Source organism: Erithacus rubecula (genome assembly GCF_903797595.1).
Source record: "Erithacus rubecula genome assembly, chromosome: 3".
NCBI lineage: Eukaryota > Metazoa > Chordata > Aves > Passeriformes > Muscicapidae > Erithacus > Erithacus rubecula.
In genome coordinates, this window is record NC_136689.1 from 135,101,995 (window position 1) to 135,173,872 (window position 71,878).

Genomic DNA, 71,878 nt, shown 5'->3' on the forward strand with positions numbered 1-71,878 from the left:
AAAGAAAAAAAAACAAAAAAAACATAACAAAACAAAGGGCTTTCTGAATATGAACTGAGTGAAGGAGTTTTTTTCCTTTAGTTTTGTTATGCTCTCAAGTGGAAAATAAGCTACCACCATCACCCTGCCTCCTTTACAGCAGCAAACAGTCTGGCAGACAATACCTAAGAAGATGAGGCTCAAAGGGAGAATGAGGTTCAAAACTTTCTTTTTTTTGCCAGAAAGACACCCACACAGATATGAAACCAATGTTACAACACATTACACAATACTGTGCGTCCCCAAACAGCAGGGAAACAACTTAGGATGTAAGATAGAGTTCACTGGGCAGGACAGACATCTTGAAACACATTTGGTAGCAGAGTTCAGGCAGTGACTGAGGCCAGGAGCCTCTGGGCTTGGAGGGAAGTTTTCAAGCTTGCTTTGTATTCCTGCTCTCTCAGAGAGAGCTTTCCTCACATCCTTGCCTCTCTTTCAGCTGGATCTTGCAGGGCAGGTAGCTGCCTCCTGGTTTGTGGGTGTTTCCTTTGCAAAGAAAATGCCACAGGAAGTGCTAAAAGCTGTTTGGCTCTAGCTCTCTTCAGAAGGTTATGCAGCAGAGTGCAAACTGAAAAGGAAGAAAAAAAGAGAAAATAAATAATTATAAATCTAGATGATCTGTATAATAACAACTTTTAAGGTTAACCTATAACATGGGTAATGCATAACACATCAGCTGCATTCCAAGACCAGGAGAGTAAGATCAAGTAGGACTGGTAGAGCTTGAGGTCTGAAGTTTTGTTGTTGCTCTGCATGATAAACAGGTTACATACAAAATCCACAGATCAGCACTTCACCCATGTACCACTTAGTATTTTAGGGTTGTCTCCTGGACACAAGCCTAACATCTGCCATCTTCTGTGACTATGTCTGCCCCATCACATGGATTTTTCCAGAGCCCCCCACACAGTTCACCACTTCATGGAAGGGTTTCAGAGCATGCAGGAAAGCAAAGCTCAGCTTTGCCCTTATCCAAGGCTTTGTACAAGGTTCTGTCAGTTTGTGTTGCAGCATCAGCAACTTTTCTCTTTTCTGTTCTCTTAAGTGTTGAAGAGAGCAGAATCAACCTTTTTCAGTTTGTCATGTTTGTCATGGTGGGAAGTATATCTATTCTCTTGGGGCAACTTGTGCACCACTTTGCCACTAATCCACCTATAAACTTAGAAAACAAACACAAAAGACTGCACACCAGTGCTATTTCAGTTCACAGCTGTGTGTCCAGGTCTGTTGCTAGATATAAATACTTTCATTAGCCATGCAATCCTCTGTTTAATTGCTTACATGATTTTTATTTTTTTAAGAAAGGAGCCTCAAACCAGATTGGGAAGGGTATAACTAGGCAGGACTGAAGTGTGATTCCAGGCAGAACATTATATTTGGTTCCTATTTATGCAGCCTAAAATAACAACTCTCCAAAGAGTATCAGGGATGTTCAAATTCCAGAGCCAGAAATGAGCTCCATAGCTATAGACATGATGTGATCTCTACGAGGAAAGTGAAGAATTCTAAAAGATAGAAATGCCTGAGATAAGAATGTAAAAGTCTGAGGCTGGGTACATGCCCATAATCTCTCATGTGTAAACAAACAGTTAAATTTATGTCAGGGAGCAGCATGTTTAGTTTTCTGTAGAAGACATGCTTCCCAGAAGGAATTACATAAATATTTATGAAAATGAAGCAGGAAATATTTTCCCAGGGTAGGACACTGTTCAGCACTGCATCAGGTCAGTAGAAGCTGGACTTTATTTTGTCAGTCTTCTTCTGGAACTGAATCATTGCCCTCTTGCTTGCAAAAATCTGTTCTGACACAGGAAGAGGCTGCACTTAAATAAACACAATTACAAGCCACACTGAGTATTTCATTTCTATCACATCTCTGAATACATATGAGAATGCCTCACATTTTTGGACAGCTTCTCTGAATGATTGCATGGAAAACAATATCAATAGGTATTGTCTTAGGACTCTCTGAAAGTCTGGTGCCATTATGTCAAAGTTGTCTTCAGTAGAACTGCAAGCCTGCAGGCTAGCAGACAGAGAAGCATTCTGAATCCCAGTGTTCACAATAAAGGTGTTTATAAAACATCCACTATGAGCCAGGACATTCTTGCAAAGTGCAAAAATTAGAAACAAAGAGTTGTAATGCAGTGCTACCTGAGTGAGCAGCAGTTACACACAATTGAGGTCTGTTTACCAAATGGGGTACAGGGTTCAGTACTGCACCTCATAAAACATCCAGCAGCTCTCTGAATCTGTGCTCTGCAACTCGAACTCTTTATGAGATTTCAGTGCTGACCAGCTGTTCTGTTCCCTGGGCACCAGCTGTCTCCAAATCCCTCCTGCCTCACAGCAGATATGTACAGCTGGAACCTGTGTCAGCTTTTCTGTTTAAGGGCTAAAAGCTGAGGGGAATAGGAGTGGGAAAGGACAAATAGGAGCATCCCAAGAAGAGGTTGTAAGCTCTAGTGCAGACCTAAGGTTCTCCTCAAGTGCAATCCCTGTGTCAGACCAGAAAAAACTCACACCCATCCCCCAAGGTACCCAGCTCAGCAGAGAGCCAAACTCATCAGCAGGAAACCAGAGTGATCATAGCTGATAGTGGACCATAATTTTTTATACATCTGAGGCTGATGAAGCCTCTCAAACATCCAACAAGATGTTGGATGATGATCTATAATCATTAGAGTCCTACAAGCTCTGTTTACTAAATATATATAAGTTGGTTGGTTGTTTCTGTCAGTTATTTTCAGGCATATCAAAATCTAATAATTGTTTTAAAACTTAATCAGAGGAATGACAACTGGTGGAGACTGTGTGTACAGGCTCAAATAGCCATTGCATGGTGTCAAAATCAAAAATGGCGTTTTACAAAATAGTGTAACGATTACTTTTCTCCCTACATATTGCAAACCACAATACTCTGCCCTTAGCCACCATGACTGATATATCCAGCATGACAGAATGAAACACCAAAATCCTCATGACCCCTGATACAAGAAGAGAAACCATCTTTTTTTTTTTTTTTTTTTTTTTTTTTTTTTAGGTGCTCCCAGGTTTATTCAGTACAGTAAGGTAAAGAAGGGAATATTCTCCTTAATGCTGAATTTGGGTCAGAAAGGATGCCAGTGGACTCTCAACACTTATGTGTGAATCAGCCCGTGTTTACAAACAGGATGTATTAACCTGCAGTCCAACCACAGCATCTGTGACTCTACAAATGATGAAAATTGGCTGCAGATCTGGCCACCTTTTGATGAGAAATATTTCAGCATGTTGTCTGTGCTCCTTATATTCTGTAGGCATTTAACTACTAATATCTGAAAAGTAAGCAAATGAAGGTTATGCAAATCTCCAAGGAAGTTACTTGGACTCCAAATACACAAAGCACAAGACAAAGGTTACCTGACTAGTGCTCATTTCAAAGAATAGAATCTTTCTGGATTTTTTTGGGGGGGTGCCTTTTCAGGGTTTCCTTGTAAAACATTCATACCCTTGGAAGCCTTTGTTTTGTGACTTTTTTGTCTGGATGATGTGGCCTAGATTGTTTTCCTTCCTTGCCTACAGTAATTTCTTTAAGCCTGATTCAATGAGATTTAACATGCACAATAGGCACTCTGCTTCATTGAATCTCCATCAGCAATGAAGCTACTTGAAGATTTTTCAGTGAAACTGGTTTGATAAATACTCATTTGCCAAAACCCAAGCTTTTCATGGTAGTACATCAGTTTTGATGGATTGCCTTTTAAGGCTGGTTTTCTAGCTCCAGGACAGCATTCCTGGTCCAACACACAGGAAGACATAACTGATTAGCACACACCCTTGTAATAAAGCAATATAACTTTAAGGCTCTACTGCAAGCACTGGTTTGAACTAGGCAGAGAAATAATTGAAATCTGGATCTTCTACATTTTGAGTAAGTGCTTTAATTTATGAAGTTTTTAGATCCATTAAATCTAATTTCTCACAGTATTTTCAGGAGGCTTGTGACTGTCATGGAAGGTGGGGTGGGGGGTGGAAGGTGGGGGTCAGGGGAAGAGTGGAGTCTTGATTTATATTCTAAAGTGGAATGAAAACATTTATAAATGATCACACCACTGTCAGAAAATTGTTGCCTGCTTAGTCCAGGATAGTAACTGAAGTAGTTAAACAAATGGTTTCCTCTCTCACTTACACTTACACCCCTCTTTATCCCTGATAAATAACAAACAAGTCAGTGTGAGTCTCTCAGTACCATGGAACAGATAGCATCATTCATGTCAGTTTGGCAACAGTTCCAAAAATGCCTCCTCCAGCCCTAAGTGCACTAGCTTCCCACTCCTACGCTCTCTATTCTTGCTCTTACATTGACCTTCTGCTCACAAAATGGAAAGTGAAGAGAAGAAAATGTTAAATAAAACAGATTTACAGTGTACAAGTCAGAGGCAGAGTGCCCAATGCAAATCACAGAGGAACAAGTTTATTTCTGGTATGACTCTACTCAAGTGTAATCCTGACTGTCTTTCCTCCCCCTCTAGCTGTTAGTACCCCTTATCAAGGCCACATTTGAGGGGGTAAACTAGATGACATTCTTTAGGACAAAGATTATTATTTATTTCTGAAAAGCACTGTATACAGTTTAACAAAAAAAACCCCCTAAACAATCAAACAAAAAACCCACCAAAAACCAACCAAAAAACCAAAAAGTGTTTTAGATTTTTAGAAAGGGGGACAGTCTGTGAGCAGGCTAGAAAGAAAAAGGAAGAGGAGTATCCTGACCCTTCCTGGGACTTTGGCCAATATTTTATTATCATTTACAGATGAAAGCCTGAAGTCTGAGCCTTCCTTCAGGCTTTAAGTAAAGGTATTGACTTTTACATCCATACTGCTACTTATTCTGTATGCCCAAAGGCTGAAACATAGGACAAGGGAACCAATACTCCTAAATAATGAGGAAAGCCTCTCAAAAGCTATTAACATAGGAAATGCATTTTTTCCTAGAATGGAAAGCAAACACCCTCTCATACACTACATAGTTCAAAGGCCTAACTCAGATTTTGAGTAGCTGTTTCATTGTGTGAGAAGTTAACAGTTTTCCTGGAAATATTACAAATAATCATCTCCCCTTTCTTTTCTGCCAGGCTACCTTGAACATCCTCCTATCCCTGGTTACTGTGCTCTTCTTAAGAGAAAGCTAGAGTATTTTCTAGGAAGGGATTGCACACAGGGAGTTATCTGTCATTGTTCCTTCCAAAAGGAAGGATTCATGCAAGTGTTCCTCCATCCAAGATGACTCCTGCACTGGTTTCAGGGTGCCAGCACCCAGCTGAACATCTGAAAGTTACCTCAGGATTCGAACCAGCTGGAGTTTTCTCTGGACCCAAAGCTAATGTTCTGTTGGGATCTATGCTACAGCCCTGTCCTGATATACGGCCTCTCCCAGTGCATAGGAAGAGTGATACGGGAGAAAGTGATTCCATCATTCAAGCTCATCTTGCTCTGTGTCTTCTGGGCTAAGGGCTAGCTTTGTGGAGCTATCTGTAAGCATTAACCCATCACTTGTGGGTTTCAGACTAAAACACCCATGGATAATGTCAACTTTTTGCTTGTTACTCTGGGGACTGTGGGTACCTGGCACCCAAAAGGTGAGATACCCACAGTAGACTGGCAGCTCTTCTGTTGTCACTAACAGTCTCCTTGGTGGAAAGCTTTTATGGAAAGTATCTCTACATGTTATATGGAGTCTGCATTACTCTTCCAGCACACAAACAGCCAAATGTATCCTATAACTAATTAGTACACACTTGGATACAATACCAAAGTCTTTTGTCCCTTGAGTAAGTGAAAAGAATCAGTGCTGAGAGGAAAAAAAATTACAAGAGAGATATTCCCATATGTTGGAGAAATTTTCCATGGCAAAAGGAGCTAAATGTCTCACAGATAAGAGATAAATTGGAATAAACAGCTGTCAGTGTTAAATAAATATCCTGGATAATGTGCAGGACAGAAATAACCACAGAATCGTCAAACTCCTTTCTTCACTTATTTAGCTGTTCTTGCATGTAGCTCCCAAGCTTTCCACTGCTCCAGTCAGTGAAGCATTTATTTTTGAGTCAGCTGCATTTCTTAAGACTGTAACAACGAAAGGCATTTCCTGAGAACTGCAAGGATGAGCAGCAAGAAAGAACAACAGCTAAGGAAATATGGGACCTTTCTAGTGTTTGTTATCTTACAAGTTCAGATTTTTGGTTTTGATGTTGACAATCGACCTACAACAGATGTCTGCTCAACACACACAATTTTACCTGGACCAAAAGGTGAGGAACTATCAGGTTGCTAATGCTGAGATCAGTACTTGTATAGGCTGATTTTTTATCAGTAGAGACTTGAAGGGCTTGTGGCATGGGCTGGGCATGAAAGATGTGAAATATTGTAGACTTTAAGACATCTAGTTAGCTATAATTGTAATGGAGGAAAATGAAGAAGCAAGGAGATTTAAATTTTCATTTCTTTAGTTTCAGGAATGGTGTTACATATTTCCATATAAGTTAGGGGTGTCTTTTTGCATCTTTCTCCAGCCAATCAAATATTCTGTTATTTCTTGTGCTCGGCACACAATGAAAACAGCCAACAGATACAAACTGAGGAACTTGTTTAAAAGTAGGCATTTATTGTGAACTGTTCATGGTCTGCTTTGCCTCTCCAGACTGGGAGAGATATACAGTATTTAAAATTACCAAGCTGCCATTGTTTTCAAATGTTTACTTGTAAATACATCAGACCTGATCCAGTAACTCTTATTGAATTAAACAGGACCTTTGCTACAGATTTCAACAAGAACGAGATCAACTTTGGCATGTACAAGTCTTTTATCTTCAAAACACTTTGCAAATATCTGAAATAAAATTTTCTGCATTAACTTACTTTTTCTGTAACACAACTAACATCAGTGGAATTGCCTGAAGGGTATCTTATTAGGTCCATGACATACAAATCTATCTTGCAGTGACAGGTCTAAAATATATATTCCATACCATGGCTATTGCAGTTTCAAACTATTGCTTTCTTTTTAGTAATTCATTGTATTTTTCTATAGGCTACAGACTGAGAGAAAAAAAATGCAGCTGATTTAAATTTAAAGCAGGAAAAAGATTATCAAGTCAAAAGCACTGCTATAGACTCATTTGTTTTTATGATGGATTATTCAAATGCATGTTGCTTAAAGAAGCATTTTTAATCAGGAAATTAATTTCTTCATGATTACAATCCAAGCTTAAACTTTTGCTGCCACAGCATAAATACAGAGAGATGTAATGATCCCCAAGGGAGCTAGTGGGTGTTGGTTTAGTTAGTATCTAATTAATGGCAGGCTGGAGAACAAAGTTTGACAGAATTCTGTTTAACAAGTCACAAGGCTAATGAGGGGGTCTCATGACAACACAGAGTAGCTGGGACTCCAGCTGGCTTCTGTGGTCTGCCTTGTATAGGAAGCATTTGAAGGGTAGATATTATTATTCTTTGTAAGTGCAGTACTGAAAAGGTTAGGATTTAGTCATTACCAGTCCTGTTCTTCCTGGCTGACACCAAAACACAGGATGAGACCAGCAGTTTACTGGCACAGCTATATCTACTATTTTAGATCACCATCCCCAAGACTCATGATAGAAGGAGTATTGAGTATAAATCACCTCCAAATTACAGGCTCATATCCACTGCAAGTCATCAAATCCATTTTGAAGACTATGTGATTTGATCCTCCAGATCAATTTCAGTTCCTACCAGAGCTGAGCTCATCCAGGACAGTCACAAATAGCCCTTAATGGCACTGGTTGTTTTAACTCCCAGACATCTGGGCAATTAAAGACCAAGCAGGCTGAGTCTATGAACTACCCTGTTATTTCTCAGGCATTCCTTGTCGTCAAGGTTGAAACACGCTTACTTAAGATGTCAGAAGAAAATCTGTCCTGCTGTCAGTTTTCCATCATGCATCTGATGTCTGTGACTCAGAGTACATGGTCCCAAGCTTATGACCACAGCCACAGGCAGAACTCTGCTGTATAAACTCTAATAACAGACAAGCCTCTGATCTTGGTTGCTGTAGCTTTTATTCTCTGTGCTACGTCTCTTGTGTTCCTTTGCCCACTGTTGTCTTAAAAATTAGTTTATCCTGAAAAAGTTTCACCTCCTCACCTCCATCTCCTCAGCATCTCAGCTATGGTAAAATATGGTGGTGGTACCAGAAGACAGAGATGCTGATCTTACACACTACAATGACCAGCTGTTTCTACCACCACAGGTTAGATTCCTGTTGTAGTAACTCCTTCCTTCCATGGGAACATGGAAGTGTCTAATGGGCCAAGGCAACCAGAAGTGCAAAGAATTAAAAGGTATTCAATAGCTGCAAGACTTCCTACACTGTCCCACCTCAACGATCCCAGAGCAAGTCATAAATTGTCCTATAGGCTAGATCAAATCCCTGTGCTAGAGGTGGGTCCTGTGCAGCAGAGCAGATAAAGCTGTTTCCATCACACAGCACAGTGGGGAGGAGAGTCCCAAGGGAGAAATGGGGGGTTGGGAGAGTTCAGAATTTATAACCCTTTATTGCCTGCACTATTGGAGGCTGCATGACTCAATTCTCTGGGCATTCACAGTTGCTGCAGGAACAAGCTCTCAAGCTCTTCACAGGCTTACCCTGAAAATCACCTGTTCAAGAACTCCTGTGAAGATAAACCACTTACACAATCCACATGTAACTTGTTCAAGTAACTTTGTGCACACCGTATTCTTCCCCTTCAAAAACATCTCTTTGTTATGCTCATATCTGAGATGTCACAAGAGAAGTATGACTTGAGGAGTGGGATATAAAAAAGGGACAATTCCAGGCTGATTATCAGAAAAGCCTTCAAACCATCTGTGACAGTCCCACCAGCTCCCAGAAAGCATGAGTCAAAACCAGAGGCCATTGTGTACAACAGTAAGAGTTAGAAAACACTCTGGGAGTCTGCAGTGTCCCAGGAAGAGGAGGGATGCAGTGAATGCCCTGTCAGGGCTTGCAGGCTGTGCTGCAAGGACAGCAGTGTGTCTGAGCTCCAGTGCCCAGGGGGATGAGCCCCGTGGGTTCAGCCCCACCTCTGGTGGCTCACACGGTGCTCACCAGGTGCTGCTGTACCCCCCAGCTGCTGGGGCAAGCAAATGAAACCTGAAGCCAGTTTGCCAAGAATTATGCAAAGAAATATGCCAAATGTGCACTCCAGAAAAATGGAAAATTAAAAAGAGTAAAATAAGAGAGAGGCAAAAGTTGGCACTCTTCTCCATTTCCTTTTCTAGGCAACACCCTCTCAAAAAGAGGGGATTGTTTTCAATGAAAGGAGCTCACTGCAATGGCTGTCTTGTACTGCCTTCCTGAAAAATGATTTGAGGTGCACAGCCACCTGGCTTATATGGCAGTTAAAAACAGAAAGGTGTGAGGCATTTTCTACGATTCTGATTGAAATACACTAAGAACATCCCTGCCCCTCTTGTCCTACCCCCCTCCCCACCCCCCTCCTCGCCAAAAAAAGTAGATTTTTAGTGTTCCTAACTAGTGATTTTTGATATTTGACCCCAGATGTTAGGAACAACTTGGTCCTAGCCGGGCTGCTATGGCACAGGAGCTCTGAAAACTTACATTGGGTAACACTGATTCATGGCTGAGTAACTGGGGCAATAAAGACCATGTTCTGTACTTCGTGGACTTCTTAGTCCAAGGAGAATAAAGAAATGAAGCATAAATGATATAATGAATTTTCCAGGGCAGCCAGGTTCTTGGTTCTTGGCCTAGCAAAAGCAGTCATGGCCCTTTTGCTTACTTTCTACCCTTCTGAGCCTGGAAGGAAAGCAGCTGCTGCTTTGGAGGAGGCTGCTGCTGCTGAGAAAAGGTCTGGGACTGGGGCAGGCAGCAGATAACAGAGCAAAGGCACCAGCTGTTGGTTGAGGCCCTGGCAGCATCAGGAGGAACAGTCTCTGATCCCCTGGACTCTCCCTTTGAGGAGTGCCCCAGCTCTGTCCTTTCTTCCAGCCTGCTCTGCCCTAGAGACTGCAAGCTCTGTTCTGCAAGGGAAGTTTTTAGTGGGCTGTTGACATAGATGAGACAGGAGTTGACCTGCTCTGACTAAATCAATAAGCAACAACATGAGGGTAAAATAAGCAGATGACCCAAAACTCTGACTTCTGAGCTCCCATTAAATATGTGAGCAGGGGCTGGCACTGCAGAAGCTGGTTTCACATGGATTTATGGGATCTCAGCACTTTCTAGATCTTGCTATCTGTCCCTGATCCTAGTTCATTTTCTTTGAAATCCAGACACAAGAACTTTGAAAGTCTTGAATCAGATCCAGGTTGAGAAACTGGAATGAGATGAAATTTGAAGAGCACCGGGAGTTTCCCATAGCAGTTTAGACCTAAAATGTTTCCTTATTATTATTTCTGACAAATGATGCTTATAAACTCTGTGACATTGGCTGGTACCTCAAAATAGCATTTACTGTGGTCACTAGTATAGCTGTCCATCTCTCAGCTTTAATTGTGCTTACGCAGTTCCACTCCTGGAAAATCTCAAACTCTTTCAGAAACCAGATATGCTGCTATCCACGTTGCCTTCCAAAAATATAAAATGCCTTACCACATCCTATAGCTGTTCAAATCTATAACTAAACTTCCCTCTTAGTGCCTCATTTTTTATCTGAAGAGTCTTTTAATTTCAACACATAATTCTATTTTTCATGGCTTCTAGAATTCATTTTAAGCACACAGTAAGTTTGTGGAGATTATCAGCCTAAGCTACAAAGCATGTATGTGGGGACTTAAACACATAAATTCGAAAGATAGTGGGTCTGTACTTCTTACCAGTGGCAGCCTGATTCCTCACTGAAGCCACCATAATTCGTGAGTCTCTGAGATCATGTCAGAATGGCAGTGCAACAGGCTGGGAAAATCAAATCAGTCAGACCAAGTAAAAAGAGAATCAAGAATGATTGAAATTATTTTTGTGTTATTAAAGTGATAATGTATATTCTATTCATGCACAAAGGCCCACACTTTCAAATAATACAAGTCAGCAGAGGTTCACTGAGCCTACTGAAGGTTGGGCATGCCTCCTTCAATGCAATAGAGAGGAAGGTATTTCTAATGAAGTCAAATTTATAAGTAGAAAAGCAATCAGATAATCCATTTTTTTCTTGAAGAATCTTTTTATTTTACAAGGGAAGGGCTTGCATTGTCTAATTTGAACCTGGATGAAGAAAGATAACCTGTGTAAGAATGTTGGATATGTAGGAGTCCTGCACATTCCTGCAGGACACCTGGGAAAGTGACCATGGATGGATGCAGCTTCACACTACAGCTGAACACACTACTCAGCTCTCAAGTTTTCTGACAAAACAAAGGAAGCCAAACATCTTTTTTTTTCTTCCACTCTGACAATGTGGTCCCCATTTCTACTTGTGCTGGCTCAGCTAATTCACAGAATATTCTGAGTTGGAAAGGTCCCACAAGGAATATTAAGTCCAACCCTTAAGTGAATGGCCCATCTAGAGATTGAATCCACCATTTGGGCAGCACCAGGCTCTGGCCAAACCAGGCTCTTCATTGAGCTGCTTCAGCTCACTCACTAAAAATATGTATCTGCTTAATTGATATTCCTCTGTTTAGGGAGACAAATTTCTCCAAAATAGGGTCAAAAAGGTGCTCAACAGCAGACAGAAGGGAGGGAGGCACGCAGGACAGTACTGGGAGCTGAGGGGAGGAGGAAGGACAGGGAAGGGAGCACCATGTCAGGCAACTAAAGTCAAGAAATCCTGTCCTCACTAGCCAAATGCAGCATGACAGCAAGAATGCACACTCTTATGGGAAATTTGCTAAGGATCTAAAAGACACTGAAAGCGAAATTAGAGGAAATTTTGAGTCTTTCCATTGACGTAACTGTGACGCGCTCACACACTGGAAATACCAACTGGGCTGTGTTTGTTTATTTCTTCAAGTCTGTGACTCCCTCTGGTGACAAACCCTCTCAATGCCCAATGCTGCAAAGCTCAGGGTTACTTGGTATCCCAGGCTACAGAGCTAATCCTGTGGCTATCTGTGAGGTTCTTCCAGGAGGGAAGTTGCTCTTGTAGGATTCTCAAGGCTTCAGAATTATGCTCATCTCCTTATCTTTTTATTTTAGTGCCCAGGAGAGGCAGAAATCACCTGTACTCTTCACATTCAGTCTCTGGGGGTGGGGAGGGTCCATCTGCCACTTCAAGTGAGACTAAGAGCATGCAACATGGAGCTCAGCAGAACTGTGTCACACATCTAACAAATTCCATACAAAGCCTTTGTGGCAGGGCATTGACTATGCCTAGGAATGATAAATGCATCTAAGGCAAGTAGTGCAAAGCTTGAGAATACCACCTTGTAGTATTGTCATCAAGATTAAACATCCTTCCCCTCTCACAGTGAATTAGTCATTAGGCCTAGGGCTTTCAAGGACTTTTTGGCCAGTAGTGGGATTTTTTCAATTTAGAGTATATGGTGTAGAAGGACAACAACTGTGCTGTAGCCCAGCATAAGTAATGTTTCTATTGTTTGAAAGGGTAGGCATGCCCTGGGTTCTGGAGGGAGACATACCTGCAAAGGAGAGGATGAGCCTTTAGGCAGCCTGCAGACATGCTCTCAGCCTGATGCAGATAAATGTGGGCTCCATAACCCCCAGGAATTGCATCCAGGTTCTCCAAGAACCATGGGCATCCCTTGATTACAAGACTTGTAGAGCCACTGAATATATGGGAACGATATCAATGAACATGAAAATGTCCTCAGTTCATGAATACAAACCAGATAAATTGCCTACAAAAGATTCAGCAGGGAAATCTAAGTCACTTGAAGGTCAGTAAATCCTTGCTAATTAATTTCTTACTAAAGGTAACCTTCAACATTTAGCTATTTGGTGTTATTTAGCCAAACTATGAAAAAGACAGAACCCCTTTCAACTGACTAAAAATCCTGCTGGAGATTAGACCTTCAGCTTTTTCCGGAGCTTGTTTACTAAAGGTTTGTGGTTCCCTCTCAGTTACAATTAACATTTTCTAATGGCTGCTAAATTTACTTACTTCTTATGATTGCTGCTCTTCTGCCTTGCACAGTCCCAAGCTGGAGGAGCCTAGTAATTTACAGCTTCAGGTGTTTCTTTTGGAAATCTGGTATTTCATATCTGTGACCCAGAAGAAACCAATCAACTTGAGGAAATACTAATAAGGCAGAGAAATAGTCTTACTTCAGTTAATGACTGCAGGTGCTTTTTCAGCCATTCTTCAAATGCCAGTGCAGTATTTTATCTGACATCCTTAAGACCACAGTTTTAAAGTGACAATCTGCTAATTAGATTAAAATTTAACCTGACATCGTCCCAAGTGAAAAGCAGCACAAAGGAGAGGTTGACCTCTAGGTATTAACAACGAGCACATGAGGTCAGTGGTAAGAAAATTTGTGTTGCACAAAGCACAGTACTGCAGAACTCCAAAACATAGTCCAGAGTACTAGCAAGACAGATTTTTTTTCCTGGAAAATTAAAAAAATAAAAAGGTGGCTAATACAGTGGGTTGCTTGTTCACATGTAGTCTCAGAGGAGAGATACTTATGGTAAACTAGAAATAAAGCCAACTCAACCCCTGCCCAGAACAGTTAGCCAACCTCTCAGTCTCTCCTACCTGGTTGCAAATCATAGCAAGACCACAAGAGGGAAGCACAACCCAAGAGATCACATTTCATGCCAAAACTTGAGATCGCTGCACATAACAGCTAAAGGAGGACACAGCATGAACCATATCAGCAGGCACTGGGCTTAATCTAGTCTTAAATTAACAATAAAATGGTATCACTAATAATACTGTTTGTTTCTACCCTTGTTGTGTAATGGCCTAGCTATTCTCAGATAACAGATGGGAGAAAACCAGGATAACCCTCTCTTACAGACAGACAAATTATAGTTCTTCCCATCTTCCTGATATGAAAAGTAAGACAGAGTGTGGCAGGCTTCCTTACACCAAGATGAAACAGGTGATGGAACTTATTTCCCTCTCCCATAGGCTTTTAGAGGTCTTAAGTAAAAATTTGGATCACATAAGGTGTTAATAAAAGTTGAGGCACTCCCTGATCTCTGGAAATCTCCAGAACAAACTTTGCCACACCTTTCATTCCTTTCACCTATCAGCTTTCAGGCTGATTGTCCATACAGGACAGAATAGCTTCAACTCCAGCAGCCCCAGGTGTGAAAATCTTGTTCCAAAGTCCATCAGGAAAAGTTACTGGATCTTTTAGTGGCTCAGAATGTTGAAACTGAGACAGGAATAAAATATCTTTAGAAAGTAATCACAGTTTCTCCACTTGTATATTGACTTTCTTTCCTGGGCTCTATTTTTAGGATAAACTGTTTCACAAATGAAAAAGAGAAGGAGGGAAGGGAGGAAGGAAGGGAGGAAGGAAGGGAGGAAGGAAGGAAGGGAGGAAGGGAAGGAAGGAAGGAAGGAAGGAAGGAAGGAAGGAAGGAAGGAAGGAAGGAAGGAAGGAAGGAAGGAAGGAAGGAAGGAAGGAAGGAAGGAAGGAAGGAAGGAAGGAAGGAAGGAAGGAAGGAAGGAAGGAAGGAAGGAAGGAGGAAGGAAGGAAGGAGGAAGGAAGGAAAGGAAGGAAGGAAGGAAGGAAGGAAGGAAGGAAGGAAGGAAGGAAGGAAGGAAGGAAGGAAGGAAGGAAGGAAGGAAGGAAGGAAGGAAGGAAGGAAGGAAGGAAGGAAGGAAGGAAGGAAGGAAGGAAGGAAGGAAGGAAGGAAGGAAGGAAGGAAGGAAGGAAGGAAGGAAGGAAGGAAGGAAGGAAGGAAGGAAGGAAGGAAGGAAAGGAAGGAAGGAAGGAAGGAAGGAAGGAAGGAAGGAAGGAAGGAAGGAAGGAAGGAAGGAAGGAAGGAAGGAAGGAAGGAGGAAGGAAGGAAGGAAGGAAGGAAGGAAGGAAGGAAGGAAGGAAGGAAGGAAGGAAGGAAGGAAGGAAGGAAGGAAGGAAGGAAGGAAGGAGAGGAAGGAAAGGAAGGAAGGAAGGAAGAGGAAGGAAGGACAGGAAGGAAGGAAGGAAGGAAGGAAGGAAGGAAGGAAGGGAAGGAAGGAAGGAAGGAAGGAAGAAGGAAGGCAGGAAGGAAGGAAGGAAGGAAGGAAGGAAGGAAAGGAAGGAAGGAAGGAAGGAAGGAAGGAAGGAATGAAGGAGGAAGGAAGGAAGGAAGGAAGGAAGGACAGGAAGGAAAGGAAGGAAGGAGGACGGAAGGAAGGAAAGGAAGGAAGGGAAGGAAGGAGGAAGGAAGGAAGAGGAAGGAAGGAGGAAGGAAGGAAGGAAGGAAGGAAGGAAGGAAGGAAGGAAGGAAGGAAAGGAGAAGGAAGGAAGGAAGGAAGGAAGGAAGGAAGGAAGGAAGGAAGGAAGGAAGGAAGGAAGGAAGGAAGGAAGGAAGGAAGGAAGGAAGGAAGGAAGGAAGGAAGGAAGGAAGGAAGGAAGGGGTTTTCCAGCATAAAGGGACAGACTCAGCTCAGTCCATGTAACTGGAATGGAAAGATGCAAACATCTAAAACTACATTTTATGTGCTGCACAACTTTCAGCAGCCTCTACCAGATCCTGGCTGTGGCACTGCTTCCCACTGCATGGCAAGGCTCATTGCCAGCATGGGCAGGGAACAACAGGAGAGGCTCTGGAAGGTTGCCCGTGTTCAGTGCAGGAGGGTTGTGTGACTCCTCCCCACCTCTGCTGGGGGGAGAAAAAAAAATCTTCTTAGGATTTGGCTCCAAACTAAGAAGATGAAAACCATCTTCAGTTGTGCCTCCAATTTCCTGCAAAATGCAAAGCAATATTGTATGCTACTTGTGGAAGGAAATAACATTCTTTCTGACTAACTGCTGCCTTGTGCCTTTAGACTATATATTGCACAGTGAGAGACTGTCTCTTCCAATAGTGAAAGTGCTTGTACACAGCTATATAGGAGCCTGTGTAATAGGGTCTTGATCTCATTTAGAAAAATCTCTGCATTACCATAATAAATGCAATGATTTTGCCTCTTACACATCCTCTGTGTATGACCTTTCAAAATAAAGCACTGGAGTAATTGCAAAACAAGTTTCTTGTATCAACATACAAATGCCATCTGTCAAAAAATGAAGTCAAGAATTGTGTCATATTAAGTGCCAAGGTCTATGTCAAGATGTATTTCAACATATTTACATTCCTCTCATTCCAAATGCATCTGCAAACCCTGAACACAGAGTCACTAGGAATGGAATCACTAGAAACAATTAATAAACACCTGTTGCCTCCCTTGGCAGTTTGTCCCTGTGTGCACAGGTTTCCCAGTACTGAATGACTGGCTTACTTATCTGCTTTATAGCTAATAATGTTTGAAGTGTGGCAGTAGAAATTGCTATTGTACAATTCTCTTGCTGTAACAGCCTCCCTAAAATCAAATGTTTTTAGTTTTCCTAATGATGGTCAGATCTTTTGTCTGGAAATTTATCCCATGGCTACTGTGCCTTCAATGTGAAATAAAAAGAAATCAGTAGGAAAAAAAAAACAAACATGAACTTTTTTTTCTGAGCACAAATAGTTGTAATTACTGCACTGAGAGAAATGTACCATGATGTCTTATTTTCTGTTTATTTTGGAAGGGGATGAAGGTGAAAAGGGAGACAGAGGAGAAGTAGGCAAACAAGGAAAGGTTGGACCAAAAGGATCAAAAGGTATTTATGATGATTTGTTGACTACTGCTGGTATATGAATATCATTATACACAACTGTACTCATGCATATGATTAGTGTTTAATGCTTTTCATTCCTGTTTCACTGGTGGATTTCATCCTGTCAAACATTAATTGGTGAACACAATACTTAGACAGCTTGGTTCAACTCCTACTGATACTTAAGATAAATACATATGGCTGGCATGAGAGTGACTCAGAAAACCTAGGTCATATACATAATCATAAAGATTACTCTTGCTGAAATTAGTCTTTAGTTGAAATGGAATTTTAAGCATTATTTCTTAGCAATACATCAGGATGCTAAAGTAAATTTGGTTTCAGTTGTCTGTATTCTGTGGAAAAGCAAAGCCATACACAAAAAAAAAAAGTTAATCTGATCAAACAGCATCCAAGATAAGAACAAGAGTTGCAGATGTTTCAGGACTTGGCTCAATTAAACATGTCTCATATTTACAGTGTGACCTGGGCAGATCATTGGAGGCACCAGATGTGACCTAGCCAGCCTTGTTTGCATACTCTAATTTGAAAGCTTAATTTATCTTTAGAGTTTAATTTCTAATGCATATCCAGTCTTTCTTCCTTGACGGTGGTTTAAGACTAATCAAGAAAGTTTTTATTTTCATAGAAACTTTAAAGTCACTCTATTATTATTGTTGTAATCAAAAACTTTTTCAATTTTTAAGTTCATTCTTATGCTTTTGCTTCTTACATTAAAATGAACATCAGGTAAAATACAAGGAATTCAGGGAATCAACCATTTACAAAACATCTTATTGATGTTAAACTCCTTTTGCAAACTGAAATTCCATAGATTGGCCTGCCATCATTAGACAGATATTTCAGAACTTGCACTCTTTATTAATAAATTAAAAAGGACACTTGTTATTTTGGTGCTCTGAAGACTGGGAAATACAGCAAAAATAGTAGTTCCCTACTTACAGTCCTGCTTTGAGAAGGACTCCCAGCAAAGCCACAAGGACTTTGGAAAGTCTTTTGCCTGAGGTGAAGAAAAATAAAAGCTGCCAGCCTGGCTTGATTGTGAAGTAAACCACTAGCAGTTTTAGTTTCTATTTTCTCTAAGACAGGCATTTAAACAGGCAATTCTATTAAGGTTCTCTGCAATGTCTAGTGCTGTACCTTACAGGAGCAGAGATCTGGCTGTACTCTTTCAAATATCCTCAGGGCTGTGCTCACTTCATTTTGCCACACTGGCCACACTCAGGAAAAATAGCAGCAGTTGAGACCTAAACAGTGCCTCAGAAAAGAAATTACAGCAACCATCCATACTAATTTCCTCTTCATTTCTTCTTTTAGGAAACAAAGGGCCAGTGGGTGATGTTGGTGACCAGGGAGCGCTTGGTAAAATTGGTCCAATTGGTGGAAAGGGTAAGCTCTGGTTCAGGAATTTTCTTGGGGTGTTTTCCCTCAAGGTAAATATGTGCTTTATGAGAGCTCCAGATATGGAGCAATATCAGATAATGATATGACCAATACTCTCCAAATAAAGTTATGCATAAAAATTGGTGATGAGAGCTAACTAAAATACCCCAGTTTTATTTGACACATGCAATATGTCCAATTAATGTGGCTAAAGTAATTTTTTTAATGAGATAAGACATCAGTCCTCTTTGATGGATCTAGTTGGAGGTGTTTTGGCTCATTGCATGTAAGTTGGACTAGATGACCTTTAAAGGTCACTTCCACCCCAAACTATTACATGATTCTGTGGTAAAAGAGGAAGGGAGAAATCCAGCTCCTGTGAAGTAAATCCTCTGAACACTCTAGAGACAAAGAGACAAATTTGTGCCTTTGATTTGAATGCTGAAGGCCCAAGTCAATGTCCTGCTGCTGCTGAGGATGCCACAGCTTGTCACCTGCACTGCTGTGGGTCATGTGAGCAAGCAATGCACAGGGCATCCCTGTCCTGGAAAGGAACAAATTCAGGAGCTTCAAGAAGGTGCTCACATAAGCAGGGATGGCAACTACTTGCAAATCAAGGTAGACTCCAAATCTGCTGGGACAACAATTTCATGAAATTGTGCTCTATTTTTCTTGAGAAGAAGCTCAGTCATTCCTTTCTGATATTCCAAGAGCACTACTTAAGAAGGAATATTACTTCTGCCACAAGGAGACCTGCCTTGAGAGCTGTTCAGGGACCCCACCATTGCAGGGAGAACTCTGGTCTCTAACCAGCACCTCAACTTGGGTATGCTGTTGGGTGGGTGGAACAGCCTCTCTGGAGAGCTTCTTAAACCACTGTTTTTAATAAACCTTTCATGGTCTCTAGCCAGCCTCAGTATCACTCAAGAAGAAAAGATTTTGACCTGAGGGATTAACTTTCAGAAGTACCTAGAAAACTGATAACTCAGTTATCTTCTAAGATGTCTTCAATCCCTAAGGTTAGAAAAAAATGAAGAATCTCACAAGTTGCTTTTCTTTATCTTGAAGTAAACCAATGCTCTGAGCCTTTAAATCAAGCTCTCTTTTATTCTGAATGCACAATTTATTGTCCACTTACAGTTTTTTCTTATTTTCTTTATTTGAGGAAGCAAAGGTCACTAAGTCACTGTTTAAATCTATGATTAAACATTCGAGTTCTTAATGAAGCAACCTGAAATTCCAGCTTGCAAGTGTGCAGTGTCAAGCACTGCTAATAAAATGGCAGCCAATTCTTAAAAAAAACCACAACCATATAAAGTAAAAAGTACATAAAAACACGGTCATCAATAAGGCAGAGCAAGTATTAGCATGTTTTGACCTCTGAAGTTTTTATTCATAAAAGAGCTGACATGATTTTCAGATAAAGTGCAGCTGTTTCTGCCCCAAGTTACAACTGAGATTTTTTTAAAGAGCTGGTCACCTCCATTTATATAGTAGCAGGGCATTTGGAAAAGTATTACTATCATTTTTATAATTTACAAAAGAGGGGAAAGCAATTGGATGCAAATTAATCACATTTCCATAAACTGAACTGAAACGCTGCTCCTTAATGACCTCCCTCCGTGCAGGTGCCAACTGCTGCCCACACACACAATCTCTTGCACGTGTGAATTCAGTGGCTTAGAGCACATCTGCTGCCTCATCTCACCATGGAGCTACTGAACCTGGCCAGGGCTCTGTCCTGCAGCCCCTGAGAGAACTCAGATCCAAGATTTCTTGAGTGCTTTCAGCCTCTCTGGATCATTTTGCAGTTTATATTTAAAGTAAGTGGTACCAGGAACCAGATGCCAGTGTTATCAGTGAGTTAGCTATTAGAGGGTTCTCATTTCCATGCACTAGAATTAATAATTGTGCTTTGTTTAACTTGGCACATCTTCCAGTACAGTCCATCAGAGCTACCCATCAAAAGCACACTGTTCATATATTATTAAATAGGTTTTTTAATAGCCTTCCCTGACATATGCACTGTCTGAGATCTGAGAATATATCTCCTCTTTATTTAGGTGACAAAGGAGCCAAAGGCTTACCAGGGGTTTCAGGAAAAAAAGGAAAAGCAGGTATGCTACACATCCTTCTGTGCAGAATGGTCAAGTCTGCTGGATCTTTGATTTCAGGGTTGGTTTGTACGGAATTCCATGAAATTTTGAGGCCCAAGAAAAAATGTGAGAATAGATGAAATGTAAGGAAGAGACTGAAAATATTTTGTTGAACAAAATAAAGGAGAGTGTATAGGGACATGACTGATTCCTATGAAAACACCAGCATACACAAAATACGAAGTCACCCAAATTCATATCATAAAAATTAACACACAGGCCAGCAGTATGCATTTAAACTGGATAGCAGAAGAAAGTTTCCTAATAGCAAAGGAATTAAGCCCTTTAACAGTTTCCTAATAGGAGCATGGGGACAAAAAAGGTAAGTGATTTTAGATAGAAAACACAATCTGTAGTCAAATTAATGCAACACATTTGCTTACAGGAGAATTTGATGAACTAGAAAGTTCTTCTCAGTCGTAGTAAGCTTGAATGGTTACCCACCTTGAACTTATAGTTGTGTTTAAGAGATTTAATATAAAATTACCATTTGGTTCTTAATGGGAAATCATCAGCAACTTATTTTCTTTCTGTGAAAAACAGAAGAACAAACAAAACCTCTACCAAGCCAAATTCCAGTTAAAAAAAAAAATTAACTGAAACTTCAGTGCTTGAAAGCTATTGATTATTTGGGTTGGTATTAACTTAAGCCAGTTAGCAAGGGAGTGTTCAGACTGTACAGAGCCAAAACATTAAATACTTTGATCAACAGAAGTATAGCCAGTGGGGTAAGGTGAGACTGGCTCTCCATAAGTGGAGCCTAGGTCTTCAGAAGCTTTTGAAGTGGGCTAGAGGTCACTCTCCATGCACACACACACACACAAATGCTTCTCAGCAGGTAAATCCTCTGTCCTTTGCATTGCACCAGGCACAGTCTGTGACTGTGGAAGATACCGCAGATTTGTTGGACAACTGAATATCAATGTGGCTCGTCTTAACACATCCATCAAGTTTTTGAAGAATGGTAAGGATCCCTATATATTTGATGGGATTTATTTGACTCCAATAACAAATATCATTGCTATTTTTCTGCCATTGCTGCTCTATGGAAGTGTCCACAGATGACCCAGAGACAGTCCTCTGTTTCAGATACTGAAAATCTAAAAAGAGACAGTTTTACATCTGTAAGGATAAAAGGACCAGATGGCTAAAAGTAAAAACAATACAGAATTTATCATCAGCACAAGAGAATGCATCATGAAAAGCACAAGGAATTATTTGCTAGCCACCTCTGCACTGTCATTCTGCTCAGGTTTCGTGGCCAGTCAGGCAATATAAGGCAGAAGTTTGTGCCAGTCTGCTCCAGACAGGCAGGAGGAGGAATAAGAACCTCTTGATCCTTCTGCTGCCTGGGAAGGCTGCAGACACAGTATTCCTAGTGCTCCCCTCAGTGCATGCACAATTTTCCTGTAACAAGGGACCAAGACTCAAGGATATGGATTACAAGAAGCCACATTTGCAGGCAGCACTGCTGGGTGGACAGTGCAAACTTCCCCACTGAAAGGGAGTTTCCTGGCATAAAAGTGATTTTGAGACAGCTTTACCACTGCTTCCAGGACTAGGGCTCTATCAGTAAATTAAATGAATTTGAGACTGTCACTGTGGGCATCCAGCACAGAACAACACCCTTCTGTATTAAAACTACTACAAAACTGGATGATGTATTATCAAAGAGTGTCCCTCTACAAAATCCTAAGCTATGCCTGGGGTAACTCCTGAACTGGGGAGAGTGTTAATTTTCCCAGGCCAAATTCTGCTCAGGACTATTCCAGCACTCCATTACCAGAGACAACTTCCAGCAACCCAGGCATGCTCCTCAGCATTCACTAAGCTATACACTCACTGGTTGAGAGGTCTGCCTTTTAAAGCTTCTGAGCAACCACAATTTTCTTGCTAGTCAATGCCACAGTACTACATCAGCTCTGAATATCAGGCCATATCTAAAATGTGTTATCTTAGCAGTCACATTCATTTTCCTCTACATGGAAAGGGCCTGAAAAACTATCTATAACCCTGTGTTTCTACCCCTGGGCCCTCTTTCACAATCTATATTCAAGAACTTACAAAGCAATAGGGTGATCCAGAATTAGACATTGCCATTTGACCCTTTAGCATACCTTAAGTTGATTAGTACTAGACGTTCAGGAAATAAAACTGAAGTGTCACGCCAATCAGGACTGAATAGTTCTTGTATTAATGTGTAATGTATTAATGTGTGCTAAGTGCTGACAATCCCATTAGTCACATTGATCTCTGATTGTGTCCTCATCATTCATCATAAATACAATTGTGGGAATAATTTTTCTCCTTCTCTTTTATTAATTCTAATGTAAAAATCATCTCATTGTCATATTGGAATAGAATAACCTTCAGCACCTGTTGACATGCCATTAAACAATTTTTCTTCTTCAAAGTTATAGCAGGTATCAGGGAGACAGATGAGAAATTCTATTACATTGTGAAAGAAGAAAAGAATTACAGAGAAGCCTTGATCCAGTGCAGGGACAGAGGAGGATCACTGGCCATGCCTAAAGATGAGGCAACCAACGCCCTGATTGCTGACTACATCTCCAGCAGCGGCCTGTTCCGAGCCTTCATTGGGCTGAACGACATGGAAAGAGAAGGACAGTTTGTGTATGCAGACAACAGCCCCCTGCAGAACTACAGCAACTGGAAGCAAGGGGAGCCTCATGACCCAGCTGGTCAAGAGGACTGCGTGGAAATGCTCAGCACAGGAGAGTGGAATGACTCTGAGTGCCAAGTCACCATCTACTTCGTCTGTGAATTCCTCAAGAAGAGGAAATAAAAGTGTCAGAGGTGCCTGGCACCTGCTGTACATATAATAACCCATCCTCATTCATTTATGGTAGGGAGATCAAATCAGGGGTAGGAAACCAGAGACAGAGCTCAATCCTGCCTTCACATCACTGGGCTAAGAAAGAGTAACTACTGTTTAGTCATCAGTGACTGTAAAGTCAGCACAGGTCTGCAGGGCACCTCCAGCCAGCTGCAAAGTTTTATTTCATTTCTACATGCATTTAAGGGTTGGCATTCCTGTGTGTAATTAGGGGTAAATTTAGAGCATGCAGAAGTGAATATAATTTCACTAGTTCCAGAAATAGTAAGATCATTGGTATATGAAGTACTGATGTGATTTGCAATGTCTACAGATGGAAAGAGCATGACCTTCATTAATCTCTGACTTGCACAGGCAGTCCCAGTAATCTCCCTAATGACTTCAGAGCTCGGAGTAAAGATTTTAAGTATATCTTGAAAACTTCTGTCTTTTGTTAGAATAATAGTTGGAGGTGGAAGGTATCTCTGAAGGTCATTTGGTTAAATCTTGCATGCAAAATAGGACCAACCTCAAACTTAGAAGTTGTTATACTCTCCTTTGTTTGGCTGTGCAATTATATTGCCTGATAGGCATTTATGGTGTCTTCTGTAAAGCCTTTGACAAGGTCCTCAACAATAACATTCTTTCTAAATTGGAGAGATGGATTCAATGGGTGGACTGTTGGATGGATAAAGAATTGGTTAGATGGTTGCATCCAGAGCATGTTGGTCAATGGCTCAGAGTCCCGATGGACATCAGTGACAAGGGATGTCCCTCAGGGATCTGTAGTGGGTTTATTATCACTATTTAATATCTTCATTAATGACACAGAAAAAGGCATGAAGTGCACCCTCAGCACACCTGCAGGTGGCTCCAAGCTGGGTGGTGCAGCTGACACACCTGAAGGATGGGATGCCATCCAGAGGGACCAGGTTTGAGAAGTGGCCCATGGGAACCTTACAAGGTTTAACAAGACCAAGTGCAGGGTGCTGCACTTGAGCTGGGGCAACCCCCAGTATCAGTCCAGGTGTGGGATGAACAGATGGAGAGCAGCCCTGCCTAGAAGGACTTCGGGGTGCTGGTGGGTGGGAGGCTGGACATGGGCTGACAATGTGCACTCACAGGCCAGAAAGCCAAACATGTCCTGGGCTGCATTCAAAGCCCTGTGATTCTGCCACTCTGTTTCACTCTGGTGAGGCCCCATCTGCACTGCTGTGTCAGCTCTGGGGTCTCCAGCACAGAAAGGCCATGGACCAGGTGGAGCAAGGTCTAGAGGAGGCCACCAAGATGATGAGCAGGATGAAGCACCTTTCCTGTGAGGAAAGGCTGAGAGATTTGGTTTTGTTCAGCCTGGAAAAAAGAAGGCTTTGGGGTGACTTAGTTGCAGCCTTCCAGTACCTGAAGGGAGCCTACAAGGAAAATGGAGAGAGACTTTTTACAAGGACATGTAGTGAGTGATAGAAGAAAGCAGAATGAATTTAAGTGAATGAGAGTGGATTTAAATTAGATATGAGAAAGAAGTTACCTGCTGTGAGGGTGGTGGGCCCAGAGAAGTTGTGGATGCCCCATCCCTGGAAGTGTTCAAGGCCAGTTTGGATGGAGCACTGAGCAACCTGGTCTAGTGGAAAGAGGCCCCGCTCACAGTACAGGGGTTTGAACTAGATTATCTTCAAGGTTTCTTCCAACCCAAACCATTCTATGATTCTACATAGGAGATATCTTGCTTATCTCTGTTTTCAACTCTACCATCCATCAGGCTGGCCTGAAATGTGACAAATTAATAGTACATAGGCATGCAAGCCTGCACAGCTTGTAGGCAATCTAAAACAAATGAAGCAGTTCTAGTGTCTGAAGTCCCCAAAATATGAAGTCTAGCACAAAGAAAACAGTGTAAAGGAAGCAATACCAATCCTGTAGGCTGTAAATAGGCACGTGTAATATAAGCTATACCATGTGTGCTGCTGGTTTAACAAGTGATTCCAGGAACATATTAACTCTCTAACCGAGAAGCCAGTGACGTTTGATGTTTAATGCTAAAATCACCCGTGCCTTTGTAATACAGGAAGAAGCTATAGAACAGGTTTTACCCCCAAGGAACACAGATTCAGGTGTGGTTCAACAACTTAGCCATGCAGTTCAGAGGGACTCACTAAAAATGGTGAGCACTGAACATGAAGGCTCTGCTGTCACTGCCTGGCTACTTAGGTCTCCATGTCAGAATTCCCACAAAGAATCACATTTTCGTATCCTTGAGAATACTGACAGAGCTTTGTTCTTCATACACAGAAAGTGCTTAATCATGGTTTGCCTTTCCTCACAGCAGGAGATGCCAAAAGAAACCTCAGGGCCATTGCAATGCAAGTCTGTAGCTTTACTTTCCCACTTAACACTAAAAATTAAGGAAGGGTATCTGGAAGCTAAGGAGAATGCTAGATGCTCGACACCACATGGCAACATTCCCTGCAGGTCACTGAGCACCAGTGCACACAGTCCTCCCCTGGGCATACAAAGAGCTGGACATGCCATCAGTTAGCAATGCAGAGGGTCAGCTCTGAGTCTCCCTTCTACTGCTGAGTACAGCACTGCAAAGGCAACCAAACAATCATGCATCCTCACCTAAACAGGAAAATCCTCCAAACCATTTGCCTGGTTGTTTGACTCCAAGTTCACCTCTGAGCATTGACCAACACAGGAGCATCCTAGGTGACTCTGTGACTCAGAACCACTCTTGTAATCTGGTGTCTCTGACACTTGTTCCTCCAGAAAACTTCCTGTTGCTACCAACAGTAAATTATCTGTGTTGCTACACACCCTCCAGGAAACTATTCCAACCTGTGAATAAAGGGGTGGGACCACATTTATTTTCATTGCTCCCCTTCTATGCTTTGAGAGTATTTGGGCAAACAGGTTTGCATGACATAACTCAGCCTGAATTGTTCCCTCTCTGGGAATTGATATTCCTCAAAACTAGGCAGAATTATACTTTTTAAGATCTATTGTCATAAACTCATTAAACTAAACACTTTGGTTTTAGAAGCATTAATGGGTAATGAAAAAGAATTAATGACTAATTCAAGAAAAAGCTTCTCAAGGAAAAATAATGCCTTTTAGAAGTTCAAGCCCAAGGCTGCTAGCCTCAATCACAGCAGGTCAGTTCCTACCAGTGGCATAGTCATATCCCTGTGGGTAGCCACAATCACTTCTCCACACTTCATCTTTATTTTTGACACAAAAAGCCACCAAAACATGCTTACCAAATTGGAGGTCCATATTCTGAAACCCTCTGGCCACAGAGTCCACTGGCTGACAAAATTTAGAAGTGTCCTTAACGCTACATCCATCAGGGATAGGCCACTTTCCTGTTTTTTAGGAGGAAACTCAGGGCTAGGAAAAGGTGAAAGTGGACTTTGCTGCAGGATCAAGCTCTGCCTTAGATTAGATCAGCTGCTCTCCAAGACATTCAAAATGAGGAAATGTCTAAGTTGAAACTCTGGGGTTTTTTTAGGTGACTATGAGTTATGTGTAAACCTGGACCATGCTGAGTGAGGAAATGAGTGAGAAACTTGTGCTGGATTTCTACAATGGAAAGGCTGGGACTGCCCAGTTCTTCCATCCTTATCCTCTATTACCACACCAGCTTCATCCTTTCATAAACAGAAAAAAATAAACAAAACCAACCCTTTACCCACTATGTATTATTGCAACATTGGGCAGAGCTACACCAGCTGAAACAAGCAGACTTGGGATGGCAGTTCCTTTGCTAGCTAGAGAAGAGGGACAGCGGAGGAGCACAGCAGATGATCAATGTTCAAGACAGCCAGGCATAAATATGAGCAGGTGCTTGTACAGCCTATTCCTGCAGCACTAGCTCCAGTTAATAAATTCTGCCAAAAAACTCAACTCATAAGCCAGGCCAAATAAAAAAAGCCTATACCACAGAGGAAACCTGGCAGGTAGGTGCCTGCCCCATGCCTTGTGGACACAGGCTTGAGCCTTAACTAACTGAAATATTATAGTCATGTTTTGCAGAAAAATATGCTTGCTATAATTAAGAATTTGGGCTACATCAAAGGTTTTCATTGCTAGCCAATGGAAATTCACTGTGGTGGGTAAAGTATCTTAGTAAAGTATCATTAGGTGGCTGGAGCCAGGAACATAGGAAATGGTGTCTGACTATTTACAATTTATGGTCTGTTAATGTGTGACACCTAAACCATTTTACCCAATCCCAGTATAACTTTTTCACATGTTTTTCTTTCCATTATTCCCAGGTCAAATGTTCTTGTTTCAATTTATACTTGCTGTTTCTTGTTCTCCTACCATTGTGAAGAGCCTGGCTTTGTCTTCTTGAAGACACCCTCATAGGTGCTGGCAAGCTGCTATCAGGTTCACCTGAAGCCACCTCTTCTCCAGGCTGAATAAATCCAATTCTTTTAGCTCGTCCTCACATGGCTCTGACTTCAGCCATTCTGGGGAATCTCAGCTAACTTGGCTCCAATTTCACATTGCCTTTCCTGGAGGGGCTCAGAAGGACACAGTGCCTAGGTGTGGTCTGACAGGTGATGAGCAGGAATCCCTTCCCCCAAGCTCCTGGCTGTGCTCTCTCCAGCACACTCAGGATGCCATTACTTTCTTGCTGCCAGGGCACACTCCTGATGCACAGCCTGTGTGCTGTCTGCCAGGACTCTCCAGAGCCCTTGCAGTAAAGCCTATCACCCCCAGCATGTATTGATGCAAGGGCTCAGCATTTCCAGGTGACAGGAACTCTGCATTTGTCCTTACTGAATTTCATGAAGTTCCTCTTGCCCCATCCCTCCAGCCTGCCTAGGTTCTTCTGTATGGTAGCACTGCCCACAACATGTTCACTGTTCCCTCCAATTTGGTAAAATCTGCACACCTGAGAAAAGTGGAGTTTATAACCTCCTTTTCCTGGTAAAGATGTTCCAGTCTCTAGATCCTTGTGGCACTCTACTAGGTAAACAGGAAAATGTTGTCTGGGTAGAGAACAACTCATTTAACCATTCTCCTCTGAGCTAAATCAATGAATTTTTAGCCATACAGAGCAAAACAGCCATCCCAGCTGGGATATAAAAATGTTGTAGGAGACAATGTCAAAAGTCTTGCTAAGTTTGAGGTAAATGACAGCCACTTCTCTCCCTTCATCCACAAATTCAGTCATAGAATCATAAATACAATCAGGCAGTCAGACATGATTTACATTTGGTAGATCCATGCCGATTGTTTCTCACCACCTTCTCCTTCATATACCCAGAGATGTGCTCCAAGAGGATCCACTCCTTTAAGTTCCACAGGGACCAAAGCTATGCTGATCAGTTTATATAGTTTATAGGTCCCCAGATGGTCTTTGGCCTTCCTGAAGAAATGGTGGAACATTTACCTATTTCCAGCTATTAAGAACCTTCCATGATTTCCATAACCCTTCTGATATAATAGAGTGGCCCTGCAAAGATACCTAATTTTCTTTTTTTTTTTTTTTTGGCACCTTGAATGTGGTCTCTCTGCTCCCATGGCTTTTTTCTGGTCAAACTCTCTCAAGTAATCCCCAGCTAAACACTCATCTACTGCTGGCAGCTCTCTTTGGACCTTTTCCCTAAGCACAGATGCATGGGATAGTTTGGTGGTAGAGATAGCAAATAAACCTTAGAATGCCTCAATTTTATCAGTGTCTGCTGTCACTACATTACCTCCTCCATTCAGCAATGGTTCCATATATATTCCTTCCTCAGCCTTTTTATACTAACAAAGCATTGGAAGCTCTTCTTGTTGTGCTTCCCATGTAGTCTCAACTGCATTTAGCCTTTGTATCTCCCAAGGCTACTCCTACAAACTCAGGTAATACTTCTAAATATTCCAACATAGCCTGTCCCCACTTCCATCTCCTCTAAACTACCTTTTCATGTTGGAGCTCCACCAAGCTCCTGACAAAGCTACCTGTAGATGTGCAGGAAAAACATGAGTGCTGCCTAAGATAGCAAGAATACTTCAGCATGCTTCCTGCTCTTGGAAAACCAGGAATTTTTGATCTTCTGTATTCTGAAAAATGTCACTCAGTATAAGCATTATCATGCTGTTCTCTCAAGACTCATAACATATATAAGGCACAGACATCTATAGTATATATAATGTTTTAGAAACTAGCTCTAATAAAAATGGCCACAGAATCAATATGTCCCATTAGAATACATTTTCCTCAAGCATTTTAAACAGTCTCACATGGGCATTCAGGCTGATCCATTTCTTTCTTTCGTTCTACTTCTTTCATTGCTTTTAATAATTTTTTTTTTTAATTGCACCTAGAGCAATAGATGGGCACATTATTGACATAGCCACAAGAATATATAGGCATCTCTATGTAGCTTTACATACAGTCTTAAAAATACATTGCAATTGTAGTTCAGCTGGCTGAAATGCTTATTAAGATGCAATTTGATACCATGCGTGATGACAAAAATAGTAAATGTGTCACAGAGAGGGATTAATATGGTTATTTGGAAAGCATTGCTCTAGACTGTCTTGGCTTAATAGACTTGCATGGATATAAAAGTCATACATTGCTATTTCTTTTTTTCTCCTTTTTTATTTATTAAAGTCACAAGTAAACTACTTAACATGTGGAAAAAAGAATGAGCAAGATCAAAGTAGCAGCTTAATCTGTGTTTCTTTTATGCTTTTGTGGCAAGGGACAACAGCAAATTGTAAAAGAATTTCTGCCTACCTGCTGTGTGCAGTATGCACAGCCAAAGTTCTGGGCCCCACCCAGTCCTGGCCTGCAATGGTTGCTCCATGCAGATCTTTCAACATAAGGGAGGAAAAGTTTCAATTGATTTTTAGGTGGGTGGGACCAGGAACTCACATCACTCCATTGTGCAGACAGCAGCAGCAGCCTAGTGAAGCACAATAGCTGACACAGAGCTGTCTGTGGCTGGGCAGTGTGTGTGAACATGTGCATTGAGTTCTGAATCCCTAAGCACCTTAGTGCTACACCTCAGCATCCTCAGTGCTATCTCTGCTTAAATCCCACAAAGGTCCTGTGCTCAATCAAGTGCAGACCTGCAGATGCTGGGGGAGTCAAGGAACTGTAGCTTCTCATTGGTATAAGGCAGTACATCACAGATGCCTCTGCAGAACCACGACCTCAAATTATGCCATTTCATTATATGTCTTCTTTTTTGTCACATTTTTCATTACTTATGTGTTCTGCAAAACAAAAATAACTTCTAAAAACTAGCCAGATGTCAATAATTACTTTGGTTTTATTGATGTGGACATAGTTCAAACCTAAAGAGTCCTAGAAAGTATAAGTAATCTCTTTTTGAAAGCAGATTTCAGTGACAAATCCCCTGTTCGGTTTTTTAGGTTTTTTTTTTCCTATTACTAGATGCTACAAGTTTTGCTATCTTGTTAACCTCAGCAGTAAATTGCCTAGTAAGGGATGCTAATTTTCCCAACTTCATACAATAGAAGTCTTTATATCAGTTTCCCACAACATTCCTGGAGTTCATGGAGTTCCCTCTACTATGTGGAGGATGGAAGGAGTCACAATAATGATTAGTCAATCCATAGAAGATTAAGTAAAACATTGCAGAAAAATGTGAATACAGAATTGGCAGATGCTTACCATGTGAGCTGATGGATTATTTCCCACTGCAAGTTAATTTCTAGGTCTTGAATTGGGCTTTAGAGTTTGTCAGAGAAAATCTAAAATGTTGTCAGTAGGTCCAACAAGAAATTTCAGTTCAACAGCTCAGGAATACTTTCTGCAAGTCCATGTTTGCAGGAGAGAGAAAATCTTCTCAGGACCTGAAGAAGCAGAAATAGATTTTCTGCAAAACCAAGTACAAAGCAGACACAAGTGATTCCTATGATCTATACCAAGATATCTACTAAAGTACAAAAAAGCTGTTTTCTTTCTGGTTTCGTTCACTGTGCACCAGAAACTCAAAAAAGACTTCATGTGAGGTTAAGTATTTCTTTTTGAGTATAGCTAGATGTAGAAATGTATGAAAACACCACTCCTGTACAACAAATTATTTCTTCAAAGCACCCCATAAACACTAACTACACAGCAATTATACTGTCCTATTAGTAAAGTAATGCACAGAATACTGACCTATTTATTCTTTTGCTATTATGTAAAATTAATGAACTGTGTTTTTTGACCACTGATTCATCCTTCTTCCAAATACCTGTGGATTAAAATTTAAGCTACTTAAATAGCTCCACAAAACTACTGGTAGGCAGAAAAAGGCAAGGCTATTCAAGTATTTGAAATGCACTGCTGCAGACTGTAAACACTCTGAAGGATATGTGAACATAAGGTCCTATTCCAAATCAAATTCCAGGGTAGAAAAATAATTTTTTAAAGATGTTGATAGTCTACTGTTCAAAGTTTGTTTGGTTTTCTTTTTTAATTACTGCCTTGTAAATAAATTACAAAACTTACCTTAAATTACAAAACTCACCTGGTAGTCAATTCACCATCGCTTTCTCTCCCCACATCCAGCACATGTGAGAACAATGTGCAAGTCCGCTGTCAGGAATTATTTACTGTATTGGATGAAAACATTCTCTACATAGGAGAAGCATGTGTACAAGCATGTCCATCCTGAAAGATGTCAGGAAACAAAGCACAAAGCCAGACATTAATGAACATAAGAAATCATCAGCAACTGTGAATGAAATAAAATATTCACATGTGGAAGACATAAAATATTAATGTGCTTGTCACATTAAAATCATGGAGGGAAAGTGAGATGGTTTTTAACTTATTTTTCATGGTCTAAACCACATCTTAGCAGAGTTTGACTCAACATGAGGATAGCACAAACCACCTCACCTTCCTTGATGATGCATAAGCTGAACCTGCCAGCAGAACCACAGATTGTTTTCTATCCAGAAATTGCATACATACTGTGTGTAACACTTATTTCTTCATGTCAAGGACGTCAGGCCAACAGGAATGTGGTTTAACTGGTTTAGGATTTAAGAAAGAAAGCAAAGAAAAAAAAACCCCAAACCTGTTTGCTTTCCTCTGAATCAAAACCTACGTAATTCAAATACTTAAACTTACAAAAACATTATGAGAGAATCTGAGGTGAGGTTCAGTAGGAACTAAATAGCTGAGATAGGCATGCAGAAATATAATCACTGTAATTCCCTGAAATAAATGTATTGTTCTCACGTGTTATGTTAATTTCTGATGTACCTTCAGGACTTGATAGCTCAGAAAGAGTTACTGTTTGGCATCAGAACTTGAGAACTTCGGCATGAGAACTTGCCATCAGTATCAGGACTGGTGTTTTTCAGATGATCTGAGCACATGAGCAGGCAGCATTTCTCAATCAGACATGAGAAAATCAAGCATTAGAAGGAAGGTCCATGTAAGGGGCATTCAGTTCCTGAAAATACCTGACTGTCCTATGGGACTTTATCATTGCAGAGGATGGGCAAACTCAAAATCTAAAGTTCACAGTTAGAGAACATGTATTTGTGCTTACTGTAATTAAAAAATAAACAAAACAACAACAAAACAAAAAAACAAAACAAAAACCCCACCAAAAACAAGAGAAACCAATGCTGATATATCATGAATCATTCATGTCAATTAAGATCCTTGGAGTCCTCCAGGATATAAAATGCTGCAAACTTCACTCAAGAAAATGACACTCCAGGTACCAATATCCCTAAAATCACCTATACATAAAAACACTAAAAGAACACTTCATGAGCAATTTGAATTTTATAATGAAATCAATATTTTTTTCAGTACGAACTAATAACTGTGATAAGTTTATTTTCCCCTTTAATTAATATGGGAACAGCAACATAGTGTCTAAGGATGCAGAAGCATGGCTCAGATCACCTGAATGTTTCTAGAAGCTGCATCAGCATTTCTTATCTAAAACAAAAATCCCAATAATGCCTTTCCATCTATAATTTAAAAGACTAAAAATATACTGTACATTCCATAAAGAAGCTAGAAAGTGGCAGAGCATCTGACTTACAAGTTTTAGTTTTCTTTTTAAACTATTCTGTTAGTACTGAAATTAATTAATTTTGTCAACACCAGAGGCACTTGGATGCTTGGAGGCTTGGGAGACAGTTTTGAAATGATGCACAGTCAGTAAAAGGATTATAGGTTTGCCAGTGATTCAATAGCTCAGGAGGTCCCTCTCAGCTTTATAACTCCAGAGTTAGTTACTGTAAGTAACAACAGATGTCATTAGAATAAGACCCTGCTGTTTTAAAAACTAAAACTAACTAAAAATATAGAAGTTACTTATGATTTCCCTCATGATGCCTAGACTTAGAAAGAGCTCTTTACCATCCTACTAACAGTCATCAGGTAAGTCCTAATTATGTGTATACATTGTAACACTGATAAATCCTTTTTATTACAAATAAACCCTGAGAGCTTTGAAATCAATAGACTCATTCCTTTTGCAGCAGCATTTTTATGTTATTTCAAACCATTATAGTGCTTTTTTATACAATCATATTTTAATATCTCCATGTTTCTCCTTCCTGAATTTAGTCATCACAAAATAAAGCCACCATTGTCTTTTGCCTAACTATCCTTTGCCTTTTATTGGATTTTTAGCCAGGATTTTGCTCAATAAAACAAACAGTCCCCAAAAGGCAAACAAACTACAACTGAGGAAAGAGGTGACTTCCTGAAAGCACTGATAGTTCATGAAAACAATGGATACCTACTGCTGCCCAAGGAGAGATAAGATCAGAGGCCAACACATTATGAGCAAAGATTACTGCATCAAGTCTCGAGTGCTGACAGAGTGAGAAGAGGTCCATGCCACCAGCAGTGGCAGTGGCAGGGTCTGTGCTGCATCCTGCCATGGCAGCTCTTGGCACAGCCTCCTCCATCCCTCTGCAACCTGCTGAACTGGTCCTTTATACCGTGAAGCTGCAGGGGGACAGGGAAAAAAATGTACTGCTACTGTCTACTGCTTCCCTGGGGAGTTCTGTCATGAACAACCAGTGCTATATACTCATCCCTCATCTACAACAATGTTATGCTCCCCATTTGTACCTCTGAGTCTTTCACACTCTACTCTGAGGACAATCCATTCATTTGAATGGATTTTTCCTGCTGGCTCACCTATGCCAAGAGCAGAACACTGATTTCTTGTGACATTTTCCCATTAGGTTTCTTGGCTTTGCTCTGCCACGTCCCTCTCTACCCATCTTGCCTCCTGCACCATCTCAGGTAACGATCCTTCTCTATGCTATGATGAGATTCTGCATTTTTACCTTTGCTGCACCCTCATACATCTAAAAGGAATTTCTCAAAGTAAATCAAAGGAAAATTGGCCCTTGGCACATTACATTATATTGCTAGAGAACAGCAGTGCCACCAAGTCAAACAAATGACGTGCAGGTAACCTTAGGAACATGGAAACAATGTTATGAGCACAGGTCAGGAGCCTCAGCCTGATCTCCCAAACACCAGCATAATCCACCAAGGAGGGTTCCTGGCTCCGTGCCAGCCTCCAGCTGCCTGGTGCCTGTGTCAGGGGACCAGCCAGCAAAGGATTCCCTGCTTTAAAGGGTATCCTGAGAGACAAAGTAGCCAGGTCAATCCTTTCATCCCACAGCTCTGGGCACAGAAGACACTTCTGCAGGAAGAGGCCATGTCCAAAGTACCACCACAGCCTTCTGAGCCAGCCAGACATCTCTGACAGCTCTGAGACTGCTCCAGGGACTGGCTTGGTACCCAGCCATCCCTGGCACTGGTGTACCAAACAGGTGGCACACTTATCTTCACTTCCTCTCCTCAGCACACATCCCAAGCTCAGTTCAACTGGATGAAGTGAGAAACTTCAACAGTTGTTTTTCCCTGAGCGTAATGATGCAAGAAGGGGCACCATGCATTCACAGGCCTAGCCCTGCCTGTTAAAAAATTAAAACTGTTGCACTACCTCCCAAGAAATCTCAACAATGTGGTGGTATTTGCACACTAATTTATAATATGCATGACCCTGATGTTCTGTTACCACTGAATAAATACACTACACAAATGATGCTAAAGGCTTTCCTTATCACTCATCTTATGAAAACCAGTTTTGTGCCTATTTAATTTCACTGCCTAAACGGGAATGACTCCAGAGTTTGTACCAGTATGAGATCAGAATCCTGAATGCAATTTCCAGGAGCATGTTAAATTAATTCATCCATAAACAAAAAGTCTGTTTCGCATGATCAGCTTCAGGCTATTTTTGATATGTTAACTAACTATTGGACTAGGAGAGTTTGTGTTCCATATTAAGAAAGAGCAGCTTTGCAAATCTAAAAGAAACACAGATGACTTTGGAGGCAACTTCCTCCAGAATAAGAATGTAACTGGAAGAAAGAAGCAGATCCTAATACTGTCAGGAAAACCTTGCTTAGCTCCAATCTGGCTTGGGGAAATCTGCTTGTGAATAAACAGAGCCACAGGAGAATAGGGTTACTATAATTTATTTGGTTTGTATTTTCCATTTCTTTGACCACTTTGGCAGACCATCCTTGTGCACGCTGTAACATAAGACATGAGATTACATCTGTTACTGAGGGGGTCCTGATAACATACTCAGAAAAGGTGTTAAGGACCATGAATTCTGAACTTGACATTACTTTCACATATTATTCTAGTATCTTTACTTATATTCAGTTCTTCCAGAAGTATCATGCCATACATCACAAAAGGTAGTCTGAATCTTGCTGCATAGGACTGCTGTGTAAGTAGTTTTCATATCTGTTTTTTCAAAATACTAATTTATCTTTGATTATAGCTGACTACAGATTTTTATAACCTACTGTATTTTTCTAATGGTTTGTCAGCTGAGGGAGAAGAATTGCAGAATTCCAAAGAATATATTTTAATTTATATATATAATATGCAAATCACTATATGTGGTATTAAATCATCAATTATTTTTCATAATCTAAAATTGATAGCACCTGGTATGGTAGTTCTGTGACAATGCCTCCTTTACATTAGACTGCCATAAGCATAAGAACCCAAAGGCAAAGGGGAGGTTTTCAAAGCCATTTAAGAGCAGTTTTTAGTCCCTGTGGTTGTACAGAACAGACTTTCCTACACACAGTGAATCAATACATTTCTGTCTACTTGTTGCCTCTGGTGGACTGGAAGCTGCATCATTAGTTTATCTTGTAATGTGCCAAGATGCAATTAGTTTCACAAAAATGCTATTAAAAAGAAGTTCAACATGAACATGTGCTTTTGCATGGAAACTTAAAAATGCAATCCTGACACTATTCTCTAAAAAAATCCAGTTCTTTAAAGATTCAACCAGTACATGAATCAGAATAAAAGCAATCCCACATGCCACTGTAGCATATCTTGCCTGAACACAGCAAAAATATATTAAACAGATGCTTTAATTTAAATGATTAGGATTTAAGAAAAAGCACAGCCAAAAATCTACTCAGTGGATCTATACCTAGCTGTGAAAGTGAAATTTTGACTTTTTTGTTAAAACAGACTAAATTTCAAAAAAATGTTACAAGGAATGTGCAGGTAAAAATAAGTGGTATTTACAATCAAGAAACAGTGACTGCACATGGCATGTAATCATTAGTAAAATCCAGTACTGCTGGAGTTCACACAGATTAGCTGTGCAGCTGGATAATAACACTGGAAATGTTTATAACCAAGATAAGGACAATCACGTTTCTTGTTCTGAATCATAAACTAACCAACCCTGTTTTCCACCCACTCAGACTTCTCTCTCTGCAGGGAAGTCTTAACAGATTTAGGGCCAGACTGTGAAATTAATTGGATATATGTTCTCCAGAATGCAACCCCAAGAGCAAACCCCCTACACCTAATCACTTAGGCACAAGTCTGAACCCCATTCCTTTCCAAAACACACCCAAACCAGGTCCTGCACATCCAGAGCCTGGAGTCTTTTCCTGAAGGTAAAAGGTTGGGACACAAGGTTCACTTATAAAATAGGTTTAGAGGAAAAAAAAAAAAAATTATGACATTGGATAAGTGATGGGGTAAAGCAGTCAGAATAGAGGGGAGGCTGGGCTTAGTACCTTCTTCAGCCTAATGGGGATTCAATCCTACATCTACTTAAGAGTTCAAGAGGCATCCAGCTACAAGACGCATAGGGATGCAGACAGAGCACATGAAAGAATGCAAACTTTTGCTTCTTCCTCCTTTAGAAGCCATGATTTCAAAGCCAAGCAGCTATTAATGCATTTTGAAAGCATCACAAACCTATTTATGTACAGAATAGTAAGGCAGAAACACGGATGAATCCTGTTTTATGGAGCTAACTGCTGTCCAGCTAGAGCTTCAACTGGGGTGGGGAAGACAGGCATCACAGGCTGTGGCACTTCTCATCATCACAAAAGCATATCCGAGAAACAGCACACATCTAAAAAATGAAGGAATATAGTCTTCATTCCCACGCTAGTTCAACTTCCAGAGCAGCTACACACACTTGCATGAAACCTTCTTAAGATAAAACCTCTGAAGCTGCAGCTGTATGTGTGGAGGGTAAACCCTGCATGGGACAGCACTGGGTGAAGCTCAGTCATTCCAGATGCAGACATACCAGCCTAAACTACAACTTACAAGAAAGAAATAAGCCAAGTGCAGCTGGATGGCATATCCTTCATCTGGAGAACATGCTTCTACAAATAAGCATAAGGGGAAAAAAAAAGGATTATAAGTGGTCTGGTGAATGTTTACCTTTCTCTACCCCAAACTTGTACAAACATTTTATACTACCTTTAGCAGTGGCGCACAGCTGAGCCAGACAGAACAAAAAGAAGATAAAATGAAATGTTTTCAATATTTTGAATGGATAACGTAATAGGCTCCTTTAAAAAAAACAAAAAGCGCAACCACGCAATTTCGAAGCCCAAATATCCGTAACCAGAAGGTAAATAACAACCTTTTGCAAGCCAGCATTAGGAAATCACGCCCCGAGTCTGGCTGGCCTGATTCAGGATTCGTGAATGCGGAGCGCCGCGCTTGCGGGGCAGCCGAGAGGCGGCGGCCGGAGCCCGGCCCGGCCCAGCCCCGGGCGAGGCGGCGGCTGCGGGGCGGTGCCGGGCCGGGCCGGGCCGGGCCGGGGGAGGGCCGGACCGACCCGCCCGCACCTGCGCCCGCCCTCGCCGCCGCCTCCTCGACCACCTGGCCGCGCTCGGCACAGCAGCCGCCGCCGCAGCAACATGTTGCCCAGGGGAGCCTCGTCCATGCCGCCGCCTCCCAACCCCGCTCCCTACTCGCCGCCTCCGCGGGTCACGCTGCCCTCCGGCCTGGAGATCCTGCGCACCTTCTCGGGAGCCGTCATCTTCCTGGAGATCGTGAGTGCGAGGGGCCGGGGCGGGGAGCGGCCGGGGCCTGCCCGTGCTGCTCACCTGCCATTTTGTGAGCGGGACACGTGTGGGGCCGGGCCGGGCCGGGCCGGGCCGGGGCGCTGCGGGGCGGCACCGGCACCGGCACCGGGACCGGGACCCTGCGGCCGGCCCGGCTCGCTCCCCTCGGGTTTCGCGGGGCTGTTGGAGCTGTCGAGGGCTCTGAGCCGCGCTGTGCCCCGACCCCAAAGGCAGCACGGGCAGCTACACCAGGTTTTGTCTGCACGTGTCCGTGTAAACTCCTACAAGTGTGTCCAATGTCATGTGTGTGTTAGCGCTGCTGTACGGGGCTGAGGACCTTTGAGCTGAGGTTGGGTATGACGCTCTGCGGTGCCACTGATTAGTGGCAGATAGAAAGCAAGAAAGCTTGGTAGAACTCATCTAACTTTATTAATTCTTTTTTGGTTTTTTTTTGTTTTCTTATGGTCAGAGCAGAATACTGCTTGGGTCCCAGCCTGTGAGCTGGATCCCACCTCCCATCTGTAAAATTGTACCGAAGCAAGGAGCAAGTCGAAACACAAGTCCGGGCACTAAATCAGGCCCAGAGGCAGCAAGGACAAAAGGTTAATTCGGTTGGCCAAGCAATTGTACATCTGACAGCCAAGCTGTAGTGGACATGTGTAGTGTGAGGGAAATAGCACAACAGTGGATGCTGAAATTAGCCTTCTCCACGGTACAGTTCTTAATTTATTTTTAAGGAACCCTGCAAGTTTGCACATTCAAAATACTTAAAACATTTTATGTGTCTCTGTTTTTTATTTAACAGACACTTTCTGGTAAAACCCTTTTGCTTCCTCACTGCCCATCACTCTCTGGTCACCCAGTAACAGACTTGCACCTGCAGTCTTGTGAAACTAGAGAAAGTTTGGTTCTTCACAGCTAAAAAAGGAACCCTAGAGAACAACTTGACCAATAATATATAAACCCATGGGAGCTTTGAACTGAGACTAGCAATGCATCTTTACATATGTGCTGCTTCAGTGTAACAGCTGAGAGGAACCGACTAATTTTATAGCAGGCATCTTTTGAAAGGTATCTCTTATGTAACTGAGATACAAAAGAAAGTTCTCTTACTCTGAAAATGTAACCTCTGACTTCCTGGTTTGGAAATCTGTAGAATTTAAACAGGAAAGAAGTAACTTGTGCTTGGAAATAGATTTTAGTTGACACTATTCAGCAGGTTGGATTATGAAGTTCAGTCTTTCTGTAATAAACAAACATCTTTGGAGTGAATCATAATTGTCATCTATCCTTTTTTTGTTAGGTGGCAGGATTTGCAGGACAAAATAGTAGTGTTCCTTCAGCCAAGAATTGATTAAACCAAGGAAGCCTTAGAGTACATAAATTCTCCATCAGGCCATCCCTAGCAGTGTCCCTAGCCCTCATTTGCTGTGAGGAGTCTGCTGAAATGAAAATTAGCACTGCTGAATTCATATCAAAGTTGTGATTCTAGAAAGCTCTAAAGTTTTTAGTCTTTACAGCACAGTCTACAACTCACCTGATTCTGGTTTTTTTTTTTTTTTTTTTTTTTTTTTTTTTTTTTTTTTTTTTTTTTTTTTTTTTTTTTTGCTTTAATGCTTTGTGTCCTCTTTCAGCTTGGTATTACAAATACTTTGAAAAAATGGGTGTCTTTGTAATCTTCTTTCTGTTAGGACTACAAAGCGAAACAGTATGAGATTGAATCCAAAGCAGTAGAAGTACATCCTTTTTGTGCTAATTTGTGTATGTAGAGAGAGAGATGTGTGGGGGTGTGTGTGTTTGAAGCATGTTTTTCACATTTCTTATATTTTGATCAAAATTACAGTAAGGATAAAATTTTCAGCAGCAGCACAGAAGTCACCTGGATTTGTAAATCCCATTTTCAAGACTATTTTAAGAGCTTTTAGGAATTTCAGAGTGGCTTTGTCACTTAGTGCCTATCATTTCTGAGAGGAGGACTTGGGCTCTCTGAGTACTTTTGAAGTGTTCCTGAGAGTCATCTGATGATATGTAGTGTGTGATATCAGCTCTTAGGCAGAAAGTTTATTCTCTGTACTCCTTTCCTTGCAGCTGTTTGGAACAATAGTCTGGATTTTGGTTGCCTCTACTGGAGTCCCACTGCCAGTGCTGCAGGGATGGGTAATGTTTGTGGCAGTGACAGCGTGGTTCCTCTCCATGGTGTTCCTCTCTGTGTTCCTCTTTGGTTATGCAAATAGAATTGCTGTCAACTGGAACCAGGCGGTAAGATTTTTTTTTTTTTATTATTTAAGGATTATCTTTGTTTTATAAACTGAAAATTAAATAATGAGAAGTGTTGATCTTAAGTCTTAACACCTGGCTTTCTGCTTTAGCACAAAGCTTTTCAAACAGGAATTAAAAACTGGAAAAATAAAGAATAGGGTTACAGAGGTGGCAGAGGAAATCCAGGTTTCATGATGGAGGCTGAAGGAGCTTTTGAAGCTGTTTGGAGGAGTACACTTGTCTTCTCTGAACACATAAAATGTGTGAGTAGCAGGAAGAGGACTAATTTAACAAGGCATGACAACAAATTGGTTTAAATGGCCAGAAATTACTGTGGGCTGGAAATCAGAAAATACTTTCTGGCTGTTAGACAAGTAGTAGTAACACCTTGTGAATAATGGGATGTGGAAAGAAATATCTAATATTATAAAGGAAAGAATGCATTTATGAACATACTGTGTGATGTGGTTGTCTGAGATAGCACAGACTGGACTTCAGCAGCCAAAGGGTCCCCTAAGAAAGTCTACTGGTGACTTGTGAGTCAATTCCTCAAAGCTAGGGCAGCAATGCTGAGTGGCTGTTAGACCTTAGGTGGTAAAAGACATAATAACCTGCACTATATCTTAACCTCTTATTAGGAGACTTAACATCTTCATCTTTCTTAGAGGGAACTTGGTGAGACTACAGATATAAGTATTCTTTGCTGAGCTTTTCAGCTTGAAAACAGAGCCTGAACCTTGCTGTAATTGATAGTTATGGCTTGTGCCAGTAGTTCTCAAAGACTGTAGATTCCTGTTAAAAAAGGGAAGTTTTTTGTATTAGTTTTTGCCCACTGCATGGATACCTCAGGTTATGGATTGGTAATTTACATAATAAGAGGTGGCATAACTGTGATCAGAATTTTTAATTTAAAAGAAAAAAAAATTCTTCCTAAAGGACTGCAACTTTTAACCTACTGAAGTATGTCTGCCTGTAACTGCTGGTCACCTTCACTTTGCTCCTGGGCAGCTTAGTGTTCCTTTTGACACTTCCCTTGATCATAGCTGGAATTGCATGCTTCAGTATCAACAGCTGTGGATATTGGTTGGTTCAGGTAATTCATGAACACACCCTTAAAACAAAAGTTCTTTAAAGCAAATCATAAACCTTTATGAGATTAGAGCTCTAATAAATCAAAGCCCCATCAGTACTGACAAACTGGATTCTATTAAAAAACAAACTTTAGCACTTTAATAGTGAATAAACATACATTCAGCATCAGCTTTCCAGCATGATACAGGCAGTAATTAGGCTAATAATCAGTTACAATCACAGAGACCTTTACAGGGATTTATGCTGCAACATCCTCACAAATTATGATGCAACAAAGCCCTTGAGCATAACTAAAGTAAATTAATAGTGTCCTGGGTTTCATTGAAACTGTTTGCTAGTTTACAATCATGCATCTATTTAAGAGTTGCTGGGTAAGGACAAAGTCTTTTGTAGATTGAAAATGCTATACAAATTTCATCTTATAGCAGCTGTGTGTGTGTTGCACATTGGCTACTTGATGCTGGCAGTGTGTTGTATGGTTAATTTTGTCCCCTTGTATATAATAAATTGCTGGAAAAATTTCTATGTCAGCAAATGGATACATGATTGTATAAAAACTGCATCTGTAACTTTATCAAAAAAGCTGTCATAACTCACCATCTCAAATAAATGCAGAGAGAATAATTTTAACTTGGAAGCTGAAACCCAGTCCCTTCCAGCTGTCAACAAAAATAAGAGAAGATACTTTACCACTATTTTCCGATACCCAAATATTTGTAACTTGTTGACTCTAAACTCTTTAGCAGCACTTCACAAATTGGGTTTTTTTTTTTTTACCTTCTGTTGCAAATAAATAATTAATTATTGGAAACACTAAAACTGTTTTTGTTACTATAAATGCAGTCCTGGATCTAGTAATACCTTTTGCTATAAATATATCTGCTCATACTAGCAGAGATATTTAAAAAATAAGATGGTACACAGTGGAAAAGATGGACCTTATGGAGCTCCATCACTCAGTACATCAGTGTATTAAACCAGATGGTATGACAAGTGCTGCCCTTTACAGCCTGACTCACAACACACTCATTTACAAAATTAGATGTGAGCCAACTTAAATGCTGCTCTGATAGAGTTTTGCATTCACTTTGTATGAGGTTTCAATGATTATACAAGTGTGGGATCAATGGAGAGTTAGGCACTATGATAACACTTAGTAAAACCCAAAGAAAGATCCCTCATAAGGTCTTGGGGTTTTTGGTCACAGAAACCATAGCCATGTAAGTGTGAAACCTTACTGATGCTACAGAGCTTCACTATAATTGCTGCCAGGAGAAGGAAATTAGAGGGTTTGGCAGGAGAATGAAGGAGATGAAAGAGTCTATCCCAAAAAATATCTCTCCTGCATGCAATCAGTCCTGATCTAAATGGAATGGGGAGCTGTAGTAGCAGCTTATATCATAACTTATTGAAACTGACTAGGGTGTGATTTAAATATCTTTAGCTGCAATCAAATATAAAACAAATAATCAGTTTGAGAAAAAAATTCTTTCAATTAAAAGAAAATCTCACATCTAGGAAGAGAATGCATTTCTCTGGACAGGGTAGTGCAGCACGTTCTCACTTTGCTCTCAGGCAGGCAGCAGGTAAGGATTGTTAGTAAGGATTGTCACACAGTAATTTCTAGTGCAGGACACATAAAGTATCCAGGTTCTCACTCTAGGTATACTGGTAGTCCATTACACTCAAGTGAAGTTAAAGTTCAGAAAGAGCTCATTAGTTAGACTGCATATTGTGGGTATCATAAAGCATAAATATACCTGCATATATTGTAAAATTTGTCTCTGTGGCTTTGGCAGACCTTCACAGGTCTAGGTACAAAGTATATGTTGTATGGATCAAGAATTGAGAGCAGTGCAAATACCAGCTTTTCAGACTCAATAACAGAAGATGTTGGAAGAATACTTCAGACATTTTAAACTGTATTGGAGGATGCCTTAGATCTTGCTGCTGGAACACTGGGGTCTGAACTAGGGCCTACAAAGGCACCAGACCTTTTTTATGTGTGTCAGTAATGGAACCCAGAAATCACAGTTAGGTGTTTAAACGTTACAAAGGTTTAAGTTAGCATTCATCATAGAGGATGGAATTGCCTGGAGAGGGCCAGGAGAGAAGCATATTTGAAGTAAATCCTAAAACCTTTCCTCACAAGTCTTGGACATTTTATTCCAAGTATCATGAAGAGCTGTCAGGTTACTGACTATTGGGTAGAGCCAAATCAGAGATAGTTGTGGAAATGCCTCAATTCTTGGATCTCATTGTATTAGGATGTTGGACATTTCAGCTGTGTCAAAGCTGAGTTGCTTCTCAGCTTTAGACATTTAGAGCAGCTAAATTTAAGCATGGAGGGAAGATTTTTTTAAGCTTTGGTTATAGCTGAGAAGGGACTTACGGGATTGGAAGATTGTATTGTACTGCTTGAATTGTGATCAAGTTGGCTTGTATATGTCTTCTTTTTTTATCTGTCTGAAAGGGGATTTCTGTAAATCTACTAACTTTAAGGTGGTCTAAAATGTCAGCATAAGTACATGCAGATGAGCATGTGCCTCTTAATTTGAAAGAATATAAGATCTGGGGAGAGAGAGAGCTGCCCTTTATCACTAATAAGGTTAATGAGTTGCTTATAATTGCAAGAAATTCTGAAAACATGTCCAGGTTAAGCTGTCAGATGGATCTAATACTGCTGATCTCAGGTTAGTGTTATCAGCTCTTGTTTCATGTTTCAGTATTGAATTTCATTTGTACTGAGATGAGAGGAATTAGATGTGTATTGGAGCCCAGACTGATTCTGTTATTTGCTTTTTAGGATTTTATTTTCCATGGGGCTACTTTTGTCTTTTATTTTGGAGCATTTCTACTGCAAGCAGCAACTACATCTCTGCATCACTTTCCCCGCAAATTCAACTCCACCACGCAAGAGACTATTCTGAGTGGTCGTGAATATAACATCAGCATAGCAGCCTCGGTAGGTGCTTTGTATATTTGTACCAGGGGAGCAGAAGTCTGTGGCAGGCACTTGTAGCCAGCCATTCAACTTGGGAATTTAAAAGCAAAGTGGAATAGAAAGGGGAGCTGTGAAAGAATTGCCTTTAATAGCAGCAAGTAGTATCTAACAGAAACATACAAAAATACTGGTATAAGCTAATGCTTATGAGATAGCTGCATACTCTTCAGTATAGTGTGGAGTTGATAATCTTCACTGTAGTGTTTTAAATATATGATCACTACAGCTTACAATTTTTAGACAAGATATTTTGTAAAAACAATTTTGGTTATTAGAAGACAACAACTGAGCCTTTATTGGAGGATGAGGTATGAAATTTACATCTGTGCTCAAAATTTCAGTTGCTTTTTTTATACCATTTACATAGTCCTGAACATGCCATGGAGATAAAAAAAAATTGGACTAGGTCTTTGTAAAGCACACATATGTACTTACTATATCAGGACCCTGCTGTCTCTTACTACAGTTATTAGGGTGCATTGATTGGTAGCCTAAGCCCAGAATGCATTTTTCTCCCTGTAGTTGCATTATCACTGAATCTGTGTATTTGGTGATGCATGTGGTGTGCATAGCTGAATCAGAAAATATATTGGATTTTAGTTTTCATCCTGGCTGGACTCTTCATGGATAAGTAGAGGTGTGGCAGGCTTAACTTAAAGAACTGAAACAACTGTTCTTAATTTTTTGTTCCATCCAGAGACTTTCCTACCAAGGAGTTGTGTCTATTTGTTAAACTTCTAAACCCTCTGTGGTTATCTGTTGTCCTTAAAACTGTCTGCACCATAACTTTTGCACAGTATGCCCTTTCATTTCATCTTAGATAAAAACAGGTGAATGGAAAGTGTAAGGTTCACATTTTGTCCACAAGAGCAGAATAGAGAGGAGAAGCCTTTAGCTTTGGCAAGCCAGGCCCTGAAGAGGTGAAGTGGGTGTGTCAGTGTGCCAAGGCCAGAGTTCCTCACATCACCCACCTGTAACACACTCTGATCCCTGGGTGGCTGTGTGGCACAAGGACAGAGGTGGTGTTCCAGCTGTGCCTGAACTAAGGGAGATTCTGTATACTAAACAAATGCATTAAATTATACCCTTAAGAGTACCTCTTCAATCCTAGTTTAGTGTGTTCAGATCCCACTGAATATATGGTCACTGCAGTCATTTTGTCTGACAGCAGAATACTGGGCACTCCAAGAAACCATTCCCTGCTTCCATACTAATTTTTTAAGGGAGAATTCAGTTCTCCAGCCCCTCAAATCCCTGTGAAGATAGAGGAGGAGAAGACTCTTTTGTAACTTTGTAATCTTAATTAAGAGTAGCTGGACAACAACGAATGAGATAAATGTAGTCTTTAGTGTCTTTGCATTTTTTGCAGTAATGTATATTTAGAAAGTCAAACATACAGAAAAAAATTTTGAATCCTTAAAATATTTCATTAAAACAGTCCTGTGAGCCACATGACAAAAAGAAAAAGGGTTGCTAACATTCTGACTTTGACATTTTTATACCATGATTAGAAATATATATATGTTCATTTTTCACAGGTGATGATTCTTGGTGTAGCATTTCTTCAAAACTTTAATTAGTCAAATTAACACTTGTATGTAAAGCAAAAGATGATTTAATAGGTATATTTAAAGAGACAGAATTCATTGTTATCACTGGACAATATGAGAAACGTTTTTTCAGAAATTTGATTTCTCATTTCTTCTGTCCATTGTACATTACATGCTCACTTTCATTATGGTGTGACCTTCAGTTCAAATCTATCCAGTTCAGTTCTTGAGCAGGGCATCATCCCAGGTGGAATTGCCAGGGAAGTTGCTCTAATGGCTGGATATCTGGTCAAGGAGGCCAGATGGGAGTTGTTTCTGTGTTTCTGCAAGTAAAAGAGTTCTGCTATTTAGAGGGATATCTTCTTTGATGTTTGCTGGGGTAAAGGCATTTAGCTGAAACATCTGAGATTGATGTTTGATCAGTCTAGATAAGAGAACTGAAATACACAGTGGGCATATGCATGTTTACTTTCACCATAACTTGTGCAGAAATTCTATTTCATATTCTATTTCTAAATGCCTGCTGAAGCAAGCAAGTGAAAAGTAATAACATGAGGTAGTAGTAAAATGGGTTTATTACAGGAAACCTGAGAAATAAACCTGGGATCCTGAGAAAACTTCAGAGATCCCAATTTATCTTTACCTTATTAAGCATTTTGGTTGGGGGAGTTAGCTTTTGAATCACTCGTGTCCCTGTATTCATTTAGAATAGAAAAATATTGTAGAACAATATATGTGATTGACTTTTTTCTTTTTTCTTTTTTTCTTTGCTCCTCCTCTAGATTTTTGCCTTTGCAACAGCTATTTGTTATGGTTGCAGCACAGCCCTGGCATTAAGGAGATGGAGGCTAAATAACAGTTGAAGAGAGGTTAATGGCCACGTGTTCCACTTCAAATTGAGTGCTACTTGTCTGTTTTACTGTAATTTAATTCTAAAAAGACTTTTTTTTTCCTGCTTAAAATCTGCTTTAAATGCAAGTACCCCCTAATCAAGATTTCTCCAACAGAAAAAATAGTTTCCATCTCTTCCCTTTCTGATGTTTACTTTTACTGTGTACTCATTGTAAGGTATTAGAGAGGTTAGGGATAAAGAGATATGTCATAAGCAGACAGCAGAATTCCAGTGCTACACCAGAAGAGGAAGAAAATGGAAACCAAGCCAAGATGTTAACTGCACAGGCAGCTAAAAACTTCCCCCCTTATTGTCTTGGAATGAAGTGCTTTGCAGCATTACAGTGCACTCCACACTGGTAGAGCCTTGAGGCTCCTGGTAGAGTCATGGGTGTTCTGTGTGCTGCTGTTTGCATGACCAGAGCCCAAGCTGACTGAAATTCCACCTTAGTATATATATGTTATTAACTTTGATGTACAGAGATAATATTTTAAAAAACCATCCAGTGAATTTTTTTATACTCTCTTATAGATATATCTGGCTAGGATCACCTGAGCCTTAAAGCTTACTGTGTTCCATTTTAGATGAAAACTGGGACTTTCAATCAGTAGTTTATTAGTTTTAGGTATTTAGCTTAATCAGATCTATTTATATTACAAAACAAAACAGTGCATTTGTGTTGTGTATGTATATACATGGTATATTTTTGTTTAACAGGAATTTTTGCACTGTTTAACTTTGTTGGAGTACAGCTTTGTTCTTGCTACTTCAAGTTCTGCATTTGTCAGGTATTATATGAGTCAATGTCATTTGAATGGAATGTTACCAAATAGTGAATAATGTCTGACCTCAATTCTTGCCATGTGTTATTTGTTGCATTCTAAAGCTGCAGTGTTGTAAAGGTGTTTTTATTTGGGCAGATGCCTTTGCAACATGTTGCTGAAAGCAGTGGAATGCAAAGTGCTCCGCCCACTGTGGAGTTTGCTTTTCTCACGAATGATGTTTAATTAACCTCTCTTGGATATCCTGGTGTATGATGACATGCAATATTATACACAGAAAATTGATTTAGCAAAACTGAACTATAGCATTGTGCTCTGCTCCCTGACAGTCACGTCATTTTGCACATGGTGAAGCTTTTTGTTATTTTGGTAGTAAATAATTTTTGCTTTTGTGAATAGTGCCAAAAAGATAAGCTGGGACAATGAAGGCTCCCTGTCACTTGTAAAACAACTTGTTCACTACATCTTGCCAGTGCACCTAATTATTCTGCAGAGACTAGCAGTAATTACTTAAGGGAAGTCAGGATTTCCTTCATTCCTAGGCCTACTCACTCTCCTTGAGCCAACAAGGGTGTCTGCCCTTAATCAAACTTGTCAGGTACAAGGATCTCCAAGGGGCAGCCACCCTCAGCACTGCCCTGCTGACCCAGGCAGGTTCTTGTGGGTGGCACAGCAGTGAGTGGCACCCTTCTGACTGTGGAACCACTTGGTCATCCTGAATTACTACAATGGGATGTTGTCATATATCTGTTTTCTGAAGGGTTTTTTTCTTCCAAAGATTTTGTACTCTGGCTGATATTTTCCCCCTAATGCTTGCATTGAAACTTTTTGTGAACATTTTATCTGGAGCCATATACTTTTAAAAATGCTTCATATTGTATAAATACATTTACACTGGAGTATATGGATGAAAGTATACAATGAAGACTTATGCTAAGCAGCATTAAAGTTACTTAATATATTTATGGCAGTAGTCTGGTTATTAATTTTGTCTTAGGAAAGTATCAAAAAAGCTACCTTGCTACTCTGACTCACCTGATGCTAGATACACGAAATCAAGGCTAAGACTTCATGAGAAGGCACAGCTGCATTGGGACTAGTTTGATATATATTTAATTCGTTTAACAGCTGTTTTGCCATGTGAGTATTGGTGAGAAGAGTAAAGTCAGTTACAACGTTTCAAACACATGCTGATCTTTGGTTTGGTTTCTCCTGTGTCCTGTAACTGGCTGTGCCCTGCACACCACAGACTGCATCACAGCTGCAGTCTCTGCAGCCAGCTGAGATCAGGGAGGGCAGATCTTAATATTTTGGATATTTAAACTTACAGAGTATGAATTCCATATATGGAGTCACTGTCCAAGCTCAGTTGGCTTTTGTATCTAACCTCCAGGTTTAAACTTGACGTGTAAAATCCGTGATTGGTGAGTGCTTTTCAAGTCTCTTTATCTACTCATGGAAGTCCAGATAGCAGAGTGCAGTTAGTGTAGCATGGAAACTGTTTGCACAGTGAGGAAAGACTGAACTTTCCCTCTTAAGTATCAAAGATAAACAAAGGACAGAGAAGAGATAAAGGTAAAAACTACAGTAATGAAGAACAACTTTCACAGCTAAAATGAAGTGAAAGAATAGATTTTTTTTTGTTAGTGTGGACAGAGTTTGGCTGTACTTTGAGGAAGATCTATAGACAGTCAAACTGGAATATTCAGTATTACTTTATACTGGGAGCTAAAAAAGTAGGTGTGACTAGAAATGGTATGTGAGTGCTGAATGTATGCAAATATTGATATGGTATAATATGTAATCCTTGTGGTAGATATTCCAGGGAAAAATGTGCAAGCTGATTCTGAAAAAATCTTTCTTCCTTTAAGAAAATTCCTCCAAGCTTATTGTGACCTTCAGGAACACAAGCTTAGACCTCACCAAAGAATGGAAGGCATTGGGGGGTGGGGGGGTGTTGCAAAGGGAAATAAATTATCTCCATTCATTTAAGGTGAAAGGAACAAGATCAAATAGCCAAATACAATTTTCATCTAACATCTCTATTTGATGTGAAGCTGTAGTGCAGCATCTCTAAGGATGCATGCTGGTCCCTATTCTTATAAAATATTTCATGGTGTTTTGGATAGCACTGAGTGGTAGCTTCTGGTGAATAAGGAGAAGGAGTGTCAAAGGAGACTTTCCTTCAAAGGGTGCAGAGATAAGCAACAGTTAATCTCTTTCTAAAAGGGACATGAAAGTGCACCTTAGAAAGCTAAAATTTTGTTAGAGTTTTGTTAGAAAATATGCACAGCACATACTTCACTGTAGTCCTGACTCTGCTTCTGCCTTGCTAAATGTCTAGAAATAATCCAAAGTGACACAGGTCCTGCAGGATTATTGATCTGCAGGGGATCAGTCTATTCAGATTCTTATGGCTGCGTATATTGGTTATAACTCCTGATGTGATTAAAATTGTGCTACTTAAAATGTTTCCTTAAAACTTTTAAAAGAGAGAGGCAAACCCACTGATTACACAAACCTGTGCCCTTCATAAAAATAGAAGAAAAACTACTGGATAATCACTAGACCTGTGTTGTCTCTTTCACTTCCAAAACCAGATGACAATGCTGACTCCTGTTGCACTTCCTCTGATTGTTGTATTATTGCATTTGCTTTATAACTTTAAAGAATTTTGATATGCATAATTTCTCCATCTGAATTTCAAAAAATAATAGAACTTAAAACTCTTTAAAGCTTGTTTGTTCCATTTTTATCTAGATACTGTGAAATTGGTCTCTGGACAAAAGCATCCTGTTGCATTTTATGCTCCTTTGCCAGGCTGCCCAAGTTGTACAGAAAGGTCTCCCAAGTTTTTGTCCAAAGATAACAGTGAACCATTAGTTCTCAGACTGAGATGGAAATAGAACATTGCGCTTTTCAGTCTTGCAAAAAGAAAAACTTGAAAGTGAGAGCATGTTGTCTTTCTTTCTTAGCTGTATTTGTACAGTTGGTTGTGACACAGTAGTCTTTGTTGACTAGATAAAGAAAACCAGAAAGAAAAAAAAAAAAAAAAAAAGGAAAAGCAAATCTTATGTACCAAAATTAGTAAACAGAAATGGAAAACATTTAATTTTTTTTACAAAGCTGTATTCAGCATGACTGCTTTCTTTTTTCCCACTTTCTTTTGCTCAATTATAGTGTTTATCTAACACCCTTACAACTTGACCAGCTCAGAATTTACTGTATTTATCCTCAAGGTGCTCCTGTAAAGAAGGTAAGTGCTGTGCCCATTTCTCAGCTGGAGAACCTGCATGCAGAGACAGTGACAAACAACTTGCTTGCCAGAGGCCTCTCTCAGGAGATCTGTGGAGCAGGAAGAGGAAACCTGGTTTGTCAGTTGAGAGTTTCTTGGTGCCTTGCCCAGCAGCCTCTCCTGCTGCCCACTGTGGGCTGGAGGGAAGCACTCTAGTGTGGATTGTATGTGACCTGACCCCACTCCTGTCTCTGTCATAGTGGTGCTACTCTGGCAATTACTTACATGGGGTTAAAAGGTAGAGTGATTGTTTGTGGAGGATTATGAGTCAAAAGGAGGTTTGAAATGCCAAATCAGCAGTCCTATATGAAACATTATCGTTTCCAGGTGTTCTAACAAATTTTGGTTATCCAATTGTAATAATTGTAGGTAGAGATTGAGTTCCTGTTTTGATGTTTTAATTTACCCTCTGCATCTTAAGAGAGGATAAAGGTCCTCAGGAATCTGTAAGTTTCAGATGCTCCCTGCTGTATGACATGTCTGAGCCCTGAATTCTTGGTGCTAGAAAAATACTATCTGCCTTGAGCCTGCCAGGACACAGCACCTTTCAGTTCAGAAACCTGAGCTGAGTTTTGGCAATTAACCTGTCACGTTACCTTTCAAGGGAACACAATGATCAAACTAGGTTATGTCTAGGTGTGGTTTTAACATCTTTCTTGCCATAGAGTATTTGTAAATGTTGATAAAGATTCTGGATATTGTGGACTATGTATTCATGCACTTATGTCCTGAGTTACTGTGCCTGGCTACAGAGAGTCTCTTAAGCAAGGACTGAACCCTATGGATCCATACAGGGTTTGATTATGACTGCAAATTTTAATCTCATCCAAACACCTTTTCCTGGTCATCTCAGCAAAGTGTGGTTTGTGTCATTGGACCAGTGCTGTGTCACAAAAAACAGCAGACCAGAACAAACCTGATAAAAGCTCTGCATACCTTGAAGAGAAAAGCACATTGAATAGTTTGGTTTTGGAAGTGATCTTAAAGGTTCTGGGCTCCTGCTGCAGAGCTGGGACCTCCCACAGTTGTGTTGCCCTGTACAAAGGTGCTGGGACTTCCCAGTGATCTGATTGCCTGCTTGAGCAGTTCTGCTTGCAGTGTCCACCAATGATTGGCTTTTAACATCACTTTGTTACAAATGGTTTGGGTTCAATAAGCTTTACCAAACAGACTAATGAGGCAAAAAGTGTTCTATTTCCTTAAAAATAGAAATGTGGAAAATTTGCTGATTAATGCTTTGTCCAATGGCCTTTTTTTTCATTATTGTTTTGAAAGTGCAAAATATACTTTAGTATAATTAAAAATGATGTTAATGATATCCTCACAAGCTTTATGGCCTGGAAGTATTTCAAGATTCCTGGGTCCAGATGAATATCCCAGATAGGTTGCATCTCTATGCCTCTGTAAGAACTAAAACTACATCTTCCCTGTCTCCTCCCCATTTTTGGAAAACAAAGCGAGAGCTGCAGCATGATCTAGACAGGATGGACAACTCAAAAAACTAATGTGGTGTATTGAGTATGATTCACTCTTCAGTAGCACTTGTGGGCATAGACAGTCTTGAGGTGTTTCCTTCAAGATAAAATACACAGTTATGGCAAAAGGGAAAATGGGGTGGGAGGCCTGCCTGATAGACAAGGTGCATAAGAGCTCAGTACTTGGCTGCACTGGCTTCCTGCATAAAATCTGGCATCAAATCCAGCACTTATCTCCTGCATATACCTGTTTTTCAAACAGTTAATACCTTGGCCTGGGATCTGAAGCCCTGGGAACCTGTAGGGCCAGCTTAGAGCTTTGGGTTGTTGGAATAAGAGGCAAGGTGAATCATCACCAGATACTTTAACTCAAAATTCAGGAGCAGAGGAGAAAAATAATTGTTTGTAGGTCTCTTTTCCAACTTGTAATCAGCTCTAAGAGGTGAGAGAAGGGCAAGAATAGTTTTCCTCTACCTTCATTCCTTGGCTGCAATCACCATAGACTAGAATGAGCTGCAGGACAGAAAGGATGAGGACTTGTACAGAACCATCTGAGTTCTAAGATGCACCTGACCTACCCATGGCAGTGACAGCTGTTCTTGGGCCAAGTCCCAGATCCATCCCCTGACCTAAAATGAAAATCAATAAAATAAAAATAGTGAAATTTTCAAACAACAAGCCTGAGTCTTAGCTGGAGCAAATGTTCTTAGACAGTTACCTCAGGGAGAAATTTAATGGTGAACAAGAAGCCAAATTGTTCTTTTAGTTATATCAATGCAACTTCCTTTGAGATCTAGTTGCAAGTGAGGAATTTCACTCATGGAAGTAAGAGCAGAATTTCCCTTCAGCACTAAGTAGAGCTGACCTTTGAAACAAATGGAATTATTAATTCCTTGGCCTTGTGTCATTTGCTATTTCTCTTAAGGATCCTGTTGCTAGGGTGAGTTGCTGCTGCTCTTAAGGGACAGATAGCCTTTGTGGCCATGGCAGACTTAGAAAGTGTGAAGACTCCAAGATACAAATCCAGCACTTGTAGAATCTCATTATTTTGGAGGACCTGACTCACAGTTCGTGGATGGTTTAGGGTCAGCAATGCTGGGCAGGGTACATGAGATACAATGTCACATAAAGCTCCTAAAATGAAAAGCTTCTACCTTACCATGAAGTGACTGCAAGGATAGCAGGAGAAGACATCCATTCTGAGTTTACTGTAGCTTTTTTGGTAAGAGAGAGACCGCGGAAAGGGCGGGACGAGCTGCCTGTGGCAGTGCCGGTGCCCGGGGGTGCCGGCGCCGGCAGATGGAGCCGCGGTGCCGGTGTTGGTGCCGGTGTTGGTGCCGGCGCCGGCAGATGGAGCCGCGGTGCCGGTGTTGGTGCCGGTGTTAGTGCCGGCACCGGCAGATGGAGCCGCGGTGCCGGTGTTGGTGCCGGTGTTGGTGCCGGTGCCGGCAGATGGAGCGCGGTTCCCGTGTGCCGGTGTTGGTGCCGGTGTTGGTGCCGGTGTTGGTGCCGGCAGATGGAGCGCGGTTCCCGTGTGCCGGTGTTGGTGCCGGTGCCGGTGTTGGTGCCGGTGCCGGCAGATGGAGCGCGGTTCCCGTGTGCCGGTGTTGGTGCCGGTGCCGGTGTTGGTGCCGGTGCCGGCAGATGGAGCGCGGTTCCCGTGTGCCGGTGTTGGTGCCGGTGTTGGTGCCGGTGCTGGCAGATGGAGCGCGGTTCCCGTGTGCCGGTGTTGGTGCCGGTGCCGGTGTTGGTGCCGGTGCCGGCAGATGGAGCGCGGTTCCCGTGTGCCGGTGTTGGTGCCGGTGTTGGTGCCGGTGCCGGCAGATGGAGCCGCCGCTCCGGGAGCCGCTCCGGCCCGGGACAGCGCTGGCAGCATCACCCAGCGCCTGCCAGCGGCATCCAGGGCTGCAGCTTGGGCTGCTCACTGCAGCTCGGGTCTTAGAGAACCAGGCTTGCTTTTCATCTTTTTATGGTAAGGAGACATAACAACAGCTTAGCATTGTATATGACTTCATACTTCTGCTGTTATGATTGTATATTGCAACGTTCACATTTTTCAAGAAGGATCCCAGGACACAAATACAATGCAAAGTCTTTTTTTGTGACGGTAAGAAGTAGTTGCACACAGTGTTATTCAACCTTCTCACTACAGGACACAATTGGCTTTATTCACTTCTATAAATCATCTGTGATTGAGATCCATGTATTTCCACCAGGTTAGGGAAATAGAAACTAGCCTTCAAACCTTAAGGAGGTTTTGGAGGGTTTTCTTTTGCTAGGGAGTTATAAAAGTTAAACAGGTCAACTAAAATAAAATGACAGCTGAACGAACTCATACCATGGAGTGGCTGTCATTGCATTGTTTGGGGCTGATTCTTTTTGGACAAGTTCTGGGCAGGCCATGAAGACATCACCAAACTCAGCTGGCTCAAAGGTGGCAGATGAACTTTAATATAGATAAATCTGGGGAAATGCATCTAGGAAAAAATTATCCACATTAGATCTGGAGCTGGGAGTTATAACATAGGAAAAAGACCTCAGCCATTATTGATGGTTCTCTGAAATCATCAGCTCAGTATGCAATGGCAAACAAACTCCAATAAAATGTTGGAACTCATAAGAAAGTTGTTAGGAACAGGGAAAAGGGTGTAATGTTACTGCTACATAAAAAAGGAACAAATACATCTCAAAAAAGCCCTGTTGTGCATTCTTCTAAAGGGCAGGAAAAAATAGTTGAGGTGTTGAAGCTGCTACCTTATGAAGACTGAAAATACTGGGACTCCATTCAGGAGTGAAGGAAACAATGGAGTGGGGTAATGATGGTTTACCAAATGATGAACACCGTAGTTAAACCAAACATGTGACTTGTTTACAAGGACCTTGTATGGGATCAGGGGACACTTGAGGCAACTACCAAAATATCAGTTTAAAAGAGATAAAAGAAAGTATTTGCTGACACAATGAGCAGTGAACCTCTGGAGCTTGCCAGCACAAGAGCTTGTGGAGGCAGAGTGTTACCATGTTCCAAAAGGGATTAGACAAATTAGTGTGTCTTTATGCTGAAAGGATAAGGCAGGAGCATCCCTCTAGTATCCCTAATTTCAGAGTTACAAATGCTACTTATTGGGGAAATGTACATAACCAGTCTTACATGGTCTTCCTAAACAGCCTCTCTTTTTGCCACCACTGGAAACAGAGCAATGGGTGAGGCAGCTCATTATGAGATCAACAGGCTGTCCTTTATATGCAGTTTGGGCCATCTTCCTCTTGGCAAGGCTCCTCTGGCGTATACAGCCTCCCTTGCACACTCTCCTTGCTGCATCACCAAAATGCTGAGTTCATTGGCCAGCTGATAGCTGAAGATCAAGGCAGGTAAACAAAGATTTCTTGGAAAAGGTGGAGTTTGTATATCCTAGCATAGACAGAGCTGCTTGATTTGGTACAAATGAATAACAGTGTTGGCTCCTCATCCTTCACAAGGCAATGGGAGAACAAGAGGTAAAATCAGGTCTTATACACCTTTTTGGGAGCAGAAAATAGATACAATAAAGATGCCCAAGTCAGCTGAGGAAATTCTACCTTACCCTTCAGTACTGCTCCTCAGACACTCCAAAACCATTTTTCAGCAGTGACAAGCTGAAAGCTAATTGTCAAAATGAATTATATGTACAAAGGAACTGAAAAAAGATTAATGAAATTTCCATGTTATTTCCTATATACTTCCTGGCCTGTTTTTTTCTCCCCAGTTACTTACCTTTCCTTCTATGATTCTGCAATGGCTGGGCTGTCTTTACACACATGCTCATTGAAGTTTCATAAGTCCAAGTGCCAAGTCCTGCACAACACTCCCCTGCAATGCTATAGGCTGGGGACGGTGTGGCTGGACAGTGCCCAGGCAGAAAAGGACCTGGGGCTGCTGGTCACAGTGGCTGAACATGAGCCAGCAGTGTGCCCTGGTGGCCAAGGAGGCCAATGGCACTTGGCCTGGATCAGGAATGGTGTGGCCAGCAGGAGCAGGGAGGTCATTCCCTCTACTCAGCACTGGTGAGGCCACACCTTGAGTGCTGCCCCTCAGTTTGGGAAGATGTTGAGACAGACCATGTCCAGAGGAGGGAATGGGGCTGGAGAAGGTCTTGGAACACAAACCCTGTGAGGAATGGCTGAGGGAGCTGGGGTTGTTCAGCCTGGAGAAAAGGAGACTCAGGGGTGACCTTATCACTCTCTGCAGCTTCCTGAAAGGTGGCTGTAGTCAGGTGGGTTGGTCTCTTTCTCCAGCAGCAACTGACAGAACCAGAGGACACAGTCTTAAGCTGTGCCAAGGGAAATACATGTTGGATATTGGGGAAAAGTGTTTCACGGAAAGAGTGATCAAGTACTGGGATGGTCTGCCTGGGGAGGTGGTGGAGTCACCATCCCTGGATGTGTTTAAAAAAAGACTGGATGTGGCACTTGGTGCCATGGTTTAGTTGAGGTGTTGGGCATGAGTTGGACTTGATGATCTCAAAGGTCTCTTCCATTTCAGTGATTCTGTGATTTCCTACAAACACACACTCACACTTCCCCATCCCACTTGGTTCAGCCATTCCCTCCCTTTTTTTCTTTTAATACAGTCTCAATCTCCTCTGTGTAGTGTTTTCAGGTCCCATATACCTTGCTGCTGTTTCATGCCTGCCTGTTCTCACAGCCCTTCTGTCACATTTTAATCTTCCCTGGAATCAGGTTTTAACTGACTCATCACTTGTGTTAAGACACAAGATGGGGCTGTCATACTCCAAGTGACTTGAGCAGGGCTGTGGGACTTCAGGTGGCCAAGGAGTTACACTCTACTGCTGGACATGCCACTAGCTCTGCATGTTGAGTGAGGGGTTCAGAGGTGGTCAGGTACTTGCCTTTCCCTTGCTAGGATGCAGCTGCTTGGTAATATGGATATAGGATTATTTTTCACTACAGGCAAAACAGTTTTTCCCAGTTACTCTTTTTTAAAGGATTGAATGATTTTTGATGAAACCTTTCCCAGACAGTTCAGCAGAAAATAAGCAACCAGAATGGAGAATTGGTTTAAAATCTGGGAAATTATAAGCAATTGAAAAAGCCTTTCAAAGGAAAGTGTTAGGCTTCTTTAATGATAGGCAATGCTTCCTACTCTGGCCATAGCATCTTTAAACCCTTCACACCAACAAGTCCCTTGATACTGAAGCAACACTGCCTTTTTTTGACAAAATTCCAGCTGTATGATCATCACTGGAAAATGCTTGTATTGTTATGACCAAATTTGCTCAATCACAATCTGAATGCCATTTTTCTGAAGTAAACGAGACTGAGGTTTGCTTTTCATACTGAGGGAAATACTTTCCACTTTTAAAGTACCCCTTTTACCTGACCACTTTCCTGGAGGTCTGAAGCTAAGGAGCTCTTCTCCTGCTGCTGTCTTGGCTTGTTCATCTGTGCCAGCTCACATCAGCTGAGCATCCAACCTGGTCTTTAATAAGGTTCCTTTTGAAGCCTTATGCTTTGTTTTTCATTTCCTAGCAATCACCAAGATGGTGAGGGACAACTGACAATAAGACCAATGGCTCTCTGACAGAGATATTAGCATATTAAGGGCAGGTGGAGAGGACAAATGTCAGCACCAGTGTTTCAGAGCTTCACAATAACACACTTCCCTCAGAAAGTATTCTTTATTCAAATATCCATTAAAGGGTAGCAAGTAACCACAGGATGCCATGTATCTCAGGGTTATAATTCTCAGCAGAGAGGCTGCACAGCTTCCTGGATTGTCTTTAACAGGAGGCGAGGCAGACCTGGAAAGCTTTCCATTTTCCAGCCTGCTGGCTTTAGCAATAATGTCATGTAAGTCCAAAGGGAGACAAGTGACCTTCTAGCTCATGCTAGTGTGCTAGTAACATACATAAACAAAGCCTGTAGCTAGAGGGGGGAGAATTTCACCAAAACCAAGGTCTAAGAAGTCCTTTCCTTTGCACCTTTAATCACCTCCTGTAATTAAAGCTCTCCTAAGTGACTTTTTTTTTATCTTCCATTTGCCTAAGGGGTTTAAACTCACCTTTCCCACTCTCAAAAGAGATCCTTAAATACCACACTCTCATCAAGGCTGGAATAGCTCACAAACATACAGACACATGCTGAGTTTGTATCATAGTGAATAAAGGGGTGTTGTGTTCACATGGTGAACCACCAGTAAAATTCAGGTGATAATCATTGTCCCATTGTAGTCTTGTCATCCATTACCAAAGGGATGCAGAATATCTCTGACAGGCTACAGGTTAAAATCTATCTCTGACAGGCTACAGGTTAAAATCTTAATAGTTGTAGAAAATGGTCAAATCCTTGGACTCTTATGTCATTCCTAGTAGCCATAGCCACTATCAGCCTGGATGGATTTTTTAACTCCTCTGACAGCACACAGTGTGCTGACATCTGTCCCCAAATGTCTTAGGTGAGCCTGCTTCCAGTGGCAATTTTGGACATCCCCACCCAGGTTTCTGCTGCCAGCCCAAGGATGCCACTGCATGTCCCATCCAGGTACCTGTCCCAAAGGGAGCTGGCAGCTCTCTCTCCACAGACATGGGCAGGGTGTGCTGAACAGCAGAAAGGGGAAAAAAAGATTTAAAATATTTCCTATCTTTAACATTTGAAAAAATTTAGACTGTTCTGATCTACTAGTGTGTCCCTTGTGGCTCACTCTGCAGCTCAGTCCAGCACTCCCCTTTGATGTTTTGCCCACAGTATAATAAACTTCACCAAAGAATAGAAAAACAGCTCTCTCTGTAAAAGCCACAAGCAAATGAGCTGGAAATGTGAACTGAAGCTGCACACCATGTTGTTTTTTTTTTTTTTTTTGTTTTTTTTTTTTTTTTTTTTTTTTTTTTTTTTCAGGAGCAGTTTCTTTTGTATTCAGTGGGTTAAAACAATATGGTAAAATTCAGCCAAACTGAATGATGGTCAACATTGCTAGAATTTGCCTGGTTAAAAAATGTTGTGTTTATAACAGTTATGGTAAACTAGTAAATTTTGCTAAGTGCCAAAATGGGAAAAGAACTTTCTTTAGAGCTAAGTGTCTTAGGTTTTTTTCCTCTTCAGATTTCTAGTTTCATCTTGTTCAGTATCAAAGAAAGCAAGCAAAAATATGAAAAATGTGACTTCTGGGAAATAAGAAGTTGTGGGAAGAGCAGAACTCAAATCTGAGAATTGTCATTGGAAAATAATCATTTCTCTAAGATCAAATCCCTAGTGCTCCATAAGTTTTAAAGGGAAATATTCTGCCTAATCCATCCTGAACAAGGGGAGATTTTTTCCTCTCACTGTATTCATTTCTGTTTGTGTCATTCCTGGAAAGGGACCTCTTTTTTAGATATCTTCTAATTTTGTGGTAGGAACTGTGGATTTTGGTGAAAGGCCAAAGTCTAAAGACTTTCAACACTGAAAGTTTCTAAGAAAGAAATTGTGTCAGATCGATTCTCTTACCTCATATGACACTTGGCCTGAGATTTACTGCTGCTTTTTTCTGGGATTCTGGAAGAAAGCTGTGCTGCCATTTGGTGAGCAGACTGTAGTTCAACTTTCAATATTCCTTCACAACTTTTATCCACAGAGGAACAGAAAACTTTCACAAGAAAATGTATGAATCAGCTGTAGCAACATGCCACAAGAGCTAATTTTAAAAAGCATGTATAGGATATGAAAGGCCAAAAATCCCATTGTCTTTTTAAGTAATGAAGGGCCAACTCCACAGAGACCAAAATTATGACCCCTCTTGCCATACATAAATATGGATGGTCAGTGCCTAAACTCCTTACTGGATTCAGAATGAGAAGACAGGTGAAGTGTGTCAGTGCATGGCCAGGAGACACTGTGATGCTCATAGCTAAATGTCACTTTGTTTTAAAGGCACAATGTGACAAAATTCACTGGAAAGGGGTGCAAGAGAGGAGGAAGCACCCATCAAATGTCCCTCACCCACAGCCAGCAGTGATGCTGAGGTGCATCTGAGTAGGAAATATCCTATTTTACTCTTCTTTTTGGCATCTGGTCTAGCTTTGAATTTCATGAGGTTTTGTGCTACACTGAAAGACCTGGAGCAGAGATCAGTGCTAAGCTAAATAAGGTGAATTATTCCCTCAAGCTGTTGCAGAACCCACTGTTGGAGATTAGATCACCACGTGGGACAATCTGTGGGATGTGTCTGCAGACAGCCATTATTTGGAACAATTCTTCCAAGGCAAACAAGACCACAATTCAGAAGCTGACTGCAGTGAGTTGGAAGAATTGCTGTGAGAAGTCCTGCACTATTAAGCAAGGATCAAACTATTTATTCACCTTACTTCATTAATAAAGACTTACTGTTCCACATACTGACCTCACACATGCCTTTTGCTCTGCAGAAGGACTCTGTTGTCTCACTAGGAGCTAGACCATGAAGTCCCAAAGGATTATCTTGGAGGATGTCTACATATTCCTTTACAGCTGCAGGTCTTCATGAGGATGAGAAAAAGCTTTCTTCATAGAATGCTGTACTCTACCCCCTGAAACCTCATTGCTCTTTTGCAGACCCCAGCAGCCATCCCTTTGTGATTTTTATTTGAGCAAAATTCCCATTGTACAGTCAACCTTTAGACATTTCAGGGGGAAATTTTCATTATTAGGGACAGAAATTAGACATACAAATCATTAGTACATTCTAGCTTTTCCAAAGTATTTTGTCATCTAGCTTAATCAGAAGCCATGAGAAGATAAGAGGATTAGAAAAACATATTTCCACAGAGAGTTTCCTAACAATTTTTCTGCTCTAAGGCTCAGCACTTATATGCTGGTTTTGGCTGGGGTAGGGTTAATTTTCCTCACAGTGGGGCTGTGTTTTGGATTTGTGCAGAATACTGGCTTGATAATGCAGAGATGTTTTTGTTATTGCTGAGCAGAGCTTACACAGAGCCAAGGCCCCCCAGAGAGGAGGCTGGGGATGCACAGGCTCAGCTGGGAGGGGACACAGCCAGGACAGCTGATCCCAACTGACCCAAGGGCTATTCCATAATTTATGGCATTGTGCTTAGCACATAAAGTTGGAGGAAGAAGAAGGAAAGGGGTATTTTCAGAGTTTTGGTATTTGTCTTCTCAAGTCACCTACATGGGATGGAGAGCTGCTTCCTTGGGAATGGCTGAACCATGGGAAGAGGTGAATGAATTCCTTATTTTGCTTTGCTTGTGTACATGGTTTTTGCTCTCAATATGATTATTATATTATATTATATTATATTATATTATATTATATTATATTATATTATATTATATTAATGTCAACCCACTAGTGTTCTGGCTTTTACTCTTCCAATGCTCCACCCAGTCCCTCTGGTGGGGGGATGAGTGAGCAGCTGCCTGGGGCTTGGCTGCTGCCTGGGGCTAAACCACAACATTTTCATTTGGAAACCCGTGCAAAATCCCATTGCTGTGGAATACCAAAAAGACATTTTTGAATATAAATTTGACTCTGGGATGCTCCAAGGCACTGAGTGTCCCAGAATGAAGAACAGAACTGGTATTCCAAGGGAAAAGGCTCCAGCCCTGGTGTCTCAGGAAGGCTCAGACACGCCTTTGTGAGGAGTCTTCCCATCAAGTACAAGTTGGCTTGGCCAGCAGGTGTGAAATTTCACCACAGAAATGTATACAGGCCTAAACTGCAAGCCTCTGGCAAACAATTCTTGTACAATTTCCATGCCAAGTGCTCATGCTGGGGCTTACACAACAGCTCTGCCCACGAGTCAGAACAAAACCAACTCCCTGTTCCAGCATTATTCCATCCCCACTTGGCTTTTGCTGAAATCACCTTGCATTTCATGGCTCCTTAGCTTGGCTGACAAGATTTAAGACTTACATGTGCTCACACAGCAGAGCAGTTTCACAAACTGAGCCCATTCTGCAGAGGAGCAGTGACTCTCCCAGAGCATCCTCACAGCACACAGCAGTGTCCCCCTTGCTGGCTGAGTCTGACCTGGATCTGGAACAGGGCCAGGGTTTGCTGTTTGGTCAAGAGGGACAGTGAGAAAGGTACCAGATGTGTTATACAGGGATAATGTGGCAGAGAAGCCACAACAAGTGACTTCCAAGACAAGTGACAGCAGGAAATGTCCTCAGATGAAGTCCTCAGCATTTGCTAATGCCTTTAGTGGATACTATGAAGAAAATCATCCAGAAAAATATGTTTATGACAACAGGATATAATTTACAATTTATTTTCCAGTAAGGCTTCATCCTCTATCCTATTCATGTTCCTAAGCAGTTTACACAATTTTTTTTTTTTTAATCTGAGTGCTTAGCCAATATTTGAACCCACCAAGACTCATTTCCCTCTGAATGAGAAAGTTAATAAGGTTCAAGTATGCACTCAGAAAAAACCCCTCTATTTATTTACAAATGTGTTTTTTACAAAACCTTTCTTCCATTAAACTCACAACTGACATAAAGAACAGTAGTAAACTATCCCAAATCAAATTTTTCCCTCCAGCAAGCTCTGGGCTCAGAAGCCTGCACCTCTTCCTCCTCTTCTTCCCTTAAGTTTTCAGTGTCCCAGTGACTGTCCCAATGGCTGCCTGTCTCCAACACACCAATTACAATTCTACTGCCTCAAAAATGCAATATCACCACAGTAAATTCCTCTCTGCAGAGTCTAGGAACTGTTGGATGCACCTTGGGTGTAGATGGTAATGGAAATCAGCCACCCCTAAGTTATACTGTCTCCCCCCGAGTGCTTTGCAGCTCACATTATTTTCAATTTATTAATCCTCCTTCAAATGTTTTCCAAGGGGTATTGAATGCATTTCAAGGGGTATTTAATGTATTTCTCAAGGGGTATTTCTCTTGGGTTTTCCAAATTTATACTATTGAGGAATTTTCCTCCCTTTTCTGATCAAGTTCAGATTGTATCACTGATTATAATATTTCTTTCTCCAGATTTTTGGTCAGATTATTTTTTTTCAGGTATAATTATTTAATCTCTTGCAGTAACTGCAAGACTCAGAAGCTTTGTGTTAGATATCCAATGAAGAAGTGAAATTTACCAAAGAAAATCACTCAATGACATTCTCTATACTGCTGATATCCAGTGAGTTCAGGCAACAGAAACATTTAATCTATTTCTTTAATCATATGGAGCTGAATACCTCAGTCTTTCCATAGGCCTGGAAATTTCCATGACTTTCCTAGGCCTGGAGAACATACACAGTGCATGTAGTGTGTCTTCACCACATCAATAACTCGTAGAATGTTCTCCTAACACACATTTATGTGTGTATATATATATATATATATGCCTATATAAAAGGAGCATGATTTTATTGCCATGGCTAGGCATAAAAGCAATCATTAGGAAGCCTTACTTTGCATGTTGTGCCTACTCTAATACTGAGGTCTATAGCAAAATCCAAATCTGGAGGAATGACAGGAAGCCATTATTATTTTTTTTCTATGAAAATGGTATTTTTATTAAAAGCAGAAGGTGAGCTGAAGGAACCAATCCTCTTTAAAACAGCTTGGGGTTTAGCATCAATAATGGAAATATACATACTCTGGCTGGGATATGTCTAACACCTCTCCCATCTTTCTGACTGTCCATAAATAAGAAGTTTAAGGCCAATGAATATAATAAAAGAATGATCTTAATATTTTGCTCTCAAATTGTTTCCATTTCACAGGAAGTTCAGGTTTCCTTCAGCAAATGGTTTATACTTTTCCAAGTACACTTGCATTCTAGAAAAATCTATTATATATGCATTAAGGCTTCCTTTATTTATTGGGGAAGAACAGGAACAGCACAGAAAAATCAAGACTGATATTTTTATGGTTAGATTTCTTTAAAATAGTTAGCAACTCCTTTTCCCCTGCCATTTTGAATTGAGTGTATGCATCACTGTTTTCAGTTTCTTGTGGAGAAAATGCTCATTTCCTAAACAACAGCCTGACACAGGTGTAGATTATCTGAAATGCAAGTCTAAATTCAAAAGTGGTGACAAACCTTTATGACCACAGTTTCCAACTGCTTTCCATGGAGTTCTGGAAGGGGCAGCAGGGATCAGACCCTTGGATGGAGCCTCTCAGCTGCTCCAGGAGGGGGACTTTACCAACTGGTGTCTTGAATAGTGGAAGTTTGGCACATTTTCCTGCCCTTTGACAGTCAAAACCTGGAGCCTCAAGAAAGGAAAAATATGGTGGGAAAAATAGGTCATGTCAACTGCTTCTAATGAATCTGGTTTATTAGATGTAAAGAAAAAAACATGTTTTTGATAAAACCACATAGTTATTTTCCTGAGAAACAATTTTCTCAAAAAATTCAACATCTCCTTACAAAGAATACAAACCTTTTTTAAACCTTTTTAAACCTTACTGCACATACAGTATATCCTGCTAAAGTACTGAAGGAGATAAAACTCTAAGCATTCCTGCAGCAGTTAACTACAAAAAAATTGAAACACTGGAATCTACCTTTTTTTTTAATGTCTCCAATATCTATAATGAGTCCTTTATTACAAATTTACATCAGACATTTGCTGGCTTTGTGATACCACCCTAGGAAAATCTTCCACTTGCTCTTACTCTTTTCTTTCCACTTGTCTAAAGGAAGTTTGCTAAATCCTTTCTTACCTAGGTTTATATTAATTCTCTACACATCACAAATATTGAACACTTTATCCTGGATGCTGGTTAAGCAGTAGATACACAAGCTCCACACTGTAAGCCAGATGCTTGATGGGGCTGGAAGAGGAAATAAATTGTGGTGAAGCCATTGCCAGCTGTCCCTGGGGTCTTGCCCTAGAGGAAGGATCTGCTGAATGGTTAGGGCTGGCTAAAATCCAATGGGAAAGCTGCCTACAAAAAAAGTGCTTAAATTCAGGCATTGCACAGATTCCCTGGCCATAGACTTGCAGAGGAGACAGGAAAATTGAAGTAGTTATGAGAAGGGCTTTAAAAATGCAGCAGGTGTTAACACTATATCTATATACCTATATCTATATCTATATCTATATCTAATCTATATCATCTATATCTATATATCTACCTAACCTCAAGTTATATAGCTATAGCTTTATCTATATAAAAACCAAGTCTGCAGAAGCCTAGTGCCAACATGTTAAATAAAGTGAATCTCCAGTAATAACCATTTGCTTTTACCCAGGATATTTGGGAGTCTGGACAGTCTATTCAGCCTTCCACATCACCTGAAAGCTCTCCCAGTTCTGTTTCCAAACAGGGAGGGGAACTTAACTGCACAAAGCACATCACTTCATGTTTTGTTCCTTGCAAAACAGACTAAGATACAGGTAAAGAAAGCCATGGTTGGCTTGCACCCCCTAAACCTGGGGAAGATGAGATTTTGGGGGGGAAAGGAGGAGTATTTGGGCATCCACTTCTGTGAATTTTCTTTAAAATTCCTCCCATTTCTTGTGACCTGGTCTAGGCCAAGAATAAGAAAGAAATAAATGTGCTCCTTGGGAGCATTTCAGTAATACCTAGTGATAAGTTGTCTCTGGCAGAGATTATTTCAGCAGGGTCCAGAAAGGATTTAAAATCCAAACAGAGACAGGAAAGCAGCCCAGCACTCCATTTGAATTGGTGGTAGAATTAAATCAAGTGACACAGCAGCACATGAAAACTCTCAACAAATATCTCTAAGATGGCATTTTAACAGAGGATTATAACGTGGCTGCTCCTTTTGAGAGTCTGCAGGGACATAAAGGAGCATCAATTACACAGACACTTGTCTGTACTGTGTCTCCAGATTCTAGCAGTACACAATGAATAAGAGAGCAGGGGAGGGACAGCCAGTCCTCTCACTCCTCTCAGCTCCTGCTTTGATAATAAAAGGTACACACAGCAGGTACAGCCTCAATCCCATTTCCAGGGTTTGGGTGATGAAGGAAGGTCAGCACAACAGCTGAATAAGCTTGCTGTGTACCCATAAGGGCTCGAGGCAACAGCTCCTGTTTTGGGACCCTCAGGGAAAGTGAATTTATGGGCCATCTCACAGACTGCCTTAAGACAGAACCTGGATTTGCAGGGTTTTCTGTCTTCATCTCTGCAGAATGTGCCTCCCATTTCTGTGTCTGGCCTCTGAACACACCAGGTAGTGTGTTCTGCAATTCCATCCCATGTGCAGTGAAAAGCACACGAAGGAGGGGCTGTGCATGGGGATTTCTGCAGGTACAGCTAAAGCCATGCTCCCCCCTCTGATGTGACCTCAGCATTGGGAGAACTCCTCCCAGCTGCAGCTCACCTAATTGGAGGCATGAAAACTGAGTCTGTAATTAAGAAAGCACTGAAAGCACAGGTCTCTAGATTGGATGCTTATCAGCTACACGTCAGACTCCCTCTACCAGCAGAATCATGTTGTGAACCTATTTGTGGAACTTGATTTATGAAGATTAATAAGACAGACAAATTATGTCAGCTTATGGCAAAATCCATGTATTTTTCTTTCAGTTCAGATTCCAAAATGCTATTTTCTTTCTCATAGGGCTATTTTTAATGGCAGAGCCTATGTGTACCCTACCCAGCCCAGTAAGGAATGCCAGGACAGCTAAAAGCAAGGCAATTATGTGGCCCACCAGAAGGTCAAGCAAAAAAATACATGGTGCTCACCAGTATTTATTAGCCATTTCTATACCTGGAGTGAGCCAGGGGATTACAGTGGTTTCTCCTCTTTCTCAGCACTTTGGGCAGAAATCATTGTTTTCTATTCAATCTGTGTCTTCATTTCTGACTCAATGTTAGCTTGAAGATCCTTGGCTAGTAAACCAAATTCTGTTAAGACTCTACAAATATCAGACACCATCTTATCAGTCTACATTCTCACTGTTTCTGCTACCATTTCCTTAAATATGAAGCACTTAAGGTTGTGAGTAGCCACAGACCCATTGGTCACATCTATTCTGTTGGGCAAAAGAGGCCTTAAGGCCCCAGTAATTGCCCTCAGGAGTATTTCAGAGTTCTTTCTGAGATAATTCACTGGATTTGGAAAAGTAAAGCAGTGCCTGGCTGTTTGCTCTGCTTTCAGCCTTTGGACCAGCCTTTGGTGCACTCTTCCTCCATGCATTTCCCCCTGCAGTGACACAAGGCTGACAGCAGGCAGAAAAGTCACCCATGGAAGAGAGTAAGTGGGGAAATCTTTCTTAGGAAAACTCCTTGACACTCAGTGCTACAGTTTATAAAGTGCTGAAGCCTTTCTTCAGGTATCTCATTTATCCAGACTAAACAAAAGCAGTGTAAATAGATATAAATGTAAATATATATGTCTATACATGTACATATGGAAGTGTTTGTAGCTCCTGGAAGCACAGGCTTGTTTCAAGACAGGATAGCTGAGGTATAATGTTAGTATAGGCATGAGAGGAACTATTCCAAAATAACCTTCATCTGACCCTTTGGACCGAGGTAGATGTTACCAGAAAATCCATTTACAGCAGACATTGGGAAAGGGAAGAACTCTAAGCTCTGTAATGTCTGTTAGTTCAAAATCCCAGAATGCTCTCCAAAAGTAAAGAAACAAGACCAGTGATGGCACCTGTGCATTTATTATTTTATCTGAATATGTACATTTATTTTGCTAGTCAAAGTAGTCATTTTGCTAAATTAATTTGTTTCTTCTATCACATTCCTCTACCAAGTTAGACATTGCTTCTGCAAATGGGTCATTCTTGGGATGTCCATCCTCAGAAGGAAGAAAGAGAAGTTTTGCATTGCACCAGCAACCACAAAGTTGAGCCAGTCCTGGTTGGGCTACTTGGAGAAATTTAAAACGTAAGGACTGCAACTCTATGCCAAACACAGACCAAAAAAAATGCCCAGGGCACAGACAGGAGCAAAGGGAGGCTCAGATAGGGCTGTGACTGACCACAGGAACCTTGCACCTGGTTACTCACTGGTAGAATGAGGGCTCAGTATTTGCCAAACCCCTGCATTGGAAAGATTTTTTACTGACTGATTTCACATGGCTTTTTCAGTGAGAAGGCTTGAAAGCTAAGACAGTTATGGAGAAAACAAGATGAATTTAAGTTATATTCAAGTGTTTCTGTATTTTGGTGAGTAACACTTGCTTCCAATACCTGGAATTAATTGCTAAATAAATATACATTCCTAATGTCAGAAACTCAGAAGTACTACAGTGAGATCTGCTTGCCTGGAGACTTAAAACTCTCTATTTGAAAAGCTGGACTTTACAGGCCCAAAACTTGAAATTTTTTTGTGCTCATATTAATCTATCATGTGTACCACACTGCAAATTTGAGCATGAATCAGTCTCTGAAAGACTGAGTGAATTCTTGTAATATTTCTCCATATTATAATAGTTTTCCATATTCCTGCTTCTCCTTCTGCCAGAAGTGTTGGCTGACAAACTGTACATACAGAAAAATACAGTAGCTAGCTATAAACCTCCAGGTTTTAAACAGTTTAAACATTAAACTTCTCTGTATTTTTCAAATTTCAATATAAGTTTTATTCTAATTTCTTTCTCACTTTGAGCTTTGATATCTGATCCTGCTGAAGTGACTTTGAAAGATATCACATTGACATCTTTGACTCACTGGCATAATAGAAGAAAGAGAAATTAAAGCCTATTGTCTTGTGTAGGAAGAAGTACAAATACTGATTTTTTTTTTTTTTTATTGCAGAAAATAGCTAGAGGGGAATAGACACAATTCATCAGCACTTGATTGCAATTGCTGTATCTTCATTTTCTATGTGAACCAGTACATGTTTATTCCTGTAGTATGCAGACTGTGTGCTTATCACCAAAAGCTTCAGAAATATGTGGGTGTAGTCAACATCTGTGATTGCTTTCCTGAATGTTTTGGGCTGTTGCAATCTTCTCATAATAGAGGCAAAAGGAAACACCTTTCACTGTGCATGTAAGGCAAAAAATGCACATTTATAATAAATTCTATTTGTGCCTGTCTCATGCTTTCTATTTTTAAAATCCTGAAAAAATATTATAATCTTACCAGGGTTTCCTTAAAGAAAGAAAGTAGATAGCTTTATCTCCACTGCACAAATGGGAAGATTGAAGCAGAAATATAACTTTATTACAATATATACCTCTAATTCAGAAGTCAGAAATCTGTACCACTTAATCCTGCATACTCACCAGAGTGGTCAAAATGGACCAGTATACTTCAAGCATTCCATAATGACTCTTCACAGAGATATATCTTCATTTTCATTCACAGAAAATAGAAAGGAACAAAAGTGCATCAGGGTTTCTTACCAACATATATTCCCATTTCTGAACATTAAATATATTATATGCTGCTTCTGAAGTCCATATCAGCACTGGCTTATACAGTCAGTACCCATTTCTGATTAAATGATCCTGCAGTCTATTTTTATTTATTACTTGACATAGAAATATTTTTTTGCTCCATTTGAGAGCTACATATGGATCACTATTTCAGCTAGTTTTGCCTAGATAACACATTTCTCACCAAAGAACAAAGTCTTAGAATGAGTTATGCCCAGACTTTGGCTACTCCTTATATCTCACTTTTTAGAATTTTTTTCACATTGATACAGAAGCAAGGGGTGGATTATTTTGCCCTGTTCAATACTGCTCATTATTATTTGAGATGTGGACTTCTAAGACAAAAAGAATTGGCTGCATAGGGCAGGATGAGTCTCTTCTGCCCTCCAATTTGTGCCTAAGCTCTTCTGTGGTTTCTGCGTCTTTGGCTGGTATCTCTGACCAGGGTATGCTGAATAATTTATGGGTCAGGAGAGTGCTACCTGTTCCAGCTTCACTACAGCTAATTTCTTACAGAAGACATGCACAGATGCTCATCTACCAGCAGAAGAGATCTTTTAAGTACAGGGAAGGGTGTGTGAACTCATAAATTCATAAAGACCAGAAAGGAGGGTTGCAATCTCTGTCTAACCCAGTCTCCTGTATGGTGCAAGGGAAGTTAACACTTTTTCCCTACTATCTTCATTTGGCCAAGATCCACCATCCCCAGAGGACTCCACAAACATCTAACACTGAGAGGTGTCCCTGGGCCTCCATGAATCTTTCTGCTCCACTCAGGAATGAGCTAGAGCTGGGACTTTGCTTGGTCTTAGGGCAAACTGAAGATACTGTCCCTGCAGTCCCTGTAGCCTGAGTCTGTTCTCAGCCAAATTCAGGAAACCACAATAGTCACACACCCATGAACCACACATGGCTAAAATGCTGCTGGCCAGCAACCCCTGGCTAGCACTGGCTTTGAAAGAGTTAAATTCTCATCACCTCTCTTATTGTCTCCTGGCCTCCTTCACCTTCCCTTAATGCTCATCCATTCCCCTACTGGCTTCACCGAAGAGGCAGAAACTGGACTGTGACAAACAATTAATTGATCATTTACTTCTTGCCACACCAATATTTTTCCTTAGAAATTGATCTAATATACATTGTACAAAGAGAGGCTGATCTCCTACTATAATTCCTGGGTGAAGTTTGGTAAGAGTCAAACATGCTGAGACACATCAGAATTCATCCTGGAAAGACTGAAGAGTGAAGAGTTTCACCCCAAAGACTGAAGTCTAGTGCTGCAAATATGGTCAGAGTGGGATTTTGAAATTCTGTCACCTTCATTTCAAGCAGTTAGATCTACTGTAGTTGCAGTTTGAAGGTAAACTTCATAGTGAACATCCTTAAATTTGTTTGGGTATCAATTTAGTTGTACAATTACACACACTTATTTTTAAGGACAAGGATATTGATCTTGGCAAGGCAATAAATTCCAGTAATATCTCTCTGTAGAATAAAGCCAAGACAATTCAAACACGACTATTTTTTGTCTTCACAACATTTTGCCAAAACTATGATATTGTTGGAAAAATAATTCTGATTTATATTCAACAAGAGTAGTAAAAAGATTTTATAGAGGAGACAGCCAGAGCGACATTTTCCTATAAATCACAATGATTTTTACTGACACAAGATCCC

At 40.9% G+C, this 71,878-nt stretch overlaps 2 protein-coding genes and 1 long non-coding RNA gene across 5 annotated transcripts; 2 read left to right on the forward strand and 1 right to left on the reverse strand.

The window, feature by feature from the left end:
• The first annotated feature begins 6,040 nt into the window (after positions 1–6,040).
• COLEC10 (collectin subfamily member 10) lies at positions 6,041–23,191 on the forward strand. The gene is made up of 6 exons (XM_079301811.1): positions 6,041–6,332; positions 16,717–16,788; positions 18,124–18,195; positions 20,253–20,306; positions 21,214–21,309; positions 22,760–23,191. Exons 1-6 carry the CDS (start codon positions 6,185–6,187, stop codon positions 23,149–23,151), a joined length of 834 nt encoding a protein of 277 aa, XP_079157937.1. The 5' UTR covers positions 6,041–6,184; the 3' UTR covers positions 23,152–23,191.
• A 6,654-nt stretch (positions 23,192–29,845) lies between these two features.
• LOC306800039 lies at positions 29,846–38,261 on the reverse strand. Of its 3 annotated transcripts, none has more exons than XR_013773744.1 (4): positions 38,130–38,226; positions 35,860–36,039; positions 31,665–31,807; positions 29,846–31,002 (listed from the first exon to the last, which is right to left on the reverse strand). It is a non-coding gene; the product is annotated as an uncharacterized lncRNA (long non-coding RNA). The 3 variants fall into 3 exon arrangements; XR_013773745.1 differs by having other exon boundaries at positions 29,846–31,025; XR_013773743.1 differs by lacking the exon at positions 35,860–36,039 and having other exon boundaries at positions 29,846–31,025; positions 38,130–38,261.
• Positions 38,179–49,100, forward strand: MAL2 (mal, T cell differentiation protein 2). The gene is made up of 4 exons (XM_079301812.1): positions 38,179–38,544; positions 40,645–40,815; positions 44,714–44,872; positions 47,244–49,100. The coding sequence occupies exons 1-4, from the start codon at positions 38,194–38,196 to the stop codon at positions 47,322–47,324; spliced, it is 762 nt and encodes a 253-aa protein (XP_079157938.1). The 5' UTR covers positions 38,179–38,193; the 3' UTR covers positions 47,325–49,100.
• The last annotated feature ends 22,778 nt before the right edge of the window (positions 49,101–71,878 follow it).

Excerpts from the sequence above, each read along its gene's own strand:
- COLEC10 (XM_079301811.1), top strand. The coding sequence starts at position 6,185 with ATGAGCAGCAAGAAAGAACAACAGCTAAGGAAATATGGGACCTTTCTA. Across the intron at positions 20,307-21,213 it reads AGGAAAAAAAGGAAAAGCAG|GCACAGTCTGTGACTGTGGA; the intron begins GTATGCTACACA and ends GCATTGCACCAG. Across the intron at positions 21,310-22,759 it reads CATCAAGTTTTTGAAGAATG|TTATAGCAGGTATCAGGGAG; the intron begins GTAAGGATCCCT and ends TCTTCTTCAAAG.
- MAL2 (XM_079301812.1), top strand. The coding sequence starts at position 38,194 with ATGCGGAGCGCCGCGCTTGCGGGGCAGCCGAGAGGCGGCGGCCGGAGC. Across the intron at positions 38,545-40,644 it reads CCGTCATCTTCCTGGAGATC|CTGTTTGGAACAATAGTCTG; the intron begins GTGAGTGCGAGG and ends CTTTCCTTGCAG. Across the intron at positions 40,816-44,713 it reads CTGTCAACTGGAACCAGGCG|GATTTTATTTTCCATGGGGC; the intron begins GTAAGATTTTTT and ends TTTGCTTTTTAG.